General features: G+C 38.6%; 1 protein-coding gene across 1 annotated transcript; it reads left to right on the top strand.

The window, feature by feature from the left end:
- Window positions 1–1,190: 1,190 nt before the first annotated feature.
- Slc25a46 (solute carrier family 25 member 46) lies at window positions 1,191–28,444 on the top strand. Its single transcript, XM_051202426.1, has 8 exons — window positions 1,191–1,579; window positions 3,745–3,787; window positions 5,064–5,121; window positions 7,968–8,045; window positions 14,136–14,236; window positions 16,629–16,685; window positions 18,965–19,022; window positions 26,318–28,444. Exons 1-8 carry the CDS (start codon window positions 1,297–1,299, stop codon window positions 26,894–26,896), a joined length of 1,257 nt encoding a protein of 418 aa, XP_051058383.1. The 5' UTR covers window positions 1,191–1,296; the 3' UTR covers window positions 26,897–28,444.
- The last annotated feature ends 33,439 nt before the right edge of the window (window positions 28,445–61,883 follow it).

The raw sequence follows: 61,883 nt of genomic DNA, 5'->3' as shown, positions 1-61,883 counted from the left end.
TTAATTACAAGATTTCCAAAGTCCTTAAATGACTTTTAGGTTTGCTGTTAGATTAGAAAGTCTTCCAATTTACTGCATAAACATATCCACATATTTTCTTTCAAGATTATAGTGCAATGCAGATGTAATTTGTGAGTAATGACTTACAGCTTTGTTTCCCCTAATTCTTTCTCTACTTTCAAAGATGTGAAATTGTGAAGTGCAACATTTGTATATTAAAACCCCTCTCTCCTACTTCTTAAAATATACCATCAAACATAATCCTTCTCCTTAAAACACATCATCAAACATACAGAAATCTCTAGGGCTTGACAGTCAAGTTCTTCCCTTCAGCAAGTTGAGAAAAAGAAATTCTTTTATGGTCATTTCCAGTAGTGATTTGGTATTAACACTCAAGAGACTCACCACATTTTGCCACGGCACAACATAACCTAATTCAAGAAACGCCAATTTGCTCAAAATGTTGATTATCTCTTTAAATGAAGGTTAATGGCTTTTGAGGGCAATACGTCAGGGTTCTCTTCTGAACTCCCTCAGATTCTAGCGTTCAGTTGGGAAGAAGGCTCAGGAAGAAGCCATGCAAAACACAGTCAGATCTATCGAGAGCCACCCAGCCTCAAGACCCCAAGAAGCTTATAAAAACAGGTAGTGGCGGGAATCAACAGAAGTCTTAATGGGTGTGTGTGTATTCAGTGACAGTGCTGTGATTTTAGTAGCTCAAGTTATTTAGATACATCAGGAAAAAAAAACAAAACAACAACAACAACAACAAAACCCCCAACTGTTTATAGTTGCCTTGTGGCCTTAGAAAAGTTAAACACTTGATTTCTGTGTCGTGTAGGGCAGTATGTATTCACGTGAGGATGTCCTTGATTTGTACTTTGCTAATGCCTGGTGGCCTATATAGCAGGGGACAAGGGGAGACAGAATTATACTCTTGCCTTCATTCGAGGTTCCCTGGGTGAGGGGAGACAGCACGTTGCAACAGGCCGAGGTCATCCGGGGCTGCAGCACCGTGCGTGGCATCCCTGAACGCAGAGGACACACATTGCATCTTCTGGGGCCAGGCCGAGCAAGCGTCCTTCCCCTTCCAGCCTAAGACAGCTGCCGCGTCTCCTTAGCAACCAACTTGGGGCGGGGAGGAAGAGAGGCGGAATCACGTGCTCCCGGGACTTCCGGGTTCCAGCCGCGACTTCCGGTTGTCACTTTTCCTGACGCGCGGCCACTGCGGCGGGGACGCGGTGGGGGCCTGGGCTCCGTGGGCCGGCCTCTCTCGTCCTCGTCCGCCCGTCCGAGATGCATCCGCGGCGCCCTGACGGCTTCGATGGCCTGGGCTACCGGGGAGGCGTGCGGGACGATCCGGCTTTCGGCGGCCCCTTCCATGCGCGCTCCTTCGGCTCTGGGAGCGACCTGGGCCACTGGGTGACGACTCCCCCGGACATCCCGGGCAGCCGCAATCTGCACTGGGGTGAAAAGAGCCCGACCTACGGTGTGCCTTCCGCGCCCACGACGCTCGAGGGCCCCGCGGAAGAGCCCTTTCCCGGAGGCGGCGACGGCCCGCGCCAGGGCCCGAGCAGCGGTGAGGGGTGCGGGGCCCGGCCGGGCGGGTGGGCCGGCGCACTCCGGAAGCGCGGGCGCACAGGGCCCGCCTAGGTCCTTGCACACGCAACCACACCCTCTGCCCTCCTTTCGTCCTCTGCCCTGAAGCGCTCTTGTGCTCGCGATGTGTGCTCCGGGATCACCACACTAGGTGACATCTGCATAGCCTAGGATGCTTTGGTGTTTAGGGACCCAAGAATGTTACCACTGGTGTCCTGAAGCAGGGAAAAAGATCATTTACTGTTGTCAGATTCATTCTGGCAGGTGGATTTTTTTTTTTTTTTTTGATTTGGTCAATTGGCTCATATCTTTGTGTTTTGGAATGAAGCTTTGTAGCCCAGGAAGATTTGGGTTGCAACCTGGCTCTACCAATCATAAATTTATCCATTTTTCTTCTGATCCCTCGTTAAGGATTGTCGAATGACATTTTTTTTACGAGTGCTAAATAAAATGTATAACAGTATAATATTGTAAATATGCACAGTAGGATAATTATTTCCTTCACTTACCCTTTCAACATGGGAGTTCTGATGTTAGGTCCCAAATCCAAATTCGCCCTTCTCATCTTCTGACCTAAAGCCTCCATCTGCTATAGTTTGACTTATAGTTTGTCAGAGAGCTTCAGTTGCCACACTGCACGGACAACATAACGTTTAAAATATGTTTTATTCTTGATGTGAAAATAGCTGACTTCACTCTCTGGGAATAACAAATTGTATCATTAAGTATTAAACACGCTTTATGTGATCATGATACTCATTCCTTATTTTTTACTTGTACTGCAGAAATGCTTGAACTGGAAGATCCTAATATTAGTTAGTACATGAGGAGGTGAGGGAGCATCAGTGACTCATCCACAATTAAATGTTTGGCTGTTACCTCGTTTGTTTCATTGTGTTAGTGCTGGAAAACTTTTTGAGTGAAGCTCTTAAGTGAAATGATTCAGAACACAGGTATAATTGCTGTAAAGTTACTGCCTTAGGCAATGAAGTTTTTCATCTTACATCTTGATAATCCCAAGGAGGGGAATCTTGCTAACACAATCAGTTTATTTTGAAGCTATTACCAAGTGACTGAGTAAAACTTTGCAACAAGTAGAGCCTCACATAATTAACAGCATTAAGTCTTCCTACAACCTTTCCTAAATGCCATATTTTCTTTAATATTTGAGAATGATAAATATGGACATAAAAGAAAGTACTTCAGTATGACAAGAAGCTTTCTAGCTTGTACATGTCTCAAGTTGAAGCAGGTAGTTTCTTTCCTCCAGGAACATGCTTACATAGCCTATTCTTACAAGAGAATATTCTCATCATAAGGGACCATTGCTTCATTTGAAATGACAGAGGGAAGAGAGACAGAATGGTCCCTTGTGAATATTGCTATTTAATGTCTACTCCCCTGGCTAGGTCACTGTTAGGATTTTGGATTCCTTATTGAGGAGAAAGCTTCTGTTTTGACATGTGCATAGGGGTTTTCAGCTGTTAGCTGTGTTATAGAAGGGAGCAAGTATGTACCTAGGATCCCATCACATAGACTGGATTAAACAGCTGTTGGTAAACAATTTACAGTTTACGATCACAGGGAGAAGCTGTACTTAACCTATATTGATAACACTAAGTATTCTCAGATTAACAATTTGAGGTATTTTACATACAGCCATCGTCCCTCAGTAATAGTAGATGACTAATTAATTGTACAGTCAGTTTCTTAGTGTATCAGTCATGTCCATTCAAACTTTACAATGATTATAATCAGAAATTAAAACTGGCAATGCTAGATTCCATCTGTATACAAACTTGACATAGTCCATACAGGCTTTTTGGCACTTTCTAAAGGTAGTTGCCTTTGATAGTATTTAAACTTTCGAAGATTTTTTTTTCTTTTGTTTTAAACAGTTACAACTTAGAAATGTCCCAGCTTGCAAGTCCTTGTGGCAGTAATCCTTTGGAATAAAAGACAGAATTGCTCAGTAAAGAGGTCCATTCGGTGGAAGTTGCCATGAGCTCCACCAGTCACTCACTATTTAAATTGACTCCCTATCTCACATTTGAGGTTTAAATGAACAGCATGTCCCCCTGAAATTTTGGTTATCGCAGTAAATATAAATGTTGGTTATAAGTAATCTTATCCTTTTTATTTTAGAACAGTTGAATAGATTTGCTGGATTTGGTATTGGACTTGCAAGGTAATGTTTATTCTACAGATTTTTTAATTTAGAGTTTTCCCTTTCTTTATAATATTAAGTGGCTAACATTTCTTCCTTTAGGTTTTATTAACAGATTATGCACTTTGTAGGATTTGATTATTTAAAATCTATAACTTGCTGGGTAGTGGTGTACACCTTTAATCCCAGCACTCGGGGAGGCAGTGGCAGGCAGATCTCTGAGCTCCAAGCTAGCCTGCTCTACAGGCTATCTCAAAAAACTAAAAACAACAACAACAACAAAAAACAAAAACCCCAAAAGGATGGATTTATAATTTTATTTTTTCCTAGTAGAGGTTGGTACCAGTCTTTCCATTGTATAAAGAAAGTAACTTTGTAATGAGTATGGTAGTGATATTCATGAGTCAGAATAGAATAGAAAGCAATCTTCTCAAAGTGATGAGATGAGCATTCTCTCTAAACATTACAGTGGTACCCAGGTATTTTGCAGCTTAGAGACCCTTGTTTGGTGGTCAACCTCCTTTTTTGTTTTTTTGTTTCTGCTTATAATGGTCATTATAGTTTAGAACATTCATCTGTCTTATTCATGGTATTATGAAGATTCACAAATATTGTGCATTGCTTATCCTTTATACCAGAATTGCCATCATTTTTAAATAACCAGTAAAGTGAACTTATTTACATAATAAAAACTGAGGGGTTTTAGTGTCAGCATAGTCTATTTCCATTTTGCTAATCTTGTTTTAGCCTAATTCTTTATTCTTAAAGCTTAATGCCATTTTTTATAATGTGTGTGTGTGTGTGTGTGTGTGTGTGTGTGTGTGTGTGTGTGTGAATGCATATGTCACTGTTAGAGCTTAATCCACAGCTGTAAATATTTGGGGAAACATTCAGAAGAAATACTTGATACATTAAGTAGTAATTAACATTAAAAATTAACATTAAAAATCCCGTAATTTAATTTCTAGAATAAGGATCTTGAAAGCAAATGACTTTTCCTATAAGAATTTTGTTCATAGGATATTTTCTGAAAGGGAAGTTAATGAATTAGTCTTTTTCATATCAAACATACAGAGATCTAATTTTACCTTTTTGTACTATAGATAATAAATATATACAAGTTTGTGGGCCTAGATTTTATTTATATAGAATTTACTGTTTGTATTATTTGTATATGAATAGATATAAATTGCCTTAATTGTGAAAATATAAGAATAATTTCAGGTATATGTATGTTATAAATAAAATTTGTATAAAGACATATTTATATACACATATATAAATTATTTCTGTATAGTCTCTTTACAGAAAATGTACTGGCCCATCCTTGCATTGTTTTACGACGCCAATGTCAGGTAAATGTAATTTCTTGGACTTCTGAGACAAGACTAATCCTAACTAGAAGCATAGAATTCTGATAAAATGATGTGAGATCTTATACCCATTATTCTATGTGAAATGCTCCAAAACTTATAATATTTCAGTGCTTCAAGTTTTTAGTCTTAAAATCTCTTCAAAGATCTCAAAAGTTATCGGGACTCTGAAGATGTTTTGCTTACTTGTGTCTGCCAGAATTCACCATTTCAGAAATTAAAACTGATGTAATATTAATCTAACTCATTAATAATGCAGTCATCAGATTTTAACAAGTAATCTTTGCAAAAATTTATGTTTTTTTCCCCAAAATATCTGCCATATTAGGAGTGAGCTTCACATATCTGCTCCTCCAATCAATCTGTCAGAGGATATTGTTTTAAGAGAAAAAACCAAAACCAACTACAACAACAAAAATTCCCATTGATTTATAATGCATCCAAATGCATTGTAATTTATATTACATATGATTTTCTAACACTCTTTCTTGGTTATCGGAAAGATGTTGATTCTCTGAGTTATGTGTCCAGATTCTAAAACATTGAATTATAACATACCAAAATTCATCCTCATTGAAAGAGCCAGTTACCTCACAAGAAATTTTTAATCAGTATACATTCTTAATGAGATATATATTCCCCTAAGTTCTGCTTTTTACATTTTATTAAAATTTATTACTTATACAAAATAATTACATGAAATCATGACATTTTCTTACGTGTATACATGTCTTTGATGTTTCTTGTCCCCATTGCCTTCCCTTGTTCTTCCTCCCAACTTTTACTGGTCACTGTTATTCCCAAAAAGTATACTTCCTGCTTCATATTTTTTATTGTTATTGTTTCTTTAATTTACAGAACATCCTATATTCTGCAAATGAGAAATGTATGTTGTTTGTTTGAGTATGGCTTACTTTGTTTAGTCAGATTTTCAGTTCAGTGCAATGGATTTTTCTTCGTGGCTGCATAATAATAATTGTGCGCATGTGCACGTGCGCACGTGCATGTTTGTGTCTAGGCTGATTCCAAACGTTGGTTTCTGTGACTAGTGGAACAAGAAAAAGACTGCTGAGGTGTCTCTGTGCTGACTGCATCCCTCTGATAAACCCCAGGGTAGAACTGAGCAGTTGGTAGCTGTGCTTTTAGTTTTCATGAAAGACCTTTGCTGAGATTCCCACAGTGGATGCACTGATGCTCTCCTGCATTCGTTTTTGCTTTGTTTTCTTGGTGATAGCAGTTCTAATAGGGTTGAGATGAAATCTCAGTAAGGTTTTGATTTACATTTCTGTGCTATATAATAGTATTGAATCTTTTTGGCTAATAGTATTTCCTTTGCCTACTTATTGCTTGGATTGTTGGGGGTTATATATTCTGATAGTTCCGTGTCCGATGGCTCACATTATCTGTGCTCTGTGTTTACTTTGCTGATCAGGAGCTTTTTAATTTATCCTTCCTATTTGTCAATTCTTACTATTCCTGAGTTATTAGAGTCCTTTTCAGAAAGCCTTTGCCTAACCCAGGATTTTAAAGGGTAGTTTCTTTGTTTCTGTGTGTTCCTTGGCTAGAACATTTTAAATTTTACTAAGTTGTTTTTCCAATTTGTACTTCGAGGAAAGTTGAAAAAACAAAACAAAACAAACCTCTGAGGATCTTTTTTTTTTTTTTTTTTTTTTTTTTTTAACAACAAAATAAAAGACCACCACCACCACTGCCACCAAAACTACCACCAATTACACATTTGGTCTGAGAATATAGTTGAGTGGCTGAGCATATGATTGACCCTAGGTTTAAGTCTCAGTATTGCAAGGGGAAGGTGTGAGTCCTAAGTGTGAAAGTAATAGTTTGTATGAAAGTAGTAGTTTGACAGGGTATTGTAAAAAAGGGGGAAAAAAAGGTGTTCTGTGATAAAAAGAATTTTCCTTCATGAGAGCTGTCTTTATGTTCCACACAAAAATGTTAATTAGAAGGGTGGTATGTACTTATAGATCAGGTTTCATATAATTACCTTTCACCAAGATTGCATTTCTGTGAGTGTGTATAGTGAAGAATATCATAGAAAAAATACAGTTGATGCTACTGCCTTGATTCATGGTAAAGAAACAGCAGTTTTACTTACTCTTGTTTGTATACTTCTGGGATGTTATCAATACATGAAGAAGGCAAATGGTGCCTGAGTAAAACTAAGAAAATATTTTGAACTTGTTAGACCTCTGGTAAGGCATTGGATCTCTCAACAGTTATTGGCCTGTATCGCAGCAGGTTCTGTCATGTAACTTCAGTTCTTTGCAAAATAATTTTCCCACATGGCATTAAGACAGTATAATTCAGTACAAATTAATCTGTTTATACTTGTCACTGAAAAATAATGCATAGAGAAATAACTACCTGAATAGCAGTGGCAGTTATAGATGCCCCAGAACAGTGAAATTGGTTTGTATATATTTAAAATATATTTAAATTGTGATGATAAATATCGATTCAGTACACATCATTTTGAAACGTTTGGCTCATTTATGATTTGTCCACTTTTCGTAAGCTATAGTTTAAAAAAATGCTTGGCCAAAATGAGTATGAGTTTGAGGTTTAATTCCAGAGCTTAAAAACCTCACTTGTCAAATAGCAAGATCCTCTCTATAGTCTTCATCACTATGTATTTTATGTGCTACACTGCATATTGTATTTATATCACCATGTGCATAATATGGATGGTTGATTTGAAGTGCCCATTATTTGACTGTAGTACTTAACTGTTGCTTATGCTGGGTTTTAGGTTTTTATGGCCTTATTATTTCTTGACAAGACAGAAAAGATACTGTGTATTTTTACAGGTTAATTACCATGCTCGGCATTACCATCTTACTCCGTTTACAGTTATCAACATTATGTACAGCTTCAACAAAACTCAGGTGAGAATTTATTCTATTAAAGCTGTAGATTTAAATTTGTTAAGCATTAAAGTAATAATTCTTCTTTGAACCAGGTGGTGGTGGCACATGTCTTAATCCCAGCACTCAAGGGGCAGAGTCAGGTGGATCTCCAAGTTCGAGGCTAGTCTGGTATGCAGAGTGAGTTCTAGGACAGCCAGGGCTACTTAGAGAAACCCTGTCTTGGAAAAAACAAACAAACAAACAAACAAACAAAAAACAAACAAACCAAAAAAACCCAAAAAAAAAAAAAAAAAAAAAAAGAATTCTCATTTGAGTCTTCCAGGATTTCACTTAATTCAATGAATTTGCAAAGAACTATGCTAAGTCCCAAGAATTTAGCAGCAGGTATGGGCATGTTTGTACAATCAAAAGAGGTACAGTATAGTCATAGAGATAGAAATGTCAGCGGAAGATTGTGGTACAGTATGAGAATGATAAAAGTACTGATATTATATAAATGAGAGACATTATCAAAACTGATATCGTCATTAGTTTTCTTGTCACTGTAACAAAATGCCTGACACAAGCATCTAAGGAAGGAGGAGTTTGTTTTGTTCATAATTTAAAACAGTGTCATCTGTTGTGACAGAGATGTCATGGAGGCCTGGGGCTCAGGGTAGCTGACCACATTGAATCTGTAGTCGGGAAGGAGAGAAACATAAATGCTGGTACCTAGCTTATTGTCCTTTCTTTAACTCTTGTTGGTAAAGAAATGATGCTGTCAATCTTTAGGGTGGGTATTCCTCCTCATTAACATTTCTAATCTGTTTACAGTGAAGGTTGACTACCACAGGGTATGACCTGGGAAAGCTGTTGAGAAAGAGACACTGATTCACATTCTTGTATATTGTCAGAAGTCTTCTTCTTAATTAGGGGTAAAGGTTTCAGTGTTGATGTTCAAAGGCAAAAAGGCAAAGGGAGGTTACAATTTTGGGGACTAGGTGTTACTATGCACTAAATAGTACCTTGTAGCAGAGGTGGAGGGTAAGACGAAGATGAAAAAAGAGCCAGAGAAGTAACCAGCATCATAAAGGAGCTTCTGTGGCCTGCACACTTTACCCTAGAAATTACAAGAGAACCATTGCAGATGTGTCAGAGTGACAAGAGAGGTGTGAACCAATGGGTTGTTTGCATCAAAATTTAAAATTTGTGTATTTGACTTCTAAGAACTTTACTTAAATGTTATGTACATGGGTAAAAATATATATCAAGGACATCATATTGTGGTATTGCATATAATAATGAGTCAAAAAATTATAGTATCTAGCAAGAGGATACCATTAAAACAAAGATGATACATTTATGTGGTAAGATACCAGGTGACCTTTACAAATAAGAAGCTACTTCTGTGTGTACTGATAGGGGATGATCTCTGGGTTATTTCTTATGGCTCAAGATAAATATGTTAAAAATGAACAAACCAGCCAGGTGGTGGTGGTGTGCACCTTTAATCCCAGTACTGGGGAGGCAGAGGCAGGCAAATCTCTGTGAGTTAGAGGCTAATGGGGTGTACAGAGCGAGTTCCAGGATAGCCAATGGTACACAGAGAAACCCTGTCTCGAAAAAAACAAAAAAACAAAAAACAAAAAACAAAACGAAAAACCCAACAACAACCCCCCCACAAAAAACCAAACCCCACCCCCAAAAACTAACAAATAAGAACCCCAAAATAAACAAAAGAAATCAACAAATAACAACAACAAAAATGCACATAGATATTTTATTATATGCTGAGGTGTCTCTGGAGAATAGAAGAGAAAAGCCTCTGCTAAGTGTTAAAAGTAGTATTCCTGTCAGCCTGGTTCCACAGCTGCATCAGCCCCCAAATAATAAACAGAGATGCTGTATTAGATATAAAGCTGTTGGCCTGTTACTAGCGTTTCTTATGACCACCTCTGTCTTAAATATTAACCCATTTCTATTAATCTAAGTGTTTCCACATGGTCTTATCTGACCAGAGAGAGGGTCCAAACCTCTTTCTCTCAAGTCCCTACATTTTGAATCCTCCTTGTCTCCTAGTCCTGCCTATCTTGCTTTCCTATTTTTCAACAACAGTGCTTTATTCATTAACCATAAGAGAAACATATTTACAGAATGACATCTTCCATCATCTCCTCTTTTCTGTCTAAAATAAAAAGAAGGGTTTTAACTATACATATATAACAAAATGGTTATCAAATAAGAACTATAGTTAACAAATTTAGTCCATTAATATTTAGCAAGATTTAAAGAAAATACTCTATCATCTATCCTATCTTTGTGAATCTAAAGTCTTATATGTAACTTACCTTTAATCCTAACTAAGGAAAACTATAACTATAACTATCTGTCTTCAACTCCATGAAAGACCACAGAAGGATATATATAAACTCTAGAAATGACAGAGACAACTTGCTGCTTGGTCAGTCACCCAAAGTTCTTCTGTAATGTTCCATCTTCAGCCTGTAGGGCACAGTGTGTCTGGAAGACTCTTCAGCAAAGCAGGGAATTTCAAACTATCCGCCTGTATTGGCAGTTTGTCAGTCACTTTTCTCTGTGTCCTGCAGACTGTCTGGCAGACTCTTCCATGAAGCAGAAACCCTGTAGCACTGTCCACCTTGTTTCAGCAGTCACTTTCCTGTGGGTCTTGCATATCTACTTTATAAAGCATATAGTTAAACAGTCTAGATAAAATATCTTGCCCAAATGGATAGTCTTGCCATATTGGAAGTAAACTCCATAATGAGTTTCTTCTATGTCTATCTTCAATTACAAGTAGTTTTTCCTGCCGGCCTGGTCCCAGTGCCACACCAGCCCCAAATAATACACAGAGATGCTGTATTAGATATATTGCTGTTGGCCTGTCATTAGCATTACTTATTGGCTAGCTCTGTCTTAAATATTAACCCATTTCTATTAATCTAAGTATTTCCACGTGGTCATATCTTACTGGAGAGAGGATCTGGATCTCTGTTCTCTTGGTCCTACATGTTGAAACTGCTCCTACTTCTTCCTCTCTCCTTGTCTCCTAGTCCCGTCTGTCTTGCTTTCCTATTGGCCAACAGTGCTTTATCCATTAACCAGCAGTAGAAACATATTTAAAGAATGACATATCCCATCAATTTTCCTTTCTGACACAGGTGGTGTTGCTAGGAGCAGTAGCGTCTCACTGTCAAGAAAAATCCTAAACCATTTTAAATGCCATATTCTGTAGGTCTTTGAAAGGTTTGAAGAATGCTTATCCATTTGATATATATCTCTCTATATCTAGAAAGCCTAACTAACTTAACTATAAGTTTTGACTATTAGAGGTAACTATCTACAATCTATACTTAATTATACATTACATTTTTAAATGAGCTATATAAAACACAATACCTAAACAAGAGGAGAAATATACTTATCACAAAATGATCTTAAATTGTATCAATAAATGAAAATCCACTCCAAAACAAAGTATTCATTTCTATACCATAATTCCCTTTTTACCTTTAAAAAGAGATTGGTTGTGATCATTAACCATTTATAACTGCCATTTAAATGTAAACAAGCATTTGTAAACAATATTTGGGAATTTGGGCATTGTTCTTTCCAAACTGCTTCCTGCTGGTAGGGGACACTGTCTTGGGGATCCTAAGAAGACTCAGAAACCCTGGCTGTAGTGGTCTGCAAGGTTGTCTTGTTTTGCATGTTGGGTCACCTGGGACACTGCTTCAGGGGGTCTTGCTTCCTCACACCATGTCAGTCTGGAAGGAATCCACAGCTTTTCATTTTCTGTGGAAACAAAAATAGAAATTCTCTTCTCCAGTAATCTGTTCTTAGACTTAAATTTTGAAGTCAAATCATTTTTAAAATATAAATTGGATTAATTCAGCAGCATTGATAATCAAGTGTATTTTAGCAGTTGTTGTTCCTTCCTTAGCAATTGAGCAACTCAGAGACAACACAATAGCATACAGTATCCAGACTTTGTGTATTTTTATTGAGACAAATGTTTCTCTGTGTAACTTTTGCCTGCCCTGGAATTAACTCTGTATACCAGGTTCACTTTGAAATCACAGAGATCTGCTGGCCTCTGCATTCCGAGTGCTGGAAATAAAGTTGTGTGCCACCACACCAAGCTACTCTCTTTCTTTCTATTTTTTTTTTTAAACACTTTATCCTGTTTCTTTTTCTCTCCAAAGCTTATGTGTATTTTAGAACACACTGTAAACTTTTAGAGGCTTTTCTTATTCTGAATCTGTCTTTACTGTAAATCTTTATCTTTTTTCTGGCCAGGAGTCTTTTATCTGCTAAATAGCATTGCTGAAATGAAAGTCACAACTGTTTAAGCTGCCGTCTATCCAAGATGGCGAGGGTACATTTACTGCCAGTACTGAGAGCCGTGTTCACCACCTTGGTCTATGCTGCCGGCTTGGAGATGTGGTCACTGCCACATCTCGTACACACATTCAGTTGTTAGCAGGGCTTCTTAAAAGCCATGTTGTTGTTCTTCTTCTTCTTCTTTTTTTTTTTTTTTGCCACTTATGCCAAGTCAGGAAACCTCCCTTAAAGGAGCCGCACAAATCTCTGCTTGTCTTTAGTAAAACAGAGTTCAACCTAGAAAAATGCTGCTACCAAGAAGACTTGTCTCTGTTATTTTGTTTTTAAAATCCTTTCTTAAGCATTTGTTAAGTTTAAAGTGCAAGTTTTTAGTATCCATGTTGCAGGCGCCATTTTGTTATGAGCATGTTTTACTGCTAGTCTGGTCCCACAGATGGGTCAGCCCCAAATAACACACAGAGAGACTGTATTAGATATATAGCTGTTGGCCTGTTACTAGTGTTTCTTATTGACTACCTTTGTCTTAAATATTAACCCATTTCTATTAATCCAATTGTTTCCACGTGGTCTTATCTTACCGGAGAGAGGGTCCCGACCTCTTCCTCACAAGTCCCTACATCTTGACTCTCTTCCACTACATCTCCCAGAATCCTCCTTGTCTCCTAGTCCTGCCTATCTTGCTTTCCTATTTGCCAACAGTGCTTTATTCATTAACCATAAGAGAAACATATTTACAGAATGACATCTACCATCAGCTAAGGGGCTAGTATAAAAAAAAAAAAAAAAAACACATTTTTTCTCCTGATACTATATTGTTGCTTCTAATATTGATAATTTTATTTTCTCATTTGCTAATAACATAGTAACAACACTACTACTTACTATTATTGTAGAAACAGTGAACTCTTTTTTTTTTTTTTTTTTTTTTTTGGTTTTTTGAGACAGGGTTTCTCTGTGGCTTTGGAGTCTGTCCTGCAACTAGCTCTTGTAGACCAGGCTGGTCTTGAACTCACAGATGTCTGTATGCCTCTGCCTCCTGAGTGCTGGGACTAAAGGTGTGTGGCACCGCACCATCACTGCCCGGCAATAGTGAACTCTTGTAGTGTTAGATGTACATAAGTAATAACATAAGGATGGAGGAAAGAACATAGACTTATAAAAGGCTGAGATAACTTATAGAACTTTGGTTGGTTAGATAGGAAGAATGCTAAATACATGATTGGACACAAGTGTCATGAAAAGAAACAGTGTTGATGGTGTGATTGAGTGAAGTTGGGGGATAGAAAAATTGAGATACCTATAGGTCACACAAGCAGCTAGACAATAGGGAGTGGAATATGGAGATACTGGAGGTTTGTAATAAGTCATTTTGGAGCACTTAACTAGATGGAGTATTTATCTTGGTTTAAACTAGACTACCATGAAACATTAACAATTGAGGCTACTGTAGTGCCACAGGCTTATGAATCCTGGGACTTGGGAGGTTGAGGCAGGAGGATGAAGAATTCAAGGCTAGCTAGCCTCAGCTACTATAGAAGAATTTGAGGTCAGCCTGGGTTGTGTGAGAGTTCGCCTCAAGGAAACAAGGACAAACTGGTAGAAATCTACCACTGCTAGATTTAATTACAGTTCTGTAAGATTTGCATTAGAGTAATACCTTATTAGGAAATATCTGCAAAACTTCCACGATAAGTTTCATTAAGAAGTTTTATGTTTTATATTTAGACATTAACAGAACAATTTTTATTGTTTTTGTTTTGATTTTAGGGACCAAGAGCCCTATGGAAAGGAATGGGAAGCACATTTATTGTCCAGGGAGTCACACTTGGAGCAGAAGGCATAATTAGTGAATTTACACCTTTACCGAGGTACTTGTGTAGCCCTTTTGTATTAGTCTTATGTTAAATTTGTATCAAATATGTAAGCCAATGTCTAGAGTCTGAAAACTTGTCTGAAGTAGCACAATGAAGGAGGACGGTAAAGCTATCCTATTAGTTACACCTTGCTAAGTGAGTGTGTGACAGGGACTTCATGTCCTAGTGTCTGTTGAAATGTGCCTTTTATCCCTCCTGCTGTGTGTGTATCGCAAACCTCCAGCTAAGTGACAAGCAGGAGTATGTGAACAACTTCCTTAAGTAGCTCATTTGATTATAGTACATTGTGTGATTTGTGCCATAACTAAACCCCTTTCAGATGACCAGGGACACTTATCTGGAGTTATTGGCACATATTTAAAACAATAACTAAAAATTGAGAAAGAGTCTGAAATATTAGTAGGAATTGACTGGGCAGGCTGTGCAGTGGTAGCGCACACCTTTAATCCCAGCACTCAGGAGGCAGAGGCAGGCAGATCTCTGTGAGTTCGAGTCCAGCCTGATCTACAGAGCAAGTTTCAGGACAGAGGACAGACTTAGAAGCTACACAGAGAAACTCTGTCTCAAAAAAAAAAAAAAAAAAAAGGACTGGGTAGGAAAGGAGAGCCTTCCAAACAAGGCAACAGCATACCCAGTTGGTCTCACGGTACTTAGTCTCAGGGACAAAAGAACAAGCAGCTTGTGTGTGGGAGTGAAAAGAAGCCATGATGCTGTATCTTTTAAAAATGTTTTTATTTATTCTTTTGATAATTTTGTGTGGTATACAAATATCTAGGTCATATCCAACTCAAATCCTCTCCCTCGCTCCATGATTGTGTCTTTGTAATGGCTTATTCTCTGTGGACCTGAAATCAAACATTTTTATCTGTTTCTTGATGTGTTTTGACCAAGGGTATTCCCAGGAAGTAGTGTGAAAGTATTGCTTCAGACTGGTTTGTAGAGGGCTCATGTATTAACCACATTGGGACTGTTCTGAGTTATGGAACGGAACAGAAAGTGCTGAGTTAGGAAGATATGCTCGGTGTAATCAATGGTAGCTGCTGTTAGGTTGGAAGTGGGAGGACTATCAGGAAGTGAGTTGCCAGTAGTGGCTGAGCGATTGTTTGTTTTTTAATGAGAATGATAAGAAAGGTGGAGAATTCAGTGAGAATAGGTTACTGCCTAGTCAATTCTTACGCATAATTCAGACTCTACAACAAAGATATGATAGACAGTAGTGAGAGACTGTAATTTGTTAGGCACTCTTTAGCATGGCCAGTTTCCCATTTTAAGTACTGTATTTTTCTGCATGAACTCATGGATAGTGTTAAAGTCTTTGAATAGTTGTTGTTTATTTATCTAAAGTTAGCCCTTAGGATACATTATTTTGCATTGTTAAGAAAGGGAGTCAATTGAAGGTCTGACCACTAGCATTGCATACATACTCAATATTAGGATATGTTTGTAAGGGAAGGAAACAATGTCAAGAAGCTAGAGCCAACTTTTTCCAATGTATTTACTTCCAAGGAATTGTGTATTTTCAGAAGTTCTTTAATACAGCTTTGCAAAGGCTAGGAACATGTGGCCAGCTAAGTTTCTTGACTCATACTCTAAAGATTGAGTATCTATGCTTGGCTAACTTAGCTATTACTGCTTTTAATGTCACAGAGTGCATTTGAAAGTACATATGTGCCAGACCTTGTGTTTTTGAGGTGTCCCCCAAACACAAAGATCTATAAAAAGATAACAAAGTGCAGGACATTCAGTTTAGTAGTGTGGTAAGAATTCAGTACCTGCAATGATAATAGTTGTGGTTTGGTTTCTGAAACTTAAGTTTCTGAACTGTAGGCAAACAACTGAAAGCTTGATATAAGGGGAGAGATGAAGAGATGAAGAAATTGGAATGGACAGACTTGTTCATAAGCCCAAGCCACATTCATTATCAAAGCAATGGCCCCACTTCTCAGAGAGAAATGGGCTATCTCTCCTGAACACATCTGGTCCTAGCATTTCTGATAGAGAACACTACCCTGTGCTTTGTTAGTAAGCAGGGTGTACATGCTGGTGCTCAGCTAACTTTCTTCTTTTCATTTTGTCCATGAATCCACCCATGTGTGAAACTTCCTCACAGACATGCCTGGAGGCTTGTCTCCTAGGTCTTCTGTCTCTCACACAGTAGTGGCCATCATGCAGGCAGTAAGAGCTTTCCCCCTGCAGCCCCCTCGGCAGCACACACACAGTGGCTTTGTTTCTCCTTTTAAACCACTCCAGGTGTCAGAATCATGTCCAGAAGGAAAATCTTTTCTATAGATTAAAACAAAAACAGAAGTTTATTAGTTTAAAAAAATAACTCAAAAATATTTAAAATAACAGTTTTTGTTTATGTACATTTATTTTTAAATTTTAGGGAAGTTTCACACAAATGGAATCCTAAACTAATAGGTGAACACCTTCTCCTGAAATGGTAAGTTTTACAATGCCATTGTTACTAGAAAATTCTATTAGCTTTTTTAGTGTCAGAATTGAAAAAAAAAAACAAACACATATACATAGTATAGTGAAGGAAGTTAGAATAATAGGAATGGACTGTTACAGAACAAGTAACAAGCTTAGGGTAACATCCTGAAATACATATGCTGTTTAAAAGGATTCTTAGGCATTTGAAAGGTGAAACTTTTTTTCTCTTAAATTACTTTTTCTCTCTTTCCTTTTTATTTATTTATTTATTTATTTATTTACTTATTTGTTTTGTTTTTTTTGAGACAGGGTTTCTCCGTGGGTTTGAAGGCTGTCCTGGAGCTAGCTCTTGTAGACTAGGCTGGTCTCGAACTCACAGAGGTCCACCTGCCTGTGCCTCTCGAGTGCTGGGATTAAAGGCATGCGCCACTATTGCCCAGCTGAATTACTTTTTCTTTTGTTCATTTTTGGGAGTGGGATGGGGTAGAACATGTGTGTTTGTGTGTTTGGGTGTACTTGTGTGCACATGTCTCCTCATACACCATCAACCTTGTGTTTTGTTTTTAAGGTGGATTTTTGTTTTTTAGATTTTAATATAATTTTATCGTCCCACCTTTGCTTTTTCTTCAACTCTTCCCATGTAACCCTCGCCTTGCTCTCATTCAAATTCATGGCCTTGTTTTCTTTAATTGTTGTTGCTTGGTGTATGTGTGTGTTTCTAAATGTACAAATACAACCTTCTTGATTCATATAATGTTACTGTATGTATATGTTTTTAGGGATAGTCATTTGGTATTGGATAATCAGTTGGAGTGTGGTCTAGGGTTACTGATTTAGGCTGGGTAGCAAGGAAGCCTCTGGGATATACCTGTTTCTACCTACTTAGCTCTGATATTACAAGTGCATGCCACTGTGTCCAACCTTATACATGGATGCTTGGGATCACTTGGGTCCTCATGCCTGCATGACAAGCACTTCACCACCTGAGATCTCCCCAGTTCCTTGACCAAGCTTAAAAATAGATAGATAGATAGATAGATAGATAGATAGATAGATAGATATTACTACTCTGTCTTGAACATCCCTGAGCCAAACATCTGAAATACAAAATGCATCAAACTCTGAAGAATTTGGACACCAACACATGTCAATTGTTTTGAATATCTCTAACCTGATCCTATTTAATTAGGGGTGGGGTGTCCAAATGTAGCCATAAAGAAAAGACTATGTAAAAACACTGTCAAGCTTTGTGGGTAAAATGAGTATAACACATGAATAACTGTATCTAGACTTGGGTCCCATCCTCAAGACATCTAATAGTTATATACAGATGTCCCCAAGTCTGAAACACATCTGATCTAAGCATTTCTGATAGAAGGGACACTAAACCTTTGTCTTATTATTAGTCAGAAGTATGGATGTATAGAGTTTGTGAAGAGCTAGCTCAAAATGATAGTCACATTACAGTGTAGTCCAAAGGCACCTGGTGAGTTTATATCAGTGACTATTTTACAGAAGTTTATTTATTTATTTTTTAAAAATTGTGAAATGGAAATTCCTCTAGCTTGCTGTCTGTCTCTGTGGGACAGTATAGCGTATAATTTCTTACTGATGTTCCATTCACCTCAGAGGCCAGTACTGATGAGGACCTGGCTCCTAAGGGTGTTGGTTAGGTTAGTCCTACCCTTGAAATGATTTTAAGTAAATATACTTCGCAGGCTTGCAAAGTTGTGATGTTAATAAATTGAGGAAACAACTTTGGGAAGCGGGATAGTATTATTTTTCTTAATAAAAGGGAACTTTGCTCACAGTTGAAAGCTGTCTTAGTTCTGCTGATAGGGAATGTAGAAGTAGAAGGAGGAGATAATAGGATAATAGCAAAAATTACTCTTGTTCAGATATTACTAAAACACCAGACTTTGGGATAGTTGTTTATCCAAAAGGTACAGAAACAGATTTCAGGCAGCACTAGGTATGTAGGTAGATGTTCAGTTAGTCAGTCATACATGAGCCTGCATTCTGCTAAAGGTATAATCTAGGTTTTTTCCCCAGATTATCTCTATATTATTATCATTACTTTTTAATTTCTATCTCTGTTCAATAAAGTACTCTGTGTTTCAGCATTCTGAATTAGTATCACTAGTTCCAAAGTATGATTGAAAAATTAAAAAAAAATCATTTTGAGCTTGAATGTAAATTTAGGTGAATACATTAAAACAGATTGTAAAATTTCATTATAATCATCTTATTTTTGCTGTTCTGATAGTGTTTGGTTTATTTCTGCAGCCTAACATATGTGGTGGCCATGCCTTTTTACTCAGCAAGTCTGATTGAAACAGTACAGGTGAGCTGCTCTTTTCTTGCAACTTTTTTGTTATGAACTTTTAGAATATTCAGTTTACTGTGTATGTCTGATTTTAAATGTTTGCTTTACAGATACATACATTTATCATATATTATTACCACTGATATAATATTTCTATTGCAAATTTGGGTCACACGGTTTTAATTATATTTCTCCCTTCTATACACAACTATACTCTTCATTCTGGTATACTAAAGCCCTAACTATGACTTGTTCTGAATATTAAATTCTCTTTCAAGGTGTAAGAACAATTTAAAATGCTTATGGCTTATCATTACATTAATAATTGTGTGAGCATGAGAAATAATCATCTTGACAGTCAGTAGGTGGCGCTCTATGTAATATACTAACAGCATTATTTTTTAGTTAATTAATTTATTTTTCTTATTTTACATATTGATCTCAGTTCCCTCTCCATTCCTCCCTCTCTTCTTCCTCATTCTCATGCCCCAGACCCTCCTCCCATCCCATTCCCTCCCTCCACTCCACTGGGAGGGTGGTGCCTTCCAGGAGGGGTCATCTAAATCTGTCAAGTCATTTGGAGTAGGGACTAGGACTTCTCTCCTGTCTCTAGGTTAAGGGAGTATCCCTCCATGGGGAATGTGCTTCTAATGTCCCTTTGTGCACCAGGGAACATCCTGGTTCCACTGTCAGAGGTCCCTTAGACTGCCCAGGCCTTTTAATTGAGACCCACGTTCAGGGAGTCTGAGTCTGTCCAATGCTGGATTCCCAGCTATCAGTCTGGGGGCCCATTAGCTCCTCCTTGTTCAGGTCAGCTGTCTCTGTGGTTTCTGTAGCCTGGTCTTGTCCTCCCTCTCTGCATCTTGATTCCAGTTTGGCTCAGTGTTTAGCTGTGGGTGTCTGCTTCTGTTTCCATCATCTACTAGATGAGGGCACTATGATGGTGGATAAGTTAATAATCAACATCATTATCTGGGGAGGGCATTTATGGCAACCTTTCCACTGTTGCTCAAATTGTTAGTTGGGGTCAGTCTTGTAGATCTCTGGACATTTCTCTAGAGTCAGTTTTCTCTTCAAACCACTAATGGCTCCCTCTTTTATGGTATCTCTCTCTCTCTCTTTCTCTCATCTATTCCTCCCCTGACTCAATCTTCCTAGTCCCACGTGCTTTCCTCTCCTTCCCTTCCCTTCTCTTTCTCCTAGCTCTCTCTCCACTCACTGCCCCCCCTCCCAATATGCTCAGGAAGTCTTGTCCCTTTCCCCTTCTGTGAGGGACCTTATATGAATCTCTTAGATTCCTCCTTGTATCCTACTTTCTCTGGCGGTGTGAATTATAGGCTGGTGATCCTTTGCTCTATGTCTAAAATGCATGAGTGAGTATAAACCATGTTCCTCTTTTTGTGACTGGGTTACCTCATTCAGGATGGTTTCTTCAAGTTCCATCTATTTGCCTGCATATTTCCAGATTCCATTGTTTTTTCCCCGAAGAGTAGTATTCCATTGTGTAAATGTGCCACATCTTCTATATCCATTCTTCAGTTGAGGGTCATCTAGGTTTCTTCCAGGTTCTTGCTATTACAAATAATGCTGCTAGGAATGTAGTTGAACACATGTCTTTGTTGCATGGATGTGGATCATTTGGGTATATGCCTAAGAGTGGGATTGCCAGGTCCTGTGGTAGACTGATTCCCATTTCCCTGAGGAACTGCCATACTGATCTCCAGAATGGCTGTACAAGTTTGCACTGCCACCAGCAGTGGAGGAGTGTTCCCCTTTCTCCACATCCTTTCCAGCATAAGTTGTCATTGCTGTTTCTAGTTTTAGCCATTCTGGCAGGAGTAAGATGGTATCTCAAAGTTTTTTGATTTGCATTTCCCTGATAGCTAAGGATGTTGAGCACTTTCTTAAGTGTCTTTCAGCCTTTTTGATTTCCTCTATTGAGAGTCCTTTGCTTTACAGAAGCTTCTAAGTTTGAGGAGGTCCCATTTATTAATTGTTGATCTCAGTGTCTGTGCTACTGGAGTTATGTTCAGGAAGCAGTCTTCCTGTACCAATAATCTGTTCAAGGGTACCTCCTACTTTCTCTTCTAAGAGGTTCAGTGTGGCTGGATTTATGTTTGATCTATTTGGACTTGAGTTTTGTGCATGGCGACAGACGTGGGTCTATCTGCACTCTTGTACACACCATCATCCAATTGTCCTAGCACCATTTGTTGAAGATGCTTTCCTCACCCCATTGTATACTTTTAGCTAACAGCACAGTACCAGGTTTTCTTGTTTTACTGTTTCTAACCACACGGTGGCACTTGAAGCACATTGAATTAAGTTTTGTAGCCTCACTATCTTCTACAGGCAAAACTGTCAGGTGAAAGTGATCACTAATTAAGGGAAAGCCTGCTTGCAGCCCAATTGTCTGGAGCTGTTTTTCAACTGAAGCCTCCTCCCCCCCACCCCCAGATGATTATAACCTGTGTCAAGTTGAGAGAAAACCAGTCATCGCCTACTCTTGCATTTTTAGGGGGAGGGAGGTTACTTAGGGTGGAAACCAAAGCCTTGCATACATTGAACACGTGATCTATCTCTGATTTCCTTTACCTACCATCTCAGTTATACTTTTGGCCCCTACCCTTGCATTTTGATGAAATATCAGAAAATGAATCTGCTTTGTTGTAGATGCAACACATTTCTTTCTATATGCATTTCATTGTTTAAATATTTGGTATTTTTGTGATTTATACTTTGGAATAACTGAAAATAAATTCCAGGGTAGTTCAAGTCATATAAGTTCTTCAAAAGAATTGCACAGATGAAGAAGGATACAAAGAATTAACCTAATCCTTTCTTTGGCACACACCCAAAATCCCAGCACCTGAGAGGTAGGCAGGAGGATGGCTGGAAATTCCAGGACAGCATGGGCTGTAGTGAGACGCTGTCTCAAAGACACAGAGAAGAGTGGCCAGATGAGGTGATGCCAGCCTCGCCTGATGACAAGTCCAATCCCAAGAACCGTCATGGTGGAAAGAAAGAACAAACTCCTACATGTTGACACTAACATCCACGTGTGTATGTTGCAAATAAATGAATAAATAAGTAAATCCTTTTTTAAAAAGGCAGAGGAGAAAAGAAAGAAAGAAATGTGTGTAAATTACAGTTTTAAGGGCAGAGATTTTGTCCTCCCCTATTTTGTCTTGACTTCTAGGATGCTTTATTATACTGATTTTCTTTTCATATTTTCATATTTCTTTCCAGATGGAAAGCTTATGTTTAACTATCATCTCCCTTTTGAAAATTTAATGCATCTCTTTCAAACTACCTCTTGTGGGTCTTCAGGTTAATCACTGACAATGTTTTCTCATTTTCCCTCCACTTTTGATGTTTTTCTATAATCGAAAGTTTAGTTCATTTACTAAAGGTCATTCAACACTTAGAAAAAAAACCAAGAAAGCGCTTGTACAGCTTGTCTTCTGTTACCATGTTGGACGTCACCAATACTTCCCCACCTGTGTCAGTGTGTGCTCTATAAGTTGCTTGTTGGGCCAGCCTTGCCTTTCTGGTTTTTGTTTTGTTTTCTTTTCTCTTAATTTGCTGTCCCCACTACATCATTAGTCTGTGAATTTGCTGTGGTTGTTAGAACTAACTTTGGTTAACTGAAACTAACATTTTATGACTCCAGCATATTTGCCTATCTTCTTGCGTTTTGGTGGTGTGTGTAGTTTACAGAGTTAGAAGCCTATGAGGTAGTGTCATTTTAAAGATTAGAAAAACTATCAGAAGGATAATAATTTAAGATGAAGTAACTAAGCAACATGTTATATCAGGAAAGATGTTTTAGTATGAGACAGACTTGCCATAGTCACATTAGTCTACTTAAGTTAGGCAGTTTTTTTAAATTGTAATTTTATCTTCCATAGAATAACTTTGTAAGTTCCCAGATTGCAGCAATAATTTGTCTCTGTGTCCTTTTTTGCTTGTCTCTGTTTGTAGGAAGCACATCTTAGCTTTAAAGATGAGCACCACTTTAGAATAAATTATAGACAAAAACACTCTGATCAAATGGGTATAGGAAACAAGCAAGTATCACTATTCTAACATTTAACAAAGTAAACTTCAAATTAAAACTAATATGAAGAGATAAAGCGGGAAACTTCTTTCTAATCACGGAAACAGTTACCAAAGAGCACGTTACTGTCCTAAACATATATGCACCAAACTCTGGGGAATCCAATTGCATAAAAAATATACAACTGTATTTAAAAACAGATTGACATCAATCCATTAACGATAGGCAATTTCAATACCCCTCTTTCTCCAAGGTAGGTAAGTCATCTGGATAAAAAACTAATAGTGGAATATCACAATTAATTGACATCATACATCAAATGGCTTAACTGATGTCTACAGTATATTCCACCCAAACTCCAAACAGTCTACACAATAGCACAACAGCACAGGGAAGCGTTTCTAAAACAGACCACATCCTGGGACACACAAAACAAATCTTTACAAATTCAAAAAGACTGAATCTTTCCTTGTATCTAATCTGCCCATAATGCCATACAACTTAAAAATTAACATCAAATAAATTTTTAGTAAATATACACTCATGGAGATTAAACAATTCATTAGTAAATGATGAAGAATGTGTGGGTCAAAGACAAAATCAAGAAATAAAATTTCCAGCAACTTGTTCTGTTCAGTCTGTCTTTTGATTGGAGAATTGAGGCCATGATATTTAGTTAATATTAACACGGGTGTCTTAGTTGTGGTTGCTGTGTTGTTGAGTTTGGGTGGTGTTCATGTTCTCAGTATTTTAATAATTATGGCTTTGTATTTCCTTCTATAATCTCTCTGCTATGCTCATTTTTCTCTTCAGCCTGAAATACTGTGTCTTAGTTACTGTTCTATTGCTGTGAGGTGACACTGTGACCAAGGCAACATATAGAAGAAAGCATTTAATTGGGGCTGGCTTAAGTTTCAGAGGACTAGTTCATGATCAGTATGGCAGGAGGCAGACAGGTGTGTTGCTGGAGCAGTAGCTGAGAGCTTTGCATTCTGATTTGTAGGCAGGACACACACACACACACACACACACACACACAGACACAGAGAGAGAGAGAGAGAGAGAGAGAGAGAGAGAGAGAGAGAGAGAGAGAGAGAGAATAGAGGGAGGAGAGAGAGAGACACTGAGTCTGGCATGGGCCACACATCCTAATCTTCACCAGATGAGCTTATGGGAGCCAGTCTCATTCAAATCAACACATATCACTTCCTTATTTTATTTATTTATTTATTTATTTATTTATTTATTTATTAGATTTGACTTGTTGGATATAAATTTTTAATCGTGGAAAGTTTTTCTTTCATCAATTATGGCAGAAAGTTTTTCTGGGTATATTAATGTAGGTTGGCCATCATAGTCTTTTAAGACTGGGAATATATTGCTCCAGAGTGGCTTTTAAAGAATTTTCACTGGGCTATTATTCTGATGGGTTTTCCTTTATACATGATTTGCATTTTTCTGTTATAGCTTTTAATACACTTTCTTTGTTATGCATCTTCTCTATTAACTAATTTTCTTTTCTCCTCTTGTCTATTTGGTATTCTGTGTGTATATGAGTGCCTGTCCTTAGTTTAGGGAAGTTTTCTTCTGTGATTTTGTTGAAGATCAGTTCTATGCCTTTGACTTGAGATTCCTTTTTCATCTGTGCCTATAATTCATTGGTTTGTTTTGTTTCATGGTGTCCCACATTCCTGGTATGATTATTCCCTGTATGTAAAAATAAATTTCATGTTCTATTATTTGGCCTAGATCCTATACTTTATTTTTGAGTTCTGATATTCTGTGTTCTATCTGATTCACTCTATTTGTAAGGCTTTCCTGAGGGTTTTCTGGTTGGGAAATTGGGGTTTTCAATTCCATCTTCTTCTCAGTTTGAGCCCTTTTCAGTGTTTCTATCTCCTTTTTGAATTTCATTATTACGTCTTCATCATTTCTGTTAGCCTTATGTTTGTGTTTCTTAGCCATCACTTGAACGTTTAATTCTCTTTAAGTTTTCTCCTTAATTTCACTGAGCTGTTTCTTTGTGTCTTCTTTAAACTCCAAAATCTTCGATGAATTTTATGATTGTTTTTTTAAATTTTGTGTCCTTGGGTATATCTAGGTAATTCACATTGTCAAATATTTCTATAGGACAGGTGGGCTTTGGAAAGAAGATACTGTCTCTATCTTTCATATTACTGGAATTTTTTTGCAGTGAGATCTGGTCATATTGCTTCTTTGTTAGCTTAAACTCTGATATGGACAGAGTGGGTTGAGGTAAAAGAGATGATGTGGGGCAGGTTTGGACTAGAGGTTGGTAGTAGCTTGGGTGGAATGGAGTTGGGTGGACAGAAGAGACTGGGCTGGTGTGCAGGATGTGCTTCTTGGTCCAAGCTTGGAGTGTGGCATTGAAAAAGTTTTTAATATGGCATTGAAGGGTCCTGAGAGTGTGGGGGGGAGGAGTAGATAGGTAAAGGGGGTCCTGGCCAAAGCCCAGCGATCTTTTGTGGTGCAGGTAGGGCAGGCTAGATATGGCCAGCTGGAGAGAAGGTGTGCATGGGAGGTCAGGAAGAGGCCAGGGGTAGACTCTGGAGAAGATGTGGAAAGTCTGGCTGGGTGGAGAAGGTTGGGCACGGCATGGAAGGTGGTTGCAGGTAGGGTGGGTACTGGCAGAAGTTCAGAGGCTGGTTGCATTTCAGCCAGGACTGGTCATCCTAGGCCAGGGCACTGGTTTTAGGAATCCAGTCTAAATTTGATAGGTTGTGGAGAAGGCCTCAATGGGGAGATGAGGGAGATTCACTGGGTCAGACACTGGGAAAGGAAGTGGGAAGGGTCTGGGTTGGGTGGTTTGATGAGGAGCTGAAGGACTTTGTAGGTGATTGCAGGTAGATGTCCTACTCATTGTTGTGTCTTTCTGATATTTCCTTTGAAAAATGAATCTAATGCTAATCTAATCTCATAGCTGAAGTTGGCAAATCATGGCTGTTTGCCTACATTTGTCAATACATTTCTCAAAGGGACTTAATAACAGTACTTTCCATGGCAATTTTTAAACATGTTAGGTTGATGGGCATTGACTGCTTTGCTCTTCCAGAGAATCAGGGTTCAATTCTCAGCACTCCAGTTCCAGGAGATCTGATAGCCTCTTCTGGATTCCGCAGGTACTGCATGTACATGGATACACATGCAGGCCAATCAGCCATACACATGCAACAAATACATCTTTTTTTTTTTTTAAAATAAAATTGTGCCTTTTCCATCACTTTTGTTTCAGAGTGAGATAATCCGAGATAATACCGGCATCCTGGAATGCATTAAAGAAGGGATTGGAAGGGTGATAGGCCTGGGAGTGCCTCATAGCAAGCGCCTTCTTCCGCTGTTCTCCTTGATCTTCCCCACAGTGCTGCATGGAGTTCTTCATTACATCATCAGCTCCATCGTTCAGAAGATTGTCCTCCTAATTCTGAAGAGAAAGACCTATAACAGCCACCTAGTTGAGAGCACCAGTCCCATGCAGAGTATGTTGGATGCTTACTTTCCAGAACTTATTGCTAACTTTGCTGCCAGCCTTTGCTCTGACGTTATACTTTATCCATTGGAAACTGTTCTGCATCGCCTTCATATTCAAGGAACACGCACAATAATTGACAATACAGACCTTGGCTATGAAGTACTTCCAATTAATACTCAGTATGAGGGAATGAGAGACTGTATAAATACCATTAAGCAGGAGGAAGGAGTGTTTGGTTTTTATAAAGGGTTTGGTGCTGTTATAATACAGTATACATTGCATGCAGCCATCTTACAGATTACCAAAATTATTTACTCCACTCTTCTTCAGAATAGCATTTGAGATTTAGGTTCTATCATTGGCTGATCCAAAAGAAGTGGTCTGGATAATTTGCTCTGAAATTGTAAGTAATGAAGGTAAAATGCTGGGTGGAAAGAAATGGACTGTGAATTGAGACTGATGGAAGAGCTTGTGCTGATTATACTGACTTCTCATTTTTCTTAAGGCATAAAAATAGATATATAGCTATATAAATAATACTGGATCAAAACCTTTCCAAAATTGAAAACTCAATAAAGGTAATACTTTAAATGTAAAATGTAAAATTACATTTTGGTATAGCACTCATGCTGAAGTAAATTGATCCTGGGTAGAAGCAAAAATGTATCAAGTATAAAATGAAATCGCAATGACTTGAATCTGTTTTATTGACCTTAATATTTGTTATATGTTTGTTTAACCTGGATTCGGATCAGTGTGTTAATTCTTAATGCAGTGTATAGTATTGGGTTTTTACTTTTAATCAAATAGATTACATCATCATTGAAAAAACTAAAAATAGACTTGGCACTCTGTATGCAGGGGTTGAAGGCTTTTCACTTGTATGTAACCCTCTTATTTGCTGTATATATTTATTATATGGACCCATTTGTGTGTGTACATGTAACTTGGGATTCCCTTTATCCCTGCAAGTTCTTGTAGACCAGCTGATTGCATCAAATGAAGGGGGAAACCTGCTTGTCCATCACAAGTAAGACGTCAAGACACCAGGAAATAGCTTTCTTGTCTGTATCACACCCAGCATTGCAGTGCCAGAAACTTGAAATTTTTCATAAGCTTTGATGTTTGGATTATCAGATGATTTTAGAGCCACTTTTAAAGATACCTAACAATCATGGCAGCCATTACTGTCCCCACATTTACCTAAAGGAGCCTCACTTGTCTTTCATTTCTAAAAGAACTTAGAGGGGACAAAATTAAAGTTCACCTGGGAATTTGTGCTTGTTGTTCACCATAAATAATGACTGCAATGTTTCTTTCTTTGTGTGTGTGTGTGTGTGTGTGTGTGTGTGTGTGTGTAATTTTATTCTCCAAATGAGCTACCTTGGATATAAAAATGAGACATCCTGATATCCTTGTTACTTTTTATTTAAACTTGCTTGGTTAAGTACTGAAGAAAAATACAAACTTCATAGGAAATTTGCTCTTATGTTTTACGAAGGAAAGGGAGAGTCAGTATATTCCAACAAAAGAAACGTGTTAGTCAGTTTAATAAAGTTCCTATGGTGGATTAGACTTTGTAATGAAGTGATGTATAGTTCACTGATCATTCATGCAACATTTAATGTTTCATTTCTTCCTGAGTATGATCAAATTTACAAACACTCAGTGTCTGCAGATGTTGCCCAACCTAGCATGCATGCAAACTAAAACTGGTGTTACATGTTAACCATCGCAGAGAGTGTTACTGCGACAGATAAGAGCTTAACATGGACAAAGAATAGCATGAAGTAATGTGTAAGTGAGTAGCTGTCCTTACCCTATGTTACTGAAGTAATGTTGTCCACTGTTCAGTTCCTCAAAAAGGGAAAATAAATGCTATTGATCACATTTTGCATTTATGGCTAATTTCTTAAAATGTATTTTCCTCTGTCTAAAAATGGGACTAAAGTTGTTTTTGTTGACTTTAAGCAGCTAAGTTTGTAGATGTTTGTAGGCCCCTTCCTCAGAATCTCATTTTATATACAAGTCAATGTTGTTTCAGAGAAGAAACCAGAAGTTTATGGTTTCAGAAAAATGCCTGAACAGTCTAAATGGAACCAAGTATTTATTAGGTTAATTCTGTGGAATTTTCCACGTATCTAAAGAGTAGATGTTTAAGGATTATTTATTCGCAGTTACCATGAATTTGGTAGTATAAATTTATTGCAGCTGGCATCAAAATACTTGTAGCTAAACTAAATACAAGATGGTACTAATTTACTGTTTCTTTGTAGAACTCTCCAGAAATTACCTTAAAAACTAAAGTTGAAGAAGGTTAAATAAAGTCCTAATTGGTTTTTTGTTTTTTTTATTTTGTTTTGTTTTTCACTGCTTTTCTGAATTGGTTAAAACACAGCCTTTGAAAGTAAAATGTTTTAACTGGCAAGATGATTCTCAATGATTTGAGAAAATAATAGCCATAAAATTCATTCTTTTCTTTTCAAAAATTTCTGTTATCTTATAGAAGCTATAAATCTAGCATCCATATGGCATATTTTAAAAGAAGATAATAATAAAACAATACCTTTTCTATTTAGTATGACAAATAGCCTCATGAATGTGCTTTTATTAAGTAGTTCAAAGGGTCAGATTTTGGCCAAGAAACTTAGGAATGCTTTTTTTTATTTGTTTGTTTTGCTTTTCGAGACAGAGTTTCTCTGTGTAATAGTTCTGGCTGTACTGGAACTAGCTTTGTAGAACAGGCTGTCCTCGAACTTACAGGGATCTGCCTGTCTCTGCCTCCCAAGCGCACCACCACTGCCTGGCTTTTTTTTTTTTTGTTAAATATATTTTAGGCTATCTAATTTAAATAAGTCACTGAGTTAAGACAAGTTAAAATTAACTGTTATTTAAAGTTATTAATTTATTTAGTAAACTGTATAGACTTTACTGAGATATCCTTCTCAAATTCATTATGGGTGCCTTAAGGTCCCTGGTAATAAAGTGACTCAGTCCTCTAGATTCACAGCACTAGATACTATCAAATGCTAAAAGGGAGCTATTTTGGGCACCAGGCTGGACTATTTGGTGCCTTAGTCAGTGTTTTCAGCAGCATGACTGGAGAGATGGGGTGTCATGTGTAGAGGTGTGTGACTGTTCACAGCTGGCTCTAGGATGGTGTTATCAGAACTTCACTGTTGGCATTTCAGGGTTCTTTTCAAGTAGTTGGCATGATACATCTCTCTTCCCCCTCCCTCTTGGATAGGTAACATCTTACTTTTGAGCCATTTTCATGGATACAGTAATAGTTTGCACAGCAGACTATTGCACAGTGGTTTGACGGTGACTCATTTTGTCTCACTGCCATTTTAAATGTTTTAGATAATAAATTGTAATATGAAAGGTTAGATAAAATGTTGAAATCAAACCAATATATTTCTCTTATTGGTATTAGAGTATTACTCAGGGTGGAGAGAAAAGATTTTTTTTTTCTAGAAAGAAATGAAGATTCATCATCAACAACAAAACCCAAACAAACCAAAGCAAACCAAACTAAATAACAAAAAACCCAAACCAAAACCCAAACAAACCAAAGCAAACCAAACCAAGTAACAAAAAACCCAAACCAAAAGAAAACAAAAGTGAAACGAAGGTCAAGAGAAATATATGTAAAATTGAACATTTGCTGCCACCTATTTAAAAAAATTCCCTTGCATTATAAACTAGGATGACTGGTGTGGCACACAAAGCAGTGTATACTGATAAGGCACACAAAGTAGCATATTTCCTGAGATAAATTTCTGCATTGTCTCCTCTTAAAAAGTCTTAACATTTTTTTTTTTTTTTATTTTAACCTTCACAACAGCCCCATGGCATTTTTGGGATAGTCCTGTTTGGGTACCCTTTGAGGAAATAATTATAGAAAGCCTTCACTGGCTTTGTATTGAGCAACTGGGGGTCTGACAGCATACCTTAGGTAGGGTTTCTACTGTGAAGAGACACCATGATCACAGCAACTTTTATAAAGGAAACCATTTAATTGGTGCTGGCCAACACTTACTTCAGAGGTTTAGTCCATTATCATCATGGCAGGAAGTATGGCAGCATGTAGGCAGACATGATGCTGGAGAGGTAGCTGGGAGTTTTACATCTTGATCACTGGGTAACAGGAAGTGAGTGTATACCACCCTGGGCATAGCTTGAGCATATGAGACCTCAAAGCCTGCCTCCATGGTGACACACTTTCTCTAACAAAGCCACACCTAACAGTGCCACTCCCTATGGGCCAAGCATTCAAACACATGAGTCTATGGGGGGGGCATACCTATTCAAACCATCACACAGCACCAAAATGGCCAGCTCCTTATGAACTCCAGGATGAACAGCAGAAAATAAAGACAAAAAGTGAGTCAAACGATAACAAAACTAGGCCCACAGCTAAATTTACTAAACAAGACTCAGATTGTTAAATCAGAAATGAAGAAGTTGCTACTAAGGAAAGAAGGATGGGTCTGTAGGAGGGTTTGAAAGGAAAAGGAGAAATGTAAATATAATTTTAGTAAAATAAAAATTTCCAACAAATATGTTCTTATGTGTGGCTGTACTAATAAGTCTGTATGCACTGATTTCTTAGTATATCCACAGGCACTGCTGTACTGTACAGTCCTGTGTCTGTGGTGCTGATATATCCACATGTTCTTCTCTTCTAGTAGATACAGTTGCATGGCTATAGTAGTAGTATTTCCATTCTCCCAGTGCTAACACATATGTGTGTCTGCTGTGTCAGTACTTCCTTATGCAAGGCTATATCTGTATATCCATATTCAGTGTGGTACTGCTATCTCAATGTATGCTGCTCTAGTGTATTCATTTGTGCTGCTGTTTTAATATGTCTGTGTTTGAGGATGTACTTCTCTATCTGTGTGCACTGTTCTAGTAGTAAACTCTACATTGATGCTCACTGGCATACTTTTGCATCCAATTGCAGAGATGAATGAATATATCCATGTGCATGCTACACTGGTACATCTGCCTGCACTGCTGTGCTGGTACAACTGTGTGCCCTACTGTTTAGGTCTGTCCATTTGTGTTGCAGAAGTAGTGCATCCATGTATGCTGCTGCTCGGGTAAATCCAGGGGCACTGCTGTAGTAGCACATCCTTGTGTACTCCTATGCTAGGATGCTGATGTGCTGCCGTCTGTCCCAAGGTTCTCTCAAACTGAGGTTCACTGTTGCAGTTGTCCATCCATCTCGACCTGTACTACTACCTCTGTAGGCAGTGTTTTACTAACTCACCTATATCACATGTTTACTAGTAGACCTGTGTGTGCTGCTGCCCTGGTACATGCATGTGTCCTGTAGTGTAAGTGCATCAGTGTGTACTGCTGTAGTAGTTCCTGTGTGTGTTACTGTGGTTGTGCAACTTTGTAAGACCTGGCAAGAGTACATGGGAAGTCTTGGTTGGTAGGGTGGTTAGAAGAAGAAGGAGGGAGAGAAGGAGGAGGGGAAGGAGGAGGAGGAAGAAGAAGAGGAGGAAGAGTAGGAGGAGGAAGATGAGTAGGAGGAGGAAGAGGAAGAGGAGGAGGAAGAGGTGGAGGGACCTATGAGTATTTGCAGGTAGTGTGTGTATGTGGAAGCCCCTGAGATTCATGGAGGCTCAGACCTGGACAGTCAGACTGGGCTGGGACACTGGATATAGGACCTGGGTTAGATCTGGTGTTTGGGGAAAGGTTACAGATGGGGAGGCAGAGAAACACATCAAGGGGGAAGATGTGGGGAGTTTTGTTATGATATTTTTAACATTATAGAAATGAAGTTCGAAATGAAATCAGGACAGTCTTTATGTGTGGTCTCTGAGAGGAAAAGAAACCACAGTTTTAAGTGCTTTGGAATGAAAGGACTAACCATGGGGATTCTAGAACACTAGTCTGATTGTCAGTGGCACAGAGATCAGAGAAGGTGGTACTTTGGATATGATAAATATGAAAAAAAAAAAAACAAAATTTCAGGAGGATAGAGGAGACTGGGTAAATATGTAAAGTGAAAATGGACCTAATTAGGCAGAAGAAATACATCTTCCCTTTGATTTCTTGTTGTAGTGTGTTAGATTTGGACAATATGAAAATCACAGTATTCCCTTTTCTAATTACTGCACAGCGATCCATCTTTAATTTTTTTCTCTGATAGCTATCCAGACAAAAGTTCTTTTCATGTTTACTCTTCTAAATAAGTAAATGTCTTTAATTGACCATGACTTTTAAACTAACTTCATAATAATAATCTCAGGATCTCTCAAGAGAAATAAGATTTCATCACATATTTCTCACATAAAACCAATTAGAATGCTAACTAGCATATGAATAAAATCTTATTTATAAGAAAAATAATTTGCTATTTCAATTAAATTTTCTGTATGGTACAATATGTATGCATTACATATAATAACACACCCCACTTATCTGTAGAATGTTACTTGCATTATGATTTCAGGACAGAGCATTTGATATTGGATAACCAATTAGTGTGCTTCCCCAGGGAAGACTATTTCTTCTTCTCAGCAATCCTTAGATGCCTGTATCTCTTTGTGTAGAGTTGAGGCCTCATGGGAGTTTCCCCCATCCGTGTCAGAATGTCTACTGTTGACCTTGCTTGGTTCACATTTAGGCTTTTTATCTACATTTTTCTGTGTGGCTCAGTTACCTCTTCTTAGTACTGCATGTTTTACTTGTTCCGAGTCTGATGGGGAAATCCACATGCCTAGATTTCTCTTCCCCTACTCCTCTCCTCAGAAATCCTGCCTATCCTCTCCTGCCTGTATAGGCCATTCAGCTCTTGTATTAAAATATTCAAAAGGGGCCTTGGCAAAGACAAATCTTTATAGTATAAATAAGTATTCTGCAACATCTGTGCTGGCTATGTGTGGTGGTTAGAGTGCGAACTGCCTTCATATATCTTTCAATGCTTAGTCCCTAATTGGTAGAACTGTTTTGGAAGGATTAGGAGGAGTGGCCTTGTTGGAGGAAGCGTGTCACTGGGAGTGGGCTTTGAGGTCTTGCTTTCTCACTCCCTCTTAACTGGGGGATCAGATGTAAGCTCTCAGCTACTCCTTCAGCACCGTGCCTGCTTAACTGCTACCATGCTTCCTGCCATTATGGTTAGAGATTAAATTTCCTCCGAAACTGTGAACAAGTCTCCAATTAAACACCTTCTTTTGTAAGTTGTCTTGGTTGTGGTGTCTCTTCACAGTAATAGAACAGTAACTATGATACTAGGAAATGTGTAATTTGGTCAGTTTGTTTTGTTGTTTTTGAGATAGACTTTTTAAAAACTATTCCCCTGAGTTCATCTTCTCCCACAGGGCCTGGAAGTTCTCCTATACATTTTTTTGTAAACAGGATCTTATGCCATGGGGTGACAAATCCCACATATGTTTCTTCCTAGGCAAGTCAACAGAATTCCTTCTGACCCAGGAATGGTTTCCCTACAAGGCCACTGTACATCATGGGAATGTTCCCCTTGACACCTCTATACTTTTGGTCTTTAACATCTTTATCATCAGGTGCTCATAAAATTCCTAACTAAAAACTTAAGGTCACAGTAGAAGCAACAGAAAAAGAAGAATTATGTATTGGAGCAAGAATGTCAGGAGACAAGACCAAATGATAATAAATAAAAATATTTCAAAGACAAAACCAAGACAAACAAAACAGAAACTAAAATGCCTTCAAGGTTCAAAAAAACAAAGATACTAAAATGCATTTAGAAATCTGAAAGTAAGTAAGTAAGCAAGCAAGCAAGCAAGCAAGCAAGCAAGCAAGCAAGCAAGCCAAACCAAACATCTAGACTAAAATGCTTTCAGAGAAAGCAAACAAGCTAAATACCTTTACCAAATACTTGGGAAACAGACCAAAAAGCTATCTGCCAAAGTAGGATGTTTGTTAATGAGTTCAGAATAAACAAAATGGGCTATTAACTAAACTAAGATAGGTCTGGGTCCCCTGGAAAGAACTCTGACAATTAACCTGAGGAAATAACCCTAGATGGTTTGGACTCAATGGGTCCATGCAGGCACCTGACCGACCATTCAGGTGATTTCTTCAGTGGAAAGCGGATCACTGCAGAGTCTCACATTGTTGTGCCGTACTTGTCAATTGTATATCAAGTTGACATACAATGTCAATCAAAACCACAGCTTTGATCTTAAAGGGATTAAGAGATGGTTTATTCTGGAGCCATTTTGAGTGACCATGGACTGGAACACAGATTTGGATTATCCCAAATTCCCTGTTCCTGTTTGCCAGCATGCTTTTCTATGTATCTCACCAGGGATATTAGCCTGTAGTTTTCTTTTCTGTTGTGTGTTTATCCGGTTTTGATATTATTGTGACTTGGTTACATAGAAAGCCAGGGGCCAGAAGGTCTGCAATTCCCTCTTCATGCACAAACCCTGATGTGGCAACTTGACTGAGGAAAACTGTAGTCAGGAGATGACACGTAGAAGGAATGTTCTTGGGCAAAATAAGACCCCAAGGAGAGGGAAATGCCATAGAGGGGTTTCAAATGAAAAGTATCAATGACACTGTGCTCACAGTGGGCTTGCAGTGCTATTTTTAGTAGTCAGCTAAACAGCAATGCAAAGCCCAAAAGTTCTTCTTTCCTGAAGTGAATCCAGATTCCTGTCTCTTTCCCTATGATTGTTCTCCTTTTCAGATCCCTGTGATGTACTGGCCATGACGAGTGGTGCCCAATATGTGGCTTGAAGAACGCTCATGGACTCACCATGCAAGTGTATTTTCAGTTTGGACTAAGGAGTGTGTGTCAGCTTGGGGGAAAACATAGAGGAGGGGACACTAAGCACCCAAGAACACGGGAATTCTGAAGGTATTTGGGAACATTGTGTCTCTTAACCATTTGATGAAGCTCAGTGGAGCTAAAATTGATAACGATGATTTAGGTCACCAATAGACATATTACTGAATGTAATCCATGGTTTTCAGAAAAGATACTGAGTATTGGAAAAGAATAATAACTATAGGACAAAAATAGGAGCAAGGTGGACCAAGTCCTATGAAATTCTTTAATATTTGGAGTCCTGTTGCTGTTACTTTGGAGTCCCCGGAAGACAAATCTAAGTTGATCTCCAAGGGGCCAGCAAACTGCTGGGGAAATGAAAATTCTTCATCCTCACTCAGCACAGGAGCATGTAGCCTTTAGTTCAGATGAAGATAACTACAATAAAAAAGAAAAAACCAAAAAACATTGTTTTTCAAGTCCAGAAGACGACTTAAATGAGGTCATTAAAAAAAAAAAAAAAAAAAAAACAACAACAACAACAAAAAAAAACTACTTAAAACAGACTTCGCAGGCATGTCTAGGGATTCCAAGCTACCTCCCTTCCAACAGGCTTGTAAATTTTCGTCACTGGACACAGTGGATCCCTGTGGGCCTTACCTTGTCCCAGGTTCTATCTTCAGACATTTCATCAGCTCTGCCACCTGTTACTACAGAAGCAAGTAGATCTCCACCAGCTCCTTCCTGGTGGCTTCCTGATCCGTCCGTGAATAACTAAAAAACTGGCTTTCTTCTTAAAAATATGATAGCTTTGGAGTACCTCTGGACACAAAGGGTGAGAAAGTTTAATTATTGGAATCTCTTAAATTAAAAACAAAACAAAACAAAAAACAAAACGACAAAATTGAAGTTCACTTACCTGCCAGCCCTCAGTTGTTCAAACAAACAAACAACAATGAGTTCCTAACAGGCTCACAGATTCTGCACAAAGGCCTAAAGTAAGTAAATAAAAATAAGTAAGTCCCTGATTTTACTGCACACTCAGGGGCTTCTTCCACAGACAAAGACTTACAGACCCTTACAGACTTTTGAAATTCTACAAGTTATAAAAAAATAAAGATAATAAAGAGATTGTGACCATCTTATTTATTTCCTTGACTTATGAAAATATAAATTCTGACCAGGCCCCTAAGTGCTTCAGATGTAAAAATTAGGTCTTGCCTTTTCCTAGAGCTGACAGGCTTCCTCTGAGATAGGCAAACTCACAAATAGGTTGCAAAGAGGAAGCACTCTCAAAAAACCCATACTGTTTTTCCTGACCTTTTTGCTATTCCTTTATGTCCTAATGATTAAAGAAAAAGAAAAAGAAGTCCTGGCTTTTTAGTGACCATCCTCAATAATCAAGCACCTATGTCTCATGATATTTAGAGAGGCAAATGGATACAAATATGGGAAGATTTTAATAAAGAAGGGTTTATGCTTGAAGGCTAAAATGGGTGGAAAGGAAAACATTATGCCAGTTGTGAGCATCTTAGTAAATTATTGAAGGCATATGAAGGATGAGACTTAATGACAAGACTAAAACTTTAAAATGACACATTGATGTTAAACCTCCAGTGAGGTCAGTGGAGTTCTCAGAAATTATTAGTCTACTCTTGGTAACAAGAAGTACGGGATTCTAAAGCTTTATAAAAATTAAAATCATCATAGATACAGGCTAAAAATGAAATGTTCTCTAGTCATTCAAACTTTTTTTATGTTTATATTGATAACTTTCTGTGCCCCCTCTGTTTTTTTTTTTTTTTACTGCTGATCAAACTCATGAGCCTGCTTTAGCTGTGTACAGGCACTCTCTCTCTTTGTTATGATGATCTCAACAAAAATCATAACTGACAGTGGTCCTGCTTGCTTGTGTATCTAAAACATTTATCGCTTTTTGAAAAGTTTGGAAATTCCATGCCTCTCATAATGTTCTCCATAACTCAAGGACAATTTTTTTTTTGCACTAAAAAAATTACAATTTTAATGGTCAACAATTATTGAATAAGTAAATACAAACTAAAAAATCTGGTGAAAACATATAGTTTTTGTTAAAGAGGTTAAAATGTGATAAACAACAATCAGAGGGAAATATAGACTTATTTTTATAGCTTAATATCAAAGTACACCATTCATAAACAATGATAACATAATAATGGATATTAACTCAAGGACAATTTGTAATTAAATGGTTTATTTTTTTTGTACAAATATCAAATATGTAAACAAAAAAGAGAGGAAAGATTAACTGCTTAGGAACAACTTTCCAAAGCAACCTATACTTTAAATGGTTTCCCTAGAAATTTCCACCTGACTCCTACAAAAACAAAACAAAACAAAATAAAACCAAAAAAAACACCAAAACAAAAAACCCCAAACAAAACATAAAAGACAATGTTATCCAAACTTGTGGTTTTATAGAAAACCCTTCAAGGACCTAACTGATGTCCAGGTCCAGTTCCCCTCTAACTTGGAGCCTGGGCACTACATCTCTGCCTTCACCTATATATAGGCTTTTCAAGGACTTCAGCAGGATTGGTAAAGCCATACAATGCATGGGCACCAGGAAATAGCAACCTGCTAACTAAAGAGGCACACTTCCCTGAATTTCATCCACATGTAAACTGCATGTTACTTCTAGTTCTTATCCCCACTAGCAAACTTCTTTTTGTTATACTAACACTCTGTACTGCATTTCATATACATCTTGTCATACTATTAAATATATTAATAATATTATAACAAAATAACTTTATGGTTGGGGGTCACCACAACACGAGGAACTGCATTAAAGGGTTGTAGCATTAGGAAGATAGAGGACCACTGATCTAGACGGAGTGTAGACTCAACACAACAATATTATTGACCTTAGCCAATTACATCAAGGAATACACTCATTAGAAATTCTCATTTGTCAATAGTTTCTGGCTAACAGTTTATAGGACTGCAAAGTACCTCACAATATCACAATTCTGGTGGTTTGGTTCAATCTAGAATTTCATCCGTTTCTTTTAGGTTTCCTACTTTAATAGACTACTAGTCTGTCTTCCAGAGAAGGAGAAAGGGACAAGATCTCCCAAGCAAACTGGGAGCATGGAGGGAGGGAAGAGGGAGTATATGGAGTAAGGTGGCCCGTGACCGGTCTTGTCCCGCCGACGCGCCAGCCCCAATTAACACACAGAGACTCTGTATTTGATACAATGCTGTTGGCCAGTTACTTGTTTCTTATCGGCTAGCTCTGTCTTAATTATTAACCCATTTCTATGTATTTCCACGTGGTCTTACCAGGGAGAGTCTGCCTTCTCCAGACTCTCCATGTTGACTGCTCCTTACTCCTTCCTCTTTCCTCCTTGTCTCCTAGTCCCTCCTATCTTCCTTTCCTATTGTCCAACAGTGCTTTATTCATTAACCAGTATGAGAAACATATATACATAATGGCATCTCCTACCAAGGGAGTCAGGAGAAAGAGAAGGGGAGAGGTGGGCATGACGGAACAGGAAGATTGAGACAGGGAAAGAATAGAGAACAAGAAAAGAGATACCAATAATAGAGGGAGTCATTATAGATTTAAGGAGAAATCTGGCACTAGGGAAAAGCCCAGAGATCTACAAGGATGAACCCAACTAACAATCTAAGCAATAGTGGAGAGGCTACCTTAAATGCCCTTCCACGATAACAAGATTGACGACTACCTTATGTGCCATCCTAGAGCCTTCATCTAGTAGTTGATGGAAGCAGAAGCAGACACCCACAGCTAAACACTAGCCAAACCCCTGGAATCCAGTTATGGAGAGGGAGGAGTGATGAGCAAAGGGGTCAAGACCAGGATGTAAAAACCCACAGAATCAGCTGACCTGAACAAGGGGGAACTCATGCACCTCAGTCTGAAAGATGGGAGACCAGCATAGGACCGACCCAGACCCCCTGTACGTGGGTTTCAGTTAGGAGGCCTGGGCAGTCTATGGGGCCTCTAGTAATGGATCAGTAATTATCCCTAGTATAGGAATGGACTTTGGGGGCCCATTCCACATAGAGGGATACTCTCTGCCTAGACACATGGGGGAGGGCTTAGGCCCTGCTCCAAATGATGTGCCAGACTTTGAAAACTCCCTATGGAAGGCCTCATCCTCCTGCTCCCTGGGGAGCAGAAAGGGATGGGCTGGAGTTTGGTGGGAGTGACAGGGGGCAATGGGAGGATGAGGGAACTGGAATTGACATGTAAAACAACCTTGTTTCAAATCTAATAACAAAAAGGAAATAAAAGAAAAAAAAAAAAAGAAAAGAATACAGGTCTGTAAAATATTCCCTTACATTCTGAACTTCTGCCTGTTGTAATGTTTACATGTTCATTTCTGATTATGTTATTTTGAGTTTTCTCTTTCTTTAGTTAGGTCAAAGGTTATCAATCTTCTTTATCTTTTCTCAAAACACCAGCTCCTAGATTCCTTGGTCCTTTGATGTTTTCTTTGCTTCTATTTCATTAATTTCTGCTCAGATTTTCCTTATATGTGCCTTGTGTTTTTTTTCTCTCAAAGCTTTATTGAATTCTGTTTTAAAGACCTGGATTGTCTTCACCATGTTGTCTACCTGGTTTTTTGTTTTCTTGGGCATCGCTTAGGTTTTTATTTTCCTTAGTATTCTTTCTCCTTAGTTTTATTGAGATGTTTCTTTCTTCTTTAGACTCCTTGAATTCTTTAACATAATTTATGATTTTTAAAAATGATATGTCCTGATATTTATCTAAGTGATTCTAATTCCCAAACATGTTCTCAGGACTGATAGGTTTGGACAGAGAAGCGGGTTTGAGCTTTCACACTGTTTTCATTTTTGCAATGAGATCTAGCCAGTGTAGACTTCTTTTGTTTCTGTCTGATTTGAATGGATCAGGTTGGGGCATAAAGGCTATGTGTGGGTATATGTTGGAAATGGCGTTGATGGAGTGAAGTCAGATGGTAGAGAGACTGGGTTGGTGAGCACATGTACATTCTGACCTAAGCCTGGTGTGTGGGTAGATCTGGCAGCTGGAGACAGTGTGTGGAGGAGGGAAACCGACATAAATCTAGATGCTAGAGAAGGATGTTTAGAATGTGGTTGGACAGAAAGTTTTGATATAATATATGAGCAGTCTGTGGGTCAAAGGTCAGGCAGGGCAGGTTCTGGAAAAAGCCTAGATGTTTAGTTACATGATGCAGTCAAGTGTGGGCAGACTAGGCTAGGGCACTGATGTGGGATCTAGGCCACATCTGGTAAGCCCTTGGAGTAGGATGTTAACATCTAGCTGGATGGAGAAACTGGGGATGGTTTGGGAGGAGCGTGTGGGTCAGGGCCAGGCAGGGCAGGTTTTGGCAGAGTCCTAGGGGTTGGTTATGGTGCAAAGCCTTCTTCTTAAGTGCTAATACCAGGTATACGGTAACCAAACTCAAAGATTTGGGGATATTATTTTGGGAATTATTCAGAATATAATGGTGTCCTGGGAGCATCAGTGGAAAATCCTATAAAAAGAAAAGATCCAGTGGGATTCTATGTCTAATCTAAATTGACCATTAGGCGCTGACTTTAACTTACTCTCTCACAAAGCCCCCAGGAGTCTGATGTAGCAAACAGATAGTTACAGTTCTCTTATCTGTTTATAGAACCCTGGTACAAATAAATAAATAAATAAATAAATAAATAAATAAACCACATGTCTTGCTAACATCCATGATAAAACCTGTCTAGTGTTCTTCAGATAGTTTTCTTAGAGGTCCTCTTCTTCTAATGAGGACAATACTGCCCCAACCATTTTCTTAACTAAGCTCTCAATGAGACTAATAAGTTCACTTTTTGTATATTACAGATACTACCTACTCTGCATGGTGTGCTCCAAACATGCACGTTGTTATCACACGGCTGCCTTGTGTTCTGGATCTTTGACATCTGCTAAGTTTGTCATAGTCCCTTAGATCAGTCCTCTCCTGGAATCTCTAACTGTTTTCTCTTCCGCATGACCCTCTTTTGTCAGTGAAGAAGCAGAGCAATCTGTACCTCTAAACCCCTAAAGGCAGTTAGGGTTTCCTATGAGAGAGAGGGAGAAGTAATGGACTTGTGAAACTTGGTCCTCTAACTGTCCACTCAGGGACCTTATTAGTTAAGAATACTTCTATTTCAAAAGGGGCCTATATCTGTTGTAGATCCCACTTCCCTGTCCCATTAGTTCTATTAAGCCCTGCTAACGCAAGGTCATCATCACCACCTTTGCTCCACAAGACTAGCTAGTGCCCTTCTGGAATTTTCCATTTCACTAAACTTCCCACTTTCAACTTTTCTGACCTTTCTTCTTTCTGATTCTCAGTATTTCAGGTGACCCAACTTCCTTGCTCTAGGCAAAGACTCAACCATCTCTCCTAATTCAGACCTAACTGTGCATCCAATTGTTAGTTCCAACTTCCCCTCCACGTCTTACCAGTTTGTCTTTGATGCCAATGCTGTTTACCTAGCTACTGGGCTATTCAACTCATCTGGCTTCTTGCCACTCTGGGTGTTCTTTCAGAACACAGGACTGAAGCAGCTGTACTGAGGGATTGTTTGCATCAATTTACCCTCTCCCTACACTTCCCAGAAACCCTTAAAGAAATTTCAGATAAGCTTGACACCCTTCAGAATCAACTGGAATCTTTGATCATCATGATACTCTAAAATCAGAGACCTTATGACAACTGCCAAAAAAGGACTTGTGGCCTCCTCCCAGAACAGTGATGCTTCTAAAACCACAAGTCCAAACTGTGTTGAGGTGGAACCCAAAGATTCAGAGACCAGATACAGAGAATTTAGCCACAAGCATCCTCCTTTGGATGGGTTCTCAATTCCCGCCTCTCTTCATCCCTTTCCTCCTCATTATCCTCATTTTCACCCTATCTTTTAAACTTTTACAGAAGTTGCCTCTAGATCAAACCATCATCAACACTGGCCATTACCACATAGGATGAAATAAAAGCAATGCTAGAGTCTCCAGACACACAAACTTCCAAACAACACCCCCTCTCTCCACCAGTAGGAAGCAGCCTGTCAGTAAAGGATGCCTCCTATTATGTTTATGGATAAAGGGTTTGGAATAAAGGAAATCCCTCACTCCCAAACCAGGACTATAAAGAAGGGCAATGCTACAAAAAAAAAAACAAACAAACAAACAAACAAACAAACAAAACAAAACAAAACAAAACAAAACAAAAAAACCCTGGTATTTGTGGAATTACAGAAAACAGTCAGCTTCCACCCCTCCCCCTGGGGCCTAGAGGTATCACCATCCTGCCTACCTACTCTTGATGAAGGAATCTGATTCCCCAGGTTCTCCTGTATGCTCAGATATCCAGTCACAGGGTTTGCAGGTGCCAAGCTTAGACCAATCAAAGTCTGTTCTCAACATTTTCAAGTCAAACTGAGCATATTTTTCTGCTTTCCTCCACTGACTTATTTCTTACATTTGTTTTTTTAGATGAAATTGAGACACAAATAAAAAAATAACCCAGATGGATCTGTTTTTTTGTTTGTTATTTGTTTTTTTTGTTTTTTTTTAAATCTTCAGATTCCTGAAACAGATGAGTGGGCAGGAATGAAGGGTAAGTACAAATATTTCACCCTAGGCATTTCAGGCTCAAAGGAATTGCACATGGGGGAAAAAATCTCTACAAGGTAAGAGATTAACATAAGGACAGGAGAGGTAACTATCAAGAAACAAAAAGATAAGGAGACTAATTTTTAATGCTTTCAGGAAGCACGATAAAGAACTCTGTCAGGCAAGCTGCCCTTCTCCCCTTGCAGATTTACTATCAGTGGGTGGGTCAGATTTTCTTGGGAGCCCCTCACTTGTGGAGAGTAGACAAAGGTATGCCTGAACTACAGAGCGAACACAGAATTACAAGACAAAAATAAAGAGACAGAGAGGAGTAACAGGAGAAAGAAAAAGCAAGAAAAAAGATGGACAAAGAAAAACAGTCATACTAGGCTGACCTTGTGAAACTGCTGAGGAGCCATGCCTTAACCATAATTGGCTGGAAAGTTAGCTGTGTGTGCTGACTGCTTGGAGGACCTTGGCATTATCAGTCACCATTTGGAAAATTCTGTAGATGCTTGCTTTATTTTTCACATCCCACAATGAAGTACAAAAGCCTTCAAGATCCAGGAATAAATATTTCTGTCTTTCCCCAGGAAACACTTCAATTAGCAAATAACTGTAACTGCATCATTACCATTTAATTTTCTGGGCAGTTCCAATGGCACCTGGAAGATAATAAAAAGATGTTGATATCATTCATATCTTTAATTGCTCCTATTAGCATGTTTTTGCTATCCTGTGGGCAAAATTTTTAACACTTGGCTGGGCATACAGTAGGAAGAGGAGTTATAATAATCCAGACTGAAACACTCTTCTAAGTACCCATTACATCGGATAGCTATAAGCAACAATATACCTTTGCAATGAAACCTATTTACTGGTAAAAATTAAAATTGCTTTAATGGTTTTATAGCAGTCACACGGTTAAAATAATTATACCATGTTGCAGCTGTTCTGTGAATCTGGTTACAAAATAAAGTAACAGAGAAAGGAAAACAAAGAAAGCTTACATTCCAAAAGCTAACACAAGAACCCTGTAACAGAGATTCCAGACCTGAGCTGCTATCTTCCCTCTACAGCCATTTCTTGGTTCTCTGCGTGTAGAGCTGTCCTGTGTATGTGCATGAAGAAAGAGTCATTACCATACACCATTGATAAAGCTTTCTAGAACATTCTTATGTGTTATGTCTTTTTATGGAATCTGTCTGCACTCTCTTTGTTTTGTCTTAGCCAACAAGCTAGACATTTCCTAGTCATGTCAGAAATCATTTACATGAAACCCAGAACACCAAGATTCTCACAATCTCCATAGATTTTGATTGTAGACTTCTGAATTAGTTTCATATACATAATTTTGTATTCCAAAAATTCATTATGAATTTGCCAATGGCATTAGTGGGCTCAGGTTTTAGACAGCGTCGGGGAGACAAATAGACAATATGCTCATCTATATATCTGGCCACTTAGCTCAAGTGAATTGTTATTCCATTTTTATTTACAATGCAATTGTATAATGTGTGTTGGGAAGGAGATAAGATGAACACAAAATCAAATGTGATTTCCAAACTAGCTAGATGGTCCTCGAGTATAAGACCACTTACTTCTTTATCACACACATTTCAAGTATCTGTAATAAACAATCAATACATGTAAAGTGAAAAGTGAATAAGGCATAATCCCCAGCATTGAGAAGCCAGTGTGCATGCTGGGAAAAAATGGAACACAAGGAAGTTAGTCTGTTTGAACTCTTCTAAGGTACAGTGTATTCATTTCTGATGCTCTAGTCATAATAGCTAGGGAATTGAAACAATCTAAATGGCTAATGAAAATGTGATACATAAATACCATGAAATACTATTTAGCTGTAAAGAAAATTGAAACTATGAATTTTGCAGGTACATTGATAGAACTCAGAGAGATCATATTGAGTGAGGTAACCCAGGCCCCAAAAGATGAACATCACCTGCCCTCTCACATTGGAGGCTCCTAGCTCCAAATCTTCTGATATATGCACTAGCCTGGAGCATCTGGAGACCCCAGGAAAACAAGATGGGACCATTGTCATGGTAGATGGGAGTATGGGACAATAGAAAGGGATCTGGGAATTGGGATGGTGGTATTTAGGGAGGGCAAACAGGAAAACGCAAAGGGAGGTGGGAGGAGGGTAAAGGGGAAACAGAAGACAAGTGATCTGATCCGGGGAAGGGGCAAGTGCAGGGATCTTTAGCAAAAGGAGACAAGAAGGAAGGATGAAGGCCAAATGATAAGAAAGATGTTCAAAAAAGCTCATTATTGGCTATTTATTTAAAATAGTTACATGTAATTCTGGGTATAAATATACATATATGTTTAAGTGTGCTTTTTCTCATCTGGCCTGACAGAGCTCCCTCCAAGACCTTTATATTTGTCCTTTTCATTTCCTTGAAGAGGTTTTAAAAAATTTTTTTTGGAGGGGATTACATTGAATATGTAGATTTTGTTTAGTAGGATGGTCATTTTACTATACTAATTCTACTGATCCATGAATTCGGGAGATCTTCCCATCTTTATTCCTTCCTTTTAGTGTCTTAAAGTTTTTATTATACAAGTCTTTTACTTGCTTGGTTAGAGCTTAAAGAGTTTCTACACCCCATAAGTCTCTCTGCCGATGCAGCAATTCAAACCAGACTAAATCAAACCGAATTGGAAAAATCCCACATTTAATGGATACAATGCTCCTGGATGGCCTTCCAGCACCCCTCTCTCCCCCTTTGCCCCGCAGGAGACAGGAAGGGGAGACCAGAAAAACTGTCTCTGGGGGACTATTTAAATATCCTGTGGGAGTGGTCTTGAGTATCTCTGTGGGAAGGGCCATCATTTGGCAGGCTTTCTGAGATGCAGCAGGGTTTGGAGGAAGATGGCAGAGGGGGCCTTGGGTGGAACTTCCACCATAACATCCCAGACTCTTTGGGTATATGGATGCCAGGGGCTGGAGTGAAACTTTTGCTATAACAGAGATATCCTAAGATTTCTTTTTTTCTTTTCTTTTTCTTTTCTTTTCTTTTCTTTCCTTTCCTTCTCTTCTCTCTCTCTCTCTCTCTCTCTCTCTCTCTCTCTCTCTCTCTCTCTCTCTCTCTCTCTTTTCCTTGAGGCTATTGTGAAAGATGTTATTTCCCTGATTTCTTTCATAGCTTGTCATTTGTGTATGGGAAAGTTACCGACTGTTTGGGTTAATTTTATGTCCTGCTACTTTGCTGAAAGTATTTATCAGCTGTACATGTTTCCTAGTGGAGTATTTCAGTTACTTAATGTATAAAATCATATCTTCACTTTAGACATTTTGACTTCTTCCCTTCCTATTTATATCCTTTTGATCTCCTTCAGTTATCTTATTGCTCTAGTTAAGACTTTATATACTATATTGAACAGGTGTGGAGGGAGCAAACAACTTTGTCTTGTTCCTGATTTTAGTGGAAATGTTTTGAGTTTCTCTCCATTTAAGTTGATGTTGATTATGACCTCGCTGTCAGTCACTATTATTATGTTGAGGTGTGTATATTGTATCTCTAGTCTGTCTAGGACTTTAATTATGAAGGGTGTTGGACTTTTCAAAGGCCCTTTCTGTATCTAATGAGATGATCAAGTGGTTTTGTCTTTCAATCTGTTTATGTGGCAGATTACATTTTTTGATTTACATATTTTGAGCCATCCCTGCACTTCTTGGATGAAACCAACTTGAGTGTGGTGGGTAATCCTTATGATACATTCTTTGATTCAGTTTGCAAGAATTTTATTGGGAAACTTTTCATGTGTGGTTGTTAAGTCTATAATTTGCTTTCTTTGTTGGGTCTTTGTATGGTTTACATATCATAGTAATTGTGATGTTTGTAAAAAAAAATTAGGCACAGCAAGATGATGGGGCAGACTTAGTAGGCTTCCTAGGGGAGGTTTTACCCTTTCTGAGGAGCAGATAGGAAGAGGGGAGTTGGGAGGAGCAGGAGGAGAGAAGGGAGGGTGAACTTGTATTGGAATGTAAAACAGAAATTAACTAAAAAAATGAATTAGGCAATGTTCCTTTAGGTTCTATTTTGAGGAATAATTTCAGGAGTATTGGTGTTGACTCTTCTTTGAAGGTCTTGTAGACCTGATCTGAAGCCATCTGGCTCTGGACTTTTGTTGGTTAGGATATTTCTAATTTGTTGCTCTCTTTGGATCTTAGCTAAGTGTGGTGTCTGTGGATTGCCTGGCAGATTATACTTCTATATGTCAGTGGGTGACAGAGAGGAATAGAAATGGGTTAGGAGAAAAGTTGAAAGAGGCGTCAAGAAAGAGTTAAGGGGACCCTATCCACACCGAGAAGCAGGATCCTCTGGAAGTTGGAGGTATGGTGGGAGAAAAGGCTCCTGTAAGTATGTTGAAGAGAGACAAAGGACAATCTAGAGACAGGGATGAGAGGGCCATGGGAATCCTGAGCCTAAATAAAAAATTGGAGTCTCCAGTGGATGGAGTTGAGGTAGAGGAGGTCACCTAAAATCAGGCTGTTACTGGCTGATGATGAGAATGGAGAGGTCATAATGGGGAACCAGAAGGATGGCATGAGTCACCTGCCTGAGTCCTCATTGTATGTGTCCACTGAGGTAGGCTCCAGTTAGACACTGTTTCTAGGATTCTGTGACTGAGGTCAAGGAATGGGAAGGGTGGGTTAAGAGGATCCACAAGAAGGAGGAAAACACGAGAAGCAAATATTTTATGGTAGCCTTAAGAGTAGTGCATGAATTTCATGGCTTATACTCCCAAACAGTTCGGAGAAAACAATGTGGTTGGGGGTAAGATCATACGAAGATGAAATGATGAAGTAAGCAAATAAAGCTGAATGCCAACAATAGATGAAACCAGATAAAAGGAGATGAATGTTTATTTTCTTACCTTTCTTTTCCCACATTATGTAAGTTAAGAAACCAGTTATTTAAAGCAGTTCAGAATTTAATGGCACAATGCATCCATGATGGATGAGTGTGGCACAATAAAACATGTACTTGTTCATCATCTCCCCCGGGTAATTCCTGGTGCAGAACTTCTAAAATCTGAAGTTCTCTGGATAGGAAGAATACATTTTGTGTTAATAATATGACAAATGAGGCCCCTAATAGCTTCAGGCTGACAGCTGGTCACAAGAAAGGTATACTATATGATTAAAAGTTTGGAAATTTAGTGCTATTGATAGAGAAGAAAATTAGATTAGTTGAAAGCAATGAACACTCCATGAGCTGCATTGTTTAAAACAAACAAACAAACCAAAATCAAAACAAACAAACAAACAAAAAACCACCCCCTCCCTACAGATTCAAACAATTTTGAAAATATGCTGTAAGATTTTTAGGAAATTGCAGTTGGTGGAAAAGGAGTGCACAGTTGTATCATTTACTGTGAATTATGATTGAGACTGTGAGTTAAATTATTCTCTAGCAAAGTATTAGGTGCTATTTAAATACCTAGGTTGTTTGTGGGAAAAGGAGTTCTACATAGTAAAGGTTGGCAAAAGTTAATGCTGTCAAGGTCACTTGGCATTTATCAGTCTAGGCAGAGGTCTAGCTATCCATACATCTGCCAACTATCTGACTCCCGATAGTTTCCAGTTCCATTTTAAGGGTCCTAATTCACAACTGTCTCATCTTGATTTATTCTTTATTTCCTCGACAAGGCAGTCAAGAACCCAGAGTGAGGGTGTGGTGGCTGAAGATGGAAGAAGTCTGGTAAGAACATGGACATCCATGTTTGGCAGTGCCTCATGGTTATTTGGTAAATTCACCAATGTATTGAATTCCAGGTATGCTGGCTCTTCAGAACAAGATAATAAAAATCTGTGTGTTTTAAAACTTTCTAGAGCTTCCCTATATTTAAGAGTTCTGTAAGTTATTCTACAGAGTTGTTAAACCCGAGAAGGTCATGGAGTTGTCAAATGCTTGCTCAGAAGTGCAGGTCTCTACGGAGACTTGTGGCACATATCCGAAGCGAGATCAGCAGTGTACCTATTGTCAGAACAGAACTAAATTGTAGCTCACCCAGTTGCTATCAGCAAATTATTGACAAAGCACTTAGAGTATTGTGGTATGAAATAAGTAATGGCTGTCCCAACCAAACACTCTTCTTCAGTGGCTATAGGATTTGGAATCATCCCGCATTGCAGGCACTCTATTGTCTGCATTTGTGGCCTGCAATTAAAGTAGACTCTATGGAATTCCGAAATCCTGAACCCCATATGCTACATGTTATTACTGACAAACTATGGACTTGTCTCCTTATGGGAACATTTTTGTCTTCTTTGCAATATGAAGCCTTTTAGGAACTAAATATAGTGTATAGTTGTATGCACACACTTAACTCTGAGTACATGACAGTCCCCGAGATGGCAGAAGGTGGAGGTAGAGAGTACGTGTGTACCCATGAAGAGGTCTAGGCAGTGCCCTTTCATTTTCCACTTCGGAGTGCTAATTACTTCAAACGGTATATTTGGTGAGCAGCAAATACAGGAAGGCATTTCCTCTGAACATTTTTGTGTACCTGTGGAAAGGTTAACAAATTATGTCATAAATCTGTCCAAAAGAATTTCAGCCACAAAGAAAAATTTATTTCTCTCATAGGAGAAAGGCCACAGGTTGGATATACATTGGATATACATTGTCACAGGCTGTCCATTTTTCTCCTGAGAGCCTCTTATCTTTCTTACAACTTATTTTTTTTTTTGTTATACAGGGTTTTTGCTGTGGAATAATCTGTACACTGTGGAAATGTGCTGCTCTCATGGTTAGCAAAAAGATGATTGGCCGGTATCCAGGCAGGAATTAAAGGTGAGACAATCAAACTAGGACAATGAAGGGAAGAAGGGTGGAGTTAGTGGAGATGCCAGTCAGCTGTTGATGAAGCAGGACGTGTAGAAATTGAGGTAACAAACCATGAGCCACATGGCAAAGCATAGATAAGAAATATGGGTTAATTTAAATGTAAGAGCCTGAGCTGTCAGTTGAGCATTTGTAATTAATACTCAGTCTCCGAGTCAGTTATTTGGGAAGTGGCTGCTGGGGCAGGAAAACTTCCAACTACTGGGTTTCTCTGTGTAACCTCTCTGGCTGTCCTGGAACTCACTCTGTAGAGCAGGCTGACCTCAGACTTACAGAGATCTGTCTGCCTCTGTCTCCCCAGTTCTGGGATTAAAGGGGTACAAACACCAACTGGCTTCTTAAAACTCATTCAATGTCCCTTAAACTCTACACATGTCACCTTCCTTCTTCTTTATGAATTGGGTGCAAAGTTAGTAGATGTCTGATGTTTGAAATGATTCTTGTAGGCACCTGTAACGGTGGCCACACCCCTTTGGGTGTGGCTTTAGGCAGATGGAAGTGGAAAGAGGGAAGCTTGAAGCTTGGCTTGTTTTTGTTAATGTGCTTTTTCCGGTGGGTCATCCAATCCTTTAGGAAGGGCAGAGAAATTCTCCCCTAGTTCTTTGTATTTTTCTATGTAAGTGTTCCCCAATAAACACCCATTCATCATTTATCTTGGGTCTAGTGAAGTCATTACATCCTCACCTTCAACTTCTCCTTCATAGCCTGACTCCCTACACATAGTAAGCACCTTTCCTTGTCAATTTGCTTACTTTCAGTTGGTTTCACAAATTCAGTCACCGAGCTCAGAGGAAAGCCAGAAATTTTCCCCTTTGACATTTATGTAATTTTCTTCAATTGTTTATTCTATTGTTTCTTGTCTCAATTTCCAGGGGTCAGGAGTGTGCTGTGTGTTGTAATCACTTTGTGATTTGTTCAAATTTTAGATACTAGAAATTCCCAAATTTTAGAACATATGTTCACCTCTTATTTTCAATTGCTTCCTCTTCAGAGGCAGGTTATTTCCTTTTTGAATATCTAATTGGTGTTTAAACATGTAATATGTAATTGATTGTCATATAGTCAACATATGAGTAATTATATACATGTATAGACTGATAATTGATTATAGTATTTGAATGTTCTTGTCACCAAATTCCTTATAACTTTGTTTAAAAGTAGGATATAAAAAGATACCTGAAAGCTGAATGAAAGTATGCTGGTTTTTTTTTTATGGAATGATGAGAGAGAAGAATTTGAAGCTATTAAAACTACGTAGGCTTAAAATACAAAATTTAATAATTTAATCAATACTAAAATGTTTAAGCTTTATACAATAGAAAACAAAGCCTATTCACATCTTTTTAAAAGGAACAGATGTTATCTGACTTGTGATCTATAAAGATAAATTGAATTACAGATGAAAGGGAAATATTGTTGAGGAGAGACAAAAGAGCAGTCAGAAACCATTGTTGTAGTAACTTGGGTAAAATATGGCTCTAGTTTATAAACTGAGTATTTCTAGTCTGTTTTAAAATTGTCCTTTGAAAAGTTGTGGAAACTATAGTTAGTAGACCCTGAATCACTGGGGATATGTTCTGGAAGGTGAATGGAACCTTGGCCTCTTTATCTTCTATTGCTTCCCAATTCATGATAGGAGTAGCTTCCTCCACTATACACTCCAGACAGCATGTACTGTCCACCAGTGATCCAAAGCATTAGAGCTACTCAATATGGAAGCAAAGAAAGCCCATTTTTCTTCATAAATTAATTACATCAGGTGTTTTCTTATTATGATAGAAAAAATGCAGGGATGGTGAGGATCTGAACTACAGCCACAGCACTGACTGCATAGTAATATCCCGTTACTTGTGTGTGGGGAGGGAAACAGTCTAAAATGATGTTGAATTATGGAAAAACATGGAGATCAGGCTTTTAATGTAGAAGATAGTTTGAATGGGGGATATTCCTAAGTATGATTGTGGCTTTATAAAGTTTTGGAACATGGTAGTAACATTGTGATAAGACCAATTGAGTGGGTTGATAAGAAACCCAACAGATAAGTAATTGTTATATTTTCTTCCTTTAAGTGTTAATATGTGGTCCCTTGTCTCTAGAGCTTTAAGGCTTAGAAATAGCATCCTCTATTTGAAACAACATTTGGATTCTCAGTGTGTAAGAGTGATGGATTCCTTCACAAATGTCATTAGCCCTCAGTGAGGCATGGTTTGAATAAGACATATGTAGTTGATGATTCTTTACTAGTGTTCTACTTTACTTATAACACATAAATGTAGCAACTGTGGCCCAATCATTAAATTTGATTAGCGACTGCCAAAATTATCATCTTTATGGTAAGCAATAGCATTTTGTCAGTGTATTGCAGAAATGTAGGCACCAGGTATGTAATGTTTTTTTTTTTTTTTGTTTAACTTTCTTTTAAGAGAACAATGTAACAACTGGTTTTATTTTCCTTGGGTTTCCCATGTAATCAACCTTTACAATCCAAGCTAATGCATAGTTGTAATCTTTTTATACAGTGTTTCAGTCTCCTGACCCAGAACAATATCACTTGCTGAAAGCAGCAAACACAGAAGTTGTAACAAGTTTTCTAAAATGAATATCCATCATAAAAGTTAAAAAACAACACTTGTGGCTATTGGATGATAAACAACGATGTTTGTAGTACTGTTTGCTTTCTGGGTCAATTGGAGTCAATGTCTTAATCTTTTGTAAAACTCTTAAATATTTCTGTAAAATGCCTTTTATTCCTTCGCCATGTGTCACTTTCTGTGTTGTTAAATAAAGACAGAGTGAAGCCCTTTGTTAGGAACAGACAGAAAGAAGACATGGAAGCACACAGGGACACACCCACCAGATGCAGAGTGGGAGGACAAGACCAGGGTACAGAATCCCACAGAGACAGCTGACCTGAACAAGGAGGAGCTAATGGGTCCTCAGAGGATAGCTGGGAATCCAGAATTGGACCAACTCAGACCCCTTGAACATGGGTCTCAGTTAGAAGGCCTGGGCAGTCTAAGGGACCTCTGACAGTGGAACCAGGATGTATCCCTGGTGCACAAAAGGACTTTGGGAGCATATTCCCCATGGAGGGATATTCCCTTAACCTAGCGGGAGAAGGGAGGGCCTAGTCCCTACTCCAAATGACTTGACAGATTTTGTTGACACCTCCTGGAAGGCACCACCCTCCCTATGGAGTGGGGGGGGGAGATGGGATGGGAGGATGGTCAGGGGGGCATGGGAAGTTGGGAGAGAGGTAGGGAGAGGGAACTGGGATATGTAAAATAAAAATAATTAAAGAGAAATATCTAAATTAGAAAATTAACACAGACTTACAAAGGCAACAAGTATGTGATATGTGAATATATCGGTCCATCTACAGCTTTTTTCTAGATAAATCTTTTGTCATAGACTGTCAGACTAAAAGTTAGACAGCATTTCTAGGTAGAATAAATGGAAGAAAGTGTCATGCCCTTTATCTGTTAGTAATAGCCCTTCCAATTCTTTAGACATTCACATCCCATCACTCTGAATTTTAATAATTATCTCAGAAATAGCTACTGAGCACTGTATGTTAGGTTAGGGACTAGAGACTAAGAGTGAATCAGTAACTGATACAGATAAGTGCTTCCTAGAGCCTTTTTTGAGATTATAATGTAATTAATGCATTTCTCCCTTTCTTCCCCCCATACATTCCTCCCTGCTATGCTTCAAATTCATGGCCTCCTTTTCACTAATTTCTATTGCATGCATGTGCATAGTAAAAATATACACACACACACACACACACACACATATTCTGTTTAGTCCATATAGCATTACATGTATGTATGTTTTCATAGCTGACCACTTGACATGGACCACTTGATAACTTGACCCTGTGCCCTTCACTGGGGAAGGCTGCCTTTCCTGCTCTCAGATTTCCTCAGTTGCCTGTGGTTCTTTGTGCAAGGCTGAGGCCCAGTGGACTTTCCTGATGGGAGATGTTATTCTGTATGTTTTTCATACTGGTTAATAATAAAGCACTGTTGGCCAATAGGAAAGGAAGATAGGAGGGACTAGGAGACAAGGAGGAAATAGGAAGTAGGAGTCAAGATGGAGAGTCTGAAGAAAGCAGTATGCCGCCGGCTCCCCGGTAAGAGAAATACATAGATCAACAGAAATGGGTTAATAATTAAGGCAGAGCTAGCCGATAAGAAACAGGAAACCGGGCCAACAGCATTGTATCAAATACAGAGTCTCTGTGTGTTAATTGGGGCTGGCGCGGCGTCAGGACAAAACTCGGTGGCAGCAGGGGGAAAAACTGTACTCGTTACACTTTCCCTTATTCACTTTGGTATGCTCATTGGTGTCATCCTTGTTTGGTTCACATTTGGACAGCCATTTTGGTGAGAATTTATATGTAGCATCTGATATTTCCCGAAGACACTGCCACTGCCTCACAGCAAACTCCCTGATCCTCTGATTCTTACAATCTTTCTGCTCCCACTTCCACAGTATACCCCAAGCCTGAGGTGTGGGAGTGCTTTGTAGGTAAATTCCTCTGGACTGGGCTCTACAACTTGAATTTTGATTGGTTGTGATTTTCTGAAGTGATGTCTATTTTGAAGAGAAGTTTTGGTGATGAGGGGTGAAGAATATACTTACTTGTGCATCTAAGGACAAATTTTTATAGATTGTCGGTAGGGATTGTTCTGGTTTAGTAAATTAGTCTGTAGATTCTCCTCCAATAACCAGGGCTTCACCAGCACTGAGTAGTAAGCTAGGTTTCCAGCACCAGACATTGTTTTCCTCTTGCTGAGTCCAATTAGAGAGCTGTTGTCTACCACCAAGGTCTGCATGCCAATACTGAATACTTAGGGTTATCTTTCTATGATGGTTGTCGGTGTGGTTGGTAGGCATTGTAGCTGGGTAGGACTGTTGGTTGCCTACTCCTTAGGGAAGGAGCATTCAGGTCACTTCCAGATGAGGGGTTACTGGGATTTATTTCTGAAGTGCTTGCTGTCTTCAGCAGTAGAAACTTAACTTCTACCTCTGGGGAGCAACCAAAGGCAGCAGTAATAGGCTGTATGTTTTTGGAGTCTCTGGATAGCCCTGAACAATAACCCAAAAGAAGGCTTCTCATGCTTGGTATTGGATTTTGTTAGGTGGTCTTTGGCTCATTTTTTTTCTTTTTAATGTGATGAAGACCACATTGTGTCTATGTGCAGAGGTTTGAATGAGAAATGTCCCCCATAGAGTCTAGCATTTGAACACTGGGTCCCCAGTTGATAATATTGTTTCAGGAGGCTTAGGAGGTATGGTCTTGATGGAGGAAATACTCATGAGGAGTGGGCTTTGAGAGTAAATAACCTCACCTTGTTTCCAGTTTGATTTCCCTCTTGCTTGCATTTGAAGATGTGGACTCTCAACTTACTCTTTTCCTTCTATGGCTGCACTTGCCTCCAACCCCCTAATGGGATCCTGTTGCTTTGGAACTACCACAAGCTCAAATAAACTCTTTTTCTTATAAGTTGCCATTTCTCTAAGTTGTTGTGTTTTAGCACAACACCAAAAAATGTAACTAATACTCTAAGTAGACATATTTTTTTCTTGGCTATGTAATATTGAATGCCTGAATTTCAGCCTTTTGGGGTTGTGTTGTCTGCTACCACATTTCCCTAATTTGCTGTTTTGTTTTTCTTTACAGAGTTGATTTATAGCTTAAGCATTGTAATTTTATGGTTTGAGTCCCAAACACTGAGATTAAATTTATTCTGCTCCTTGATGATCCTGTGAGAATGGTGGAACCTTTGTGATATTATAAATTCTCCTGGGAGAGTGGGATCTATGCTGAATTGATAAAAAAAATAATACATTTGAAACTCTTAACAGTGTCCTCAATGTAACACCCATTAAGCATTGGTTAGACTGTATATATCTCTTCATCACAGATAACGATCAGAATGCGTTGATATCCTAAGGATGTAATATCAAGTTCCCAATAAATCAAACTGATCAGTAATTAACTGATTTACAAGAAACAAACATAAAACTGCAAAGAAGGGAATGGATTTATTACTCACAATTTTTCCAGTTGCTTCTACTTTAACATTTTCTTTCTTTTACTTGTATACCAAACTGTAAATTTCATTTATCATTCATTTTAATGTTACATCTTTTCTACTTTGCTGAGAAAAAATAATTGTGTTTGCAAATAACACATCATATCATTATTCACACAAGAGTGCACCAAAATGTAAACATGGTTTTCTTTTGTGCAATACTCTGAAGATTACTTATATGTAACACACAGAATGTGAAAACAACTATTAGATAGCAGATATTAGGATATTCTTTAAATTTATAAAAAAGGCTTGGATTTTCATAAAAGGAAGATCAGGATCAAGGCTTGAGATACCAAATGCCAGCTTCTGTAAAATATAAACAATAAGAAAATGTAACTCATACATCATTATGAGGGCTAGGGAAATACTTTGAAATTCATCAAATAATAAGAAAGCATATTGTCGTAGTTAATGTTTAATGTGACATATTCAAAGGTCTATTAACCAAGCTATTGACACTATTTCTTGTATAGAGACAGTAGAATCAAGAGCACAGTTAAGGCCACAGATGCTCAGGAAGGGACAACACTCTTGCTTCTTGGACATTAGGAAGACAAGTAGTTGCCAAGAATCCTGAAGTGTGGAAACGTATGAGAGGTTCTCATGCAGATAACTTTGAGTGTAGGAGCTCCTGCCTTCTCAGATTTACTTTTAAGGCATTTACTTATATGATTGCACTGGCAGACAAGTTGCAAGTTCAAAATTCGTAAGACAAAGAAGCAAGCTGGCAGCCCAGACAGGAAATGACGTGACAGATTTAAACTGGAATTCTTTAGATGGGAAACGTTGAGTTTTCCCCTTAAGTCCTCAAGTTATTGAAGGAGGGCCTTGTATAGTCTTGAGATTTCTCGTAGAGGAAAAGTCACTGCAATTTACAGGCTACCACACTTATAAACTAGCTACATGCATTAACCCAGAAGTTACTGTTTTCTACACACTACCTTCCATAGAGATCCAGTGTCAGTGATGGAAAGTGTAGGTTTGGTGTATCTAGCAGTCCTGATGCTGAACATAACAGGAAGTGATAATAAATAACTACAGTCTTACCTAGCCTTCTCACCTAGGAGGAAAAGACACAATCTCAATCATAGCAAAACCAAAACAAAACCAAAACAAAATATCCAACTAAATACTTCAATGCTTAATAGTTAAATATACACTCTCCAGTGTGTTTCTTTAAAATGACTTTTATTTATTAATTATTATTATTATTATAGATATAATGCTGTTGGACAGTTACTAGTTTCTTATCAGCTAGCTCTGTCTTAAATATCAACCCTTTTCTATCAATCTAAGTATTTCCATGTAGTTTTATCTTACAGGAGAGAAGGTCTGGAGTTCTACCCTCTTAGTCCTACATCTTGAAATTCCTCCCTACTCCTTCCTCTCTCCTCCTTGTCTCCTAGTTCCACCTATCTTGCTTTCCTATAGGCTAACAGTGCTTTATTCATTAACCAATAAAAGAAACATATTTACAGAATGACATCTCCCATCATCTCCTCTTTTCTGTCTAAAATAAAAAGAAGGGTTTTAACCTTAACATAGCAAAATATATCACATAACAGTTATCAAATAAGAACCACAGTTAACAATATTTAGTTCACTAACATTTAGCAAGATTTAAAGAAAAGAGTCCATCGTCAATCCTATCTTTGTGAGTCTAAAGTCCTATATGTAACTTATCTTTAATCCTAAGGAAAACTATAACCATAACAATTTGTCTTCAACTCCTTCAAAGACCACAGAAGGATAATATATAAACTCTAGAAATGACAGAAACATCTTGCTACCTGATCAGTCACCTGAAGTTCTTCTGTAATGCTTTATCTTCAGCCTATAGGCCATAGTGTGTCTGGCAGACTCCTCAGCAAAGCAGGGAACTTTAAACTGTCCACCTGTATTGGCAGTTTGTCAGTCACTTTTCTCTGTGTCCTGCAGAATGTCTGGCAGACTCTTCCATGAAGCAGGAACCCTGTAGCACTGTCCACCATGTTTCAGCAGTAACTTTCCTGTGGGTCCTGCATGTCCAGTTTATAGAGCATAAAGTCAAACAGTCCAGACAAGAGCAGTATCTTGCCCAAATGGCTAGTCCTGCCATATTGAAAACAAACTTCATAACGAGTTTCTTCAATGTCCATCTTCCTTTCTAATGTCAGTGGTGTAGTCAGGAGCAGTTGTGCCTCACTGTCAAGAAAAACCCTAAACCATTTTAAATGCAATATTTTATAGGCCCTTGAAAGGTTTGAAGAATGCCTATTCATCTCAAATACATCTCTGTATATCTAGAAATTCTAACTAACTTAACTATAAGTTTTGACTATTATAGGTAACTATAATCTGCACTAAATTATACATTACATTTCTAAATGAGCTATATAAACACAATACCTAAACAAGAAAAGAAATATATATATTACAAAATTGACCTTAAATTTGTATCAATAAATGAAAATCAATTCCAAAACGAAGTATACATTTCTATACCGTAATCCCCTTTTTACCTTTAAAAAAAGATTGGTTGTGATCATTAACCATTTATTACCAAACCCATTTAAATGAAAACAAACATTTATAGACAACATCTGGGAATTTGGGTGTCGTTCTTTCCAAACTGCTTCCTGCTTGTAGGGAGCACTGTCTTGGGGATCGTAAGAAGACACAGAAATCCTGGCTGTAGTGTTCTGCAAGGCTGCCTTGTCCCAGCTGTTTTGAATGTTGGATCACCTGGGACTCTGTTTCAGGGGGTCTTTCTTGATCAAACCATGTTAATCTGGAAGGAGTCCACAGTTTTTCATTTTCTGTGGAAGCAAAAATAGAAATTCTTTTCTTCAGTAACCTGTCCTTAGACTTGGAGTCAAAGCATTTTTAAAATATAGAAATTGGATTAATTTAGCAACATTTCTTTTTTTCTTCTTCCTTCCTTCCTTCCTTTTTAAATGCTTTGTCAATAGCTTAGGTTTTTTAGTAAGTAGATTTTTTTTTTAAAGATAAAAAATTTTTATTTTATTTTTATTTTACATATCAATCCTTGTTCCTTCTCCCTCCCTCCATCCCTCCCTCTTTCCCTCTCTCCCACCCTCTCATGCCCTCCAAACCCCTCCCCTCCTATAGCCATCCCCCCCCTCCACATGTAGGGTGATGCCTTCCAGGAGGGGTCATCTAAATCTGTCAAGTCATTTGGAGTAGGGACTAGGACTTCTCTCCTGTCTCTAGGTTAAGGGAGTATCCATCCATGGGGGATGTGCCACAAAGTCCTTTTGTGCACCAGGGAACATCATGGTTCCACTGTCAGAGGTCCCTTAGACTGCCCAGGCCTTTTAACTGAGACCCATGTTCAGGGGGTCTGAGTCAGTCCCATGCTGGATTCCCAGCTATCAGTCTGGGGGGCCCATTAGCTCCTCCTTGTTCAGGTCAGCTGTCTCTGTGGTTTCTGTAGCCTGGTCTTGTCCTCCCTCTCTGCATCTGGATTCCAGTTCGGCTGTGTTTAGTTGTGGGTGTTTGTTTCTGTTTCCATCAGCTACTAGATGAGGGCTCCATGATGGTGAATAAGTTAGTCATCAATCTCATTATCAGGGAAGGACATTTAAGGTAGCCTTTCCACTGTTGCTCAAATTGTTAGTTGGGGTCATCTTTGTAGGTCTCTGGACATTTCTCTAGAGTCAGTTTTCTCTTCAAACCTATAATGGCTCCCTCTTTTATGGTCTGTCTGTCTGTCTGTCTGTCTGTCTGTCTGTCTGTCTGACTTTTTCTCTCCTCTATTCCTCCCTGACTCAATCTTCCTAGTCCCACGTGCTTTCCTTTCCTCCTCTTCTCTTCCTCCTAGTTCCCTCTCCACTCACTGCCACCCCCAACTCCACATATGCTCAGGAGATCTTGTCCCTTCCCCCTTCTGTGAGGGACCTTATATGAATCTCTTTGAATCCTCCTTGTATCTCAGTTTCTCCGGCGGTGTGAATTATAGGCTGGTGACCCTTTGCTCTATGTCTAAAATTCATATATGAGCGAATACATACCATGTTCCTATTTTTGTGACTGGGTTACCTCATTCAGGATGGTTTCTTCCAGTTCCATTCATTTGCCTGAGAATTTCAAGATTCCATTGTTTTTTTTCTCCCTGCACAGTAGTATTCCATTGTGTAGATGTGCCACATCTTCTTTATCCATTCTTCACTGGAGGGGCATCTAGGTTGCTATCAGGTTCTTGCTATTACAAATAATGCTACTATGAACATAGTTGAGCATATGTCTTTGTTGCATGGATGTGGGTCATTTGGCTATATGCCTAAGAGTGGGATTACCGGGTCTTGTGGTAGACTGATTCTGATTTTCCTGAGGAACTGCCATACTGATCTCCAGAATGGCTGTACAAGTTTGCACTCCCACCAGCAGTGGAGGAGTGTTCCCCTTTCTCCACATCCTCTCCAGCATAAGTTGTCATTGGTGTTTCTAATTTTAGCCATTCTGGTAGGGTATCTCAATGTTGTTTTGATTTACATTTCCCTGATAGCTAAGGATGTTGAGCACTTTCTTAAGTGTCTTTCAGCCTTTTTGATTTCCTCTATTGAGAATTCTCTCTTCAGTTCTGTACCCCATTTTTTAATAGGGTTGTTTGGTGTTTTGGTGACTAGTTTCTTGAGTTCTTTGTGTATTTTGGAGATCAGCCCTCTGTCAGATGTTAGGGTTCGTGAAGATCTTTTCCCAGTCTGTGGGCTGCTGTTTGGTCTTGTTAACTGTCCTTTGCCTTACAGAAGCTTCTCAGTTTGAGGAGATCCCATTTATTAATTGTTGATCTCAGTGTCTGTGCTACTGGTGTTATGTTCAGGAAGTGGTCTCTTGTACCAATTTGTTGTAGGGTACCTCCCATTTTTTCTTCTAAGAGGTTCAGTGTGGCTGGATTTATGTTGAGGTCTTTGATCCATTTGGACTTGAGTTTGGTGCATGGTGATAGACATGGATCTATCTACAGTCTTCTATACATCATCATCCAGTTGTCCCAGCACCATTTGTTGAAGATGCTTTCCTCCTCCAGCAGAGACATGGCGAAGGGGGTCAAAGATCCAGCAGGCAGGGACTCAGGATGGTCCGGAGGGGATAGGCAGATCTCTGGCTGGGACTCAGAACTCAGGCAGAGCACCAGCTGTGCGAGTCAGAGATCAGGCAGGCAGGGATTCAGAGTGGTCCCACATGGATAGCCAGGTCTTGTGTGCTCAGAGCAGCTCCAGGAAATCCCCTGAAGGTGGCAGGATTGTTGGATCCACCCCTCTGTTCTAGTGCTCAACCAGAGAGGTGGGTGAGTGGGCAGGGTATGGCACAGGATGGGGGGCGGGCTAATTTAGCAGCATTTCTTTTGAGTTGTTGCTATTTCCTCAGCAAACAATACAAACATAACAGGACAGTATATGGTATCCAGACTCTTTTTGTGCTTTCCATCTTTATGTGGCTTTTTTATTACTCTATTTCTTTTAGTTGTATTTTTCTTTGGTGAGGCATGGTTTTTCTGTGTAACTCTTGCCTGTTCTGGAATTAACTCTGTATACCAGGTTCGATTTAAAATCACAGAGATCTGTTTGCTTCTGCTTCTGGAGTGCTGGAATTAAAGGTGTGGGCCACCATCACCTGCTACTCTCTCGAGCTGCTCATTGTTAGCACACTATTGTTAGCAGTGCTTCTTAAAAGTCATGCGGTTTTTTGGCCACTCATGCTGAGTCAGGAAACCTTTAAAGGAGCCGAGCAAGTCTTTGTTTGTCTCTAGCAAAACAGAGTCCAACCAAGAAAAATGTTGGTCCTAAGAAGCCTTGCTTGTCTCTGTTCTTTTGTTTCTAAAGCCCTTTATTAAGCTTTTGTTGAGTTTTAAGTGGAAGTTCTCAATAGCCACATTGTGGTGCCATTTTGTTATGAACATGTTTTCCTGCTGGCCTGGTCTCATAGCCGCGCCAGCCCC

Source organism: Phodopus roborovskii, unplaced genomic scaffold, assembly GCF_943737965.1.
Source record: "Phodopus roborovskii unplaced genomic scaffold, PHOROB, whole genome shotgun sequence".
In the NCBI taxonomy this organism is placed as follows: Eukaryota; Metazoa; Chordata; class Mammalia; order Rodentia; family Cricetidae; genus Phodopus; species Phodopus roborovskii.
This window is presented reverse-complemented; position numbering and strand designations above follow the sequence as displayed.

Bases quoted from the DNA above. Each gene is read 5' to 3' on its own strand.
- Slc25a46 (XM_051202426.1), top strand. From the start codon at position 1,297: ATGCATCCGCGGCGCCCTGACGGCTTCGATGGCCTGGGCTACCGGGGA. The intron at 3,788-5,063 runs GTAATGTTTATT...ATTTCTGTATAG, and splicing joins TTTGGTATTGGACTTGCAAG to TCTCTTTACAGAAAATGTAC. The intron at 16,686-18,964 runs GTAAGTTTTACA...TTATTTCTGCAG, and splicing joins GAACACCTTCTCCTGAAATG to CCTAACATATGTGGTGGCCA.